The sequence below is a fragment of the Phaseolus vulgaris genome, chromosome 11, assembly GCF_000499845.2.
Source record: "Phaseolus vulgaris cultivar G19833 chromosome 11, P. vulgaris v2.0, whole genome shotgun sequence".
NCBI classification, from domain to species: Eukaryota; Viridiplantae; Streptophyta; class Magnoliopsida; order Fabales; family Fabaceae; genus Phaseolus; species Phaseolus vulgaris.
This window is the reverse complement of record NC_023749.2, coordinates 49,170,813-49,242,901: the sequence shown is the minus strand read 5'-3', so window position 1 is coordinate 49,242,901 and position 72,089 is coordinate 49,170,813. Positions and strand designations below refer to the sequence as shown.

At 32.7% G+C, this 72,089-nt stretch overlaps 4 protein-coding genes across 6 annotated transcripts in view; 2 read left to right on the top strand and 2 right to left on the bottom strand.

The window, feature by feature from the left end:
* Nucleotides 1–14,579, bottom strand: part of LOC137824765 (probable fatty acyl-CoA reductase 5) — a 17,072-nt gene extending 2,493 nt beyond the window's left edge. For both annotated transcript variants that reach the window (XM_068630444.1, XM_068630445.1), the window contains exons 1-6: nt 14,487–14,579; nt 13,672–13,763; nt 11,784–11,887; nt 11,081–11,283; nt 10,388–10,488; nt 6,752–6,944 (exon numbers count right to left, since the gene is read on the bottom strand). In XM_068630444.1, the coding sequence (XP_068486545.1) occupies nt 6,752–6,944; nt 10,388–10,488; nt 11,081–11,283; nt 11,784–11,887; nt 13,672–13,753 (683 nt within the window). In that variant the 5' untranslated portion in view covers nt 13,754–13,763; nt 14,487–14,579. The remainder of the gene's footprint in view (nt 1–6,751; nt 6,945–10,387; nt 10,489–11,080; nt 11,284–11,783; nt 11,888–13,671; nt 13,764–14,486) is intronic.
* A 20,885-nt stretch (nt 14,580–35,464) lies between these two features.
* On the top strand, nt 35,465–38,617 carry LOC137830103 (metacaspase-5-like). Its single transcript, XM_068637243.1, has 2 exons — nt 35,465–35,972; nt 37,420–38,617. Exons 1-2 carry the CDS (start codon nt 35,627–35,629, stop codon nt 38,319–38,321), a joined length of 1,248 nt encoding a protein of 415 aa, XP_068493344.1. The 5' UTR covers nt 35,465–35,626; the 3' UTR covers nt 38,322–38,617.
* Nucleotides 38,618–44,346: 5,729 nt separating this feature from the next.
* On the top strand, nt 44,347–46,798 carry LOC137824810 (metacaspase-5-like). The gene is made up of 2 exons (XM_068630509.1): nt 44,347–44,775; nt 45,782–46,798. Exons 1-2 carry the CDS (start codon nt 44,430–44,432, stop codon nt 46,687–46,689), a joined length of 1,254 nt encoding a protein of 417 aa, XP_068486610.1. The 5' UTR covers nt 44,347–44,429; the 3' UTR covers nt 46,690–46,798.
* LOC137824704 (protein FORGETTER 1) lies at nt 46,773–66,715 on the bottom strand. 2 transcript variants are annotated; one of them, XM_068630399.1, is made up of 32 exons: nt 66,049–66,715; nt 64,359–64,424; nt 64,056–64,229; nt 63,844–63,974; nt 63,652–63,728; nt 62,936–63,117; nt 62,722–62,799; nt 58,029–58,161; nt 57,479–57,539; nt 57,305–57,386; nt 56,666–56,791; nt 56,417–56,560; nt 56,253–56,352; nt 56,049–56,180; nt 55,320–55,390; nt 55,071–55,243; nt 54,774–54,867; nt 54,505–54,602; nt 54,290–54,425; nt 54,051–54,157; nt 53,149–53,244; nt 52,974–53,061; nt 52,757–52,877; nt 52,523–52,634; nt 52,319–52,442; nt 52,150–52,227; nt 51,950–52,068; nt 49,213–49,266; nt 49,028–49,130; nt 48,467–48,595; nt 47,976–48,087; nt 46,773–47,209 (listed from the first exon to the last, which is right to left on the bottom strand). In XM_068630399.1, the coding sequence occupies exons 1-32, from the start codon at nt 66,511–66,513 to the stop codon at nt 47,178–47,180; spliced, it is 3,798 nt and encodes a 1,265-aa protein (XP_068486500.1). In that variant the 5' UTR covers nt 66,514–66,715; the 3' UTR covers nt 46,773–47,177. The 2 variants fall into 2 exon arrangements, with proteins under 2 accessions (XP_068486500.1, XP_068486544.1); XM_068630443.1 differs by having other exon boundaries at nt 64,061–64,229; nt 66,049–66,654.
* Nucleotides 66,716–72,089: the final 5,374 nt, after the last annotated feature.

Sequence of the window (72,089 nt, the reverse complement as noted above, 5' to 3'; positions counted from 1 at the left end):
AAAAAAAACTATATAACTTCAAATATAGAATAAATGACAGTAACTTTTTTTTTATGTAGACTTTCGACATTCACTAAGTGGAAAAGGGGTTTTGTGACATGATCAAGGACAAGTGGGGGTCATATGCTGTTCAGGGGGATGTGTTTCAAAAGATCAAGATGAAGCTGAAGTGCCTGAAGGAAGACCTTAAAATATGGAATCGGGAGGTGTTTGGAAACCTGCATACCAAAAAGGAAGGACTATTACAGGAGATAGAGGACTTGGATTGTAGGGACTGTAATGCTGACCTTGGTGAATCTGATAGACTGAGAAAATATGATTTGGTTGGTAGGCTGATGGAAACTGAGAGAAAGATTGATTCCCTTATTTGTCAAAAAGCTAGAGTGAACTGGTTCAAGAATGGGGACTCGTGCACTAAGGTTTTTAACTCCTCCTTGAGGTGGAGAAGGCTTAGGAACGAAGTGAAGGGGGTGGAGGTGGGGGGCCTGTGGTGTGAGGAACCTGGTACGGTGCGCATCGAAGCGAAGAGACTTTTTGAAAATAGATTTAAAGCCGCGAGAGACTTTGGAGTTAGACTTGATGGGGTGGAGTTTAAGACCATCACCATTGAGGATAATGTGTCCCTGGTTGCTGGCTTCGACGAGGAAGAAATAAGGGAGGCTCTTTGGCTTTGTGAGGGATCGAAGAGCCCAGGACCAGACGGTTTTAATATGAATTTTATAAAGAAAAGTTGGGGGTTCATAAAAGATGAAGTTGTGGAAGCCTTCGCTCTTTTCCATAAGGATGGTGTAATCCCAAGGGGCTGTAATGCCTCATTTGTTGCTCTTGTACCCAAAATAAGGGACCCAACCAAATTGGAGCAATACAGACCTATATCCCTAGTAGGTTCTATGTATAAAATTATCTCAAAGGTGATGGCAGGTAGGCTTAAGAAGGTACTCCCCGCCATTATTGATGACTGTCAATCGGCCTTTCTCAAGGATAGAGGGATCCTGGATAGTGTTATGATGGCTAATGAGGTGATAGAGGAGTTAAAGAGGAGAAGGAAGCCAGGATTGTGTTTAAAGGTGGATTTTGAAAAGGCGTATGACTCTGTCAGATGGGAATTTCTTTATGACTTGCTACAGAGGATGGGTTTCCATAGGAAGTGGATAATGTGGGTCCAAGGTTGTTTGGAGAGTGCAACAGTATCCGTGCTTGTGAATGGGAGTCCAACGGAAGAGTTCAAACCGTCAAGAGGGCTACGCCAGGGGGATCCTCTTGCCCCATTTCTCTTTCTTGTGGTAGCTGAAGGGCTCGCAGGGCTAGTAAGGCAAGCGATGAAGGTTAAGCTATTCACGGGACTAAGAATAGGAAGGAAAGAGGTGGAATTGGGTATTCTCCAGTTTGCTGATGACACATTGTTCTTATGTCAGGACTCCTTCTCGAATGTGGTTACCTTAAAATCTATCCTGAGGGGGTTTGAGTTAGCCTCAGGATTGAAGATCAATTTTCACAAATCTAAACTAGGAGGTATGAATGTGCAAAGAAGCAAAATGGACAGCTATACAAAGACCTTAAGGTGTGACCAGATGAGTGTACCATTTAGCTATTTGGGTCTTGAAGTGGGGGGTAACCCAAGGAAGAGAAAGCTTTGGGAGCCTGTTCTGAACAAACTGAAATCCAGGCTTAGTGTGTGGAGAGGGAGATTCCTATCAATGGCAGGTAGGTTATGCTTGATAAAATCTGTCTTGTCTGCTATACCATTGTACTACCTGTCTCTCTTTAAAGCACCAGAGGAGGTCTGTAAGAGCATTATTAGAATTCAAAGGAGGTTCTTGTGGGGATGGGGCAAGGAGAAAAGGTCGATCTCGTGGGTCAGTTGGAAGGAAGTGTGTAAAGAGCGTGAGGAAGGTGGGCTGGGTATCAAAGAGATCCGGAAGTTTAATTGTGCGCTGCTGGCTAAGTGGAAATGGCGGTGTATATCTGAAGAGAAAGGGAGGTGGAAGGAGGTGTTGGAATCGAAGTACGGAATGGAGAATAGTAGGGAGCAGACACAGGTGAAATATCAGTCATGGTGGTGGAGAGATCTGAAGAAAATTTGTAAGGAGGGAGGAGGAGAAGGGTGGTTTCAAGGTCAGGTTGGGTGGAAACTAGGGGGGGAGATAAAGTCAGATATTGGGAGGATGTGTGGGTGGGTAGAACAAACCTAAAAACACTCTTTCCAAGGCTATATAATCTTTCTCTGGATCAAGGTCAAAGGGTGGGGGAGGTTGGAGTGTGGGAAGGGTCGGAGTGGAGATGGCGCTTAAGATGGAGAAGAGAAAGGTTTGAATGGGAAGCATCACTAGAATTTGATCTTAGTTGTCATATTGCCAATGCTTATGTTATTAGGAATGTGAACGATGTGCAGGTTTGAAGAAGTGGCGAGTCAGGGTGCTACACAGGAAGGGCGGCGTATGAGTGCTTAGTGGAGGCGGAAAATACTCCTCAAGTAGAGGTGTTTAAGCTTCTATGGAAGGTAAAGGCACTCCCTAATGTGTTGATCACAGCATGGCGGGTGCTTAGGGGCAGAACACCGACAAGAGTAGCTCTAAGCAGGAGAGGGGTTCAGATTAACAACCCTGAATGTGTCTTGTGTAAAACTGTGGATGAGTCAAATCAATATCTTTTTATAGAATGTAAACATGCGTGGCGTGTATGGACTTTGTGCTTTAAGTGGGTTGGACTTGAGTTCGTCCAACACAATGATGTTAAGATCCACTTTGAGAGTTTTAATCTGCTCCAGGTAAATCACAAGCAAAATTTAGTTTGGAAAGGGGTGTGGGCAGCCATAGTGTGGAGTTTGTGGGAGCATAGAAATTCTGTTATGTTCCACCAAGGAGTAGTGGACGAGGAAGAAGTGCTACACAAGGCTCAGCTTAAATCGTGGTCGTGGTTGAAACACAAAGGCAATAATTTTTCATACTCGTTAACAGATTGGGTGCTGAATCCAATCCCCTGTCTTACCAGCTATAAATAGGAGATGTGTAGTGGCCAGTTGCAGTTGAGTGGGGGGAGATGGAAGGTCTGGCAGGTAGTATTGAAGGAGTTGGTTCTGTGGTGCTTTCTGCAGGTGCAGTACGGTGTAGGGTGGGTAAGGAGGAACTGTTATGGCTGGTTTTGCTGCAGAAGGTTTACTGACGGATAGTTAGAGAAGGATTATTTGGCGTTCTTCCTATGTATGTAGGTTTGAGCCCAAATGGCTGTAGCAAAACCAGGTATTCACTGATGAGTGCAGATTTAAATCCAGCAAGGTTTGTATGAGGCAACTTCCGCCATGTGCTAGGCTGTGTGATTCGCCAAAGTTATACAAGGTTAACATGATCGCCGGTCGATGAAACGACGATCTCCATGCGGGTGTAGTCGGTGGTCATCGAAGTTATGCAAAGGTCAACATGACCGCCGGTCGATGAAATGGCGATCTCCATGCGTGCGTAGTCGGTGGTCGTCGAATCGATGAACCGGCGATCTCCATGTGTGTAGTCGGTGGTCGCCGTAGGTATGCAAAGGTCAACATGATCGCCGGTTGTGTGTAGTCGGAGGTTGCTGAAGTTATACAAGTCAACATGATCGTCGGTAGATGAACGGCGATCTCCATGTGGGTAGTCGGTGGTCGCCGTAGGTATGCAAAGGTCAACATGATCGCCGGTTGATGAAGTGACGTTCTGTCAACATGATCGCCGATCGATGAAACGACGCTCTCCATATGTGTAGTCGGTGGTCGCCGATGTTGGTTATTTTTAGGAAGTCCACTTCTGGTTACTGTTTATGGGTTGGGATACCCCTGAAGTATCCCCTTTAATTTTATTTATTCATTGCTGATAAAAAATAATAATATTATAACATCTAGTCAGTCAGCGGTGAATCATTGTTCACGTTAGCATGAAAGTTCTGAAACTAAACCAATTTTAACTTTTTTTTATATAAAACAAATTAAAAATGTTAATATTTTTTGTTTATATTAAAATATGATATTATAATTATGATAATTATTATAATTAATATAAATGTGACCACACATCTTCCAATCACATTGTTCCCACCCTTCATCTCCATCTCCCTAGCCATGTTCTTAGCATTCAAAATTTTACTTCTCACTTCAAGGAAGTTCCCAATCACATCCCGTCTAACCTTACTTCTTTTCAAAATTTCTTCTTCTTTGTTAACAAGCACCCTCTTGCTTTCTCTAAGGAAATCTTCATAAATAGTGAACACAAGACCAAATCAAATACTCATATCTCTATCTTGTAAATACTCATATCTCTATCTTGTAAATACTCATATCTCTATCTTGTACTGGTCAACCCAACTCTCCAACTTCCACAAAAACAGATTCACCCAAAAGCTTGGACTTTGGTTTTTCACCTTCAACCACACTATCAACAATAGAAATCCCCTAAACTCTACACCATTCTATTCAATACCATTGCCGAAAATAAAAAGACAGTTGTTGGGAATTTGATTAGGGATTACCTTGTGATTGTGGAGGATCTTCTTCCTCAGGAAGTTGTGGAACTTGGTGGGGTAGTTGAAATGTGCCTAAGTTTGAAATTTTGCAATGATGGAGCGTGATAGGTAAAGTGGGAATGAGGTTTTGCGAAATGGGGATGTGGGTTTGTTATAATTTGGTGGAATACGAGAATGTTACAATATTATAATATAGCCTACCTTACCTTGGAAGTCCATTTGCCACATCAAAAAAGAAAAAAAGTTAACACCATTGTAAAAACTCATTCTAATAATTTTTCTTATTTTAAGTACGTGGCCTAAAATTTAGAATAGGAACGAAAATCTAAAATTTAGAATAGGGACGAAAATCAATTCCACATTATAGTAAAAAGAAGAAAAACATATTAAACTCTAAATAGATATTTCTTTGTAGGTTACATATTAATCTTTTTCACTCAGTTTCACAATTGTAGGTCCAGACATGTAGCATACTATATATGTGCAGGGATTTCAGGTTTGCTACCTTATCAGCACTCACACATGGTCAAATGTAACACAAACTAGTGAGAGTAATTTGTTTGCACTCTGTGAAGATGTTTTGCAATAGAAAGGAACATGATAACATAAACGTTGCAGAAGCAAAAAGCAACTACAGATCTGGTTTTCAGACTTTATGCATTACCAAACACTAGATTTAAAAACTTACATCTCAGTTATATATATATATATATATATATATATATATGTAATATTGTATTGCATGGGCTGCATTGAGAATACAAGGCATTCTGGGAGGACAGCTAGTTGAATTGTGGTGCTCTGAAGGGAATGTTTCTGAGATTATATTCGCTTAGCACGACTAAAGCTGCTAAGGTGGCCGAGTTCGGGAACTGGTCTAATGGTGTTTGGATTTGGCATCTGTGCTGGCGTAGATCCCTCTTTGACTGGGAGAAGTTGTTGGAGGAGAAATAGAGTCAGTTGCTGCAAGGGGTGAAGATGGATGTGGGAGGGGTGGATAGTTGGGTCTGGAAGGTTGAGGGGTCTCAAAGTTTTACTGTTAACTCAGCTTATAGCAAGGTAAGGAGGGTTAGTGATGGGGAACCCTCTCCGATTTACTGTAGGTTGTGGAGGTGTAAAGCCTTGCCTTCTGCTGTATTCTTGGCCTGGAGGGTATTGGAAAATAGGATTGCGACTAGGGTTAATTTGGTAAGGCGCGGGGTGGTGGTTGAAAACCCTGTATGCTGCTTGTGTGGGAAGGTCGACGAGTCGTCGAGTCACTTGTTCGCCGTTTGTGACTTTGCTTAGAGGGTCTGGTGTCTTTGCTTTGAGTGACTTGGAGTGTCGTTCGTAATCCATTTGGATCCTATGCAAAATTTTATCCAATTCAGGTTGAGTCAGGCATCTGTTTCGGTCAATGATGTTTGGGGGGCAATTTGGGTTGGAATTGTGAGTGAAATTTGGAAGCATAGGAACTCGATCGTCTTTAATGGAAGAGTGACAGATGTGTTAGAAGTTTTTGCCTCGGCGCAAGTAAAGGTGTGGTCTTGGATTGCTGCAAAGTCCCGCGAAGTTTATTTTTCCTACCCCTGTTGGGTTCTGGATCCTTTGGCATGTATACGGCTGATTCGGTAAAGCTAGTTAGCGCTTGGTTTGGTTGATCTTTTGACCGGCGGTTTTGGGGGTCGAGTTAGGAGTTAAATTTTATGTGTGCTTGTAAAAGGGTTGGACCACCCCTGAAGTGGTTCCCATTTATTGATTTTTTATTGCTGATAAAAAAAAAACAAGGCATTTTGAATGATATATTTTGTAGTTGGTACATTCATACGTACATAATTTTGTAATCTCAATATTTTTACTAAGATAAAATTTAGTAAAATATTAATTTCAAGTATTACACTACAATAAAATCACTAAATAGAAATTAATTTTAGAGAAAAAAAAATAATTAGTTGCTATATATAGTGACTAAATTAGAGACCATTTTAGAAACTAAAAAAATTATTGGTTTCTAAATTAGTTTCTATTATTGATAAACCGTTTCTAAATTGTATCTAATTAGCTAAAAATTGGTAATTAAAACTTTGGTAGCTAATTAGATACCAATTTAGAATTTATCTATCAATATTAGAAACTAATTTAGAAACCAATAATTTTTGTAGTCTCTAAAATGGTCTCTAATTTAGTCATTATAACAACTAATTATTTTTTGTCTCTAAATTTGGTTTCTATTTAATGATTTTCTTGTAGTGTTATTTTTATCCTTATTTAAAACAAAAATTACCTTGCAAGTCCAAAACTTTTCATGACTGATTTGATTTCTTCTTCATTTGTCTCATGCATTCTGAGTTCTGTTAATTTATCTTCAATCAATTGCTTTTCTAACTTGATATCTAATTTTGCAGATCCTTTTTTCATCTGATCACCATGTAAGGGTTTCTCGAGTATAACTCCTTCTGCCTCCCCACACACGTAAGCTAATAAAAACAAAGTTTACTCTAATTAGCAAGATATAATGTCTTAAAATCACTTCATTATAATGGGTTAACCCTTTTAAAATGTGAAGTGCTACTTTCTTTTATCATTAATATTAGAAGTACCCTTTAGAAAGTAATGCATTAAGTTATATTAATTTAAACATAAGATAGATAATATAACAAATAAACTCACATATAAGACAATTTATAAAGTTTGACAAAAATCTAATTTATTTATTTTTCATAACTTCTTATTTGACCTTATTTTGTAGGAATTAAATTTCTAATTGATATTTAGACATATTTATGGGAACATATAAAGTGTGATTGTGGAAGGCAAATAATATATAGTTATTATTAACTTATCATATAAAGTGTGATTGTGGAGTATTCAAGTCATTAAAAAAAAACTTATAAATTTTTAATGCAACTAGATATAACTAGATATGAAACATATGCATATATTTCTAAAAATAGAAACATGAAACAATGGTATCTTAATGAACAAAAAAAAATTGTCTTCTTTATGTATGATGCTCAACAAATGAAAGCCACAAAGTTGATTTGTTGCATCAATTTATTTTCCCAAAGGACATAATTATTTTTAATCTATATACACAACACAACACCAACGTGAATCAAATTGGAAGGAAGCCTAATATGTGGCTTCCAAGAGAAAAATCCAGGAAATGAGATACCATCAAACTCCATAAGTATATATCATTCTTCTTCTCCAACTTTCCCAAAAGCTATGTTCAAAATCTTCTAGAAATGGGAAAGGGTGAACGAGGTGTTCAATCATTTGATTTTGTAAAATTCTATTAGCAACTGGATAAGGAACTAATTGTATTAAAATTGATAATATTAAACTCCATGTCAATATACTTCAGTACAAAAGGGAATGAAAGTTAACCCACTAAACATGTTACAACCAAGGTCAAACCCACGAAATATCAAAGAAGTGATGGCAAGAAGAAACTAGTTTAGAGGTAGAAAGAATCCAATTAAACAAATGCAGAAGCTGTCAAGGGAGTGTCTTCATCAAAATCTACTTGGGACAGATGGGTTGGAAATGTGATACAAACAAAGACAACATCAATACCATGGTTAAAAAATAGCTTTGTTATTATCTTAAAAGCATCAATGAAATATTAGGGACCAAAATCATTATGATCACTTTATTGTGGAACTCAATTGTAGGATTTATTGACTTAGTCAAAGGACTGTGGAATTCTTATAGTAAGGTAATGGGTTAGTGAGCTTAAAAATACTGAAAAAACTCAAATATGATCTTAAGTCATGGAATAGATAGGTCTTTGGATGTATCCACCTTGCTAAGATGGAAATTAGTAAAGAAATATAAGAGTTGAATACTAAAGGATGATGCTAGTGCCTTAAGTGAGGAAATGGGATTGAAGAGAATGGAATTAATTAATCAACTAAAATTAATAAATTATAAGCTAGATTCAATTCTAAAACAAAAAGTGAAAGCTAGATGGATCAGGTTGGGAGATACAAACTCTAAATTTTACCATTCTACATTTACATGGAGGAGAGCTAGGAATGAAATGAAAGCTAGAGTGAGAACTAAAAGTTATCACGAATAAAACTAAGACATTATTTGAAACTATGTTTAAACATCTCCTGATTATGAGGTTAGGCTAGGAAATGTAGAATTCCAATCACTTACATTAGAGGATGACTTAATGTTGACTAATAAGATTACAGAGGAAGACATTAAGGATGTTGTTTGGAAATATGAGGGATCTAAGATCCCAAAGCACGATTGATTTAATTTTAATTTCATCAAGAGCAGTTGAGAGATTATTAAGTATGACATTATACAAGTTGTTGAGAGTTTTGAGACCTCTGAAAATACCTAGGGGGTGTAATGTATCTTTCATAGTGCTAATACCAAAAGTAAATGACCCCATTAAGCTAGAACAATACAAACCTATTTCATTGGTGGAGGTACTCCATGAAATAATTTCTAAGGTGTTGTCTAATAGAATGAAGAGAATAATGTCTAGTATAATATATCTGAATCAACTTTTTTAAATGGAGACTCGGGGTCGAACCCATAGGAAAATGGAAAGATATTATCTTGTCTAAATATGGTAACACAAATTTCCAAAATCAACATTATGTAGTTAAGTCCCAATCTTGGTGGTGGAGGGACATGTGCAAGGTGTTCGGGAAAGGGGATATTGAAAGCTAGTTTGATAAACACATTGTAAGGAAGGTTGGGTCAGGGAGCATGATTAAATTACGGAAGGACAAATGGTTAGGTGAGGTGACCCTTAAACAAAGATTTCCTAGTGTATTCTCTATTTCTAGTAGTAAAGAAAAAACAGTAGGAGAATTAGGAAGTTGGACAAAAAATGGTTATGAGTGGAACTTGGAGTGGGGAAGGGAGAGGTTTGAAGGGGAGAGATAACAAATAATACACTTACTCACTAGGAGAAATAAACATTGTACAATTACAAAAGAGAAAATCAAGGCAAATGACAATTATTAGGAGAAGAGGATGGAACTAACTTTGCTAAGTCAGCATATGCTATATTAGAAAATAGTTGTTTGAGCTAATACAATAGTATCTTCAATTTGTTTTGGAATATTTGAGTACTCCTTAATTCTCAAACGTTTGCTTGGAGGGTTTGATGAGGAAAGTATCGACAAGGTCAATTTTAGTTAGGATAAGAGTCAACCTTAGTACCACAATATGTCATTTATGCAATGGAAGTGAGGAAATTGTCTAGCACATGTTCTTTGAGTGAAATATTGCATTTGTAGTTTGGAATAAATGTTGCAAGTGGGTGGGAGTTCAATTAGCCCAACATTCTAGTTCTAAGTCTCATTTCCAACAATTTTACCTATTACATATAAGTTCAAAGAAAAACATGGTATGGTAAAATCTTATTAATGTTGTTAAAATCATTACAACAGAATTTGATTGAACTCAAACCGTGGTAGTTCATAATAGTAACTAAATAATTACCAATTTGTTAGAAAATTTCAATCTTTTAAATTATGAGTAGACACATCTTCTTGGGAACTGATTTTGTACCTACTTGTTTTAGTATAGAGAGAAAAAATTATACATCTTTACTATCATGTATACCACACATGAGTATGTTTTCAAGGAACTAAAAATTTACAGTATTCCTTTTTGTATTGAAGCACTACTCATTACTTTTTTATTCAGGCAATAATTAGTAATTTATGGTTATAATAATAATCTTTATTTTATTTTAGTAAAGTACAAAAAAACATGCTTATGATTTCAATTTATAAAATTGTAATATCGTGTTCACTATATGTTCAATCAATTTTCATGAATATTTTTAACAAATATTATTTGTATCATATTCTCTCAAGAAATGTGAATTTAGCACCTGAGTTCTCACACCAAAAGTTAATTACTTGAGTTGTTCATTACGTACCAGTAGATAAGTGAAGAACAATCTCTATTTTATGGCAATTCTTAGCAAAACTCACAATATGAAAAGCTCCCATTGTGTTAGTGCTCATTGCAACATCATATCTGCAAAATATAATATATATATATATATATATATATATATATATATATGAGTGAGATAATCTTTCAATTACATGATCAATTTACACACTAAAAAGAGTGTGATATACTAACAAAAATAAATATTATTTGTTAAAATTATTTTATATGTTAATGAATAAATTTTTTTCATTAATTATTTACTTTATCTTTACCTATTATATATAGAGAAGCCAAATTTATAACTTTGTATATGACTACATGTGGTGTTATGATCAATTTTTAGCTTTAACATATATTTACAATTTTTAACTTCCTACATTATCATTGTCAAGTGATAAAAATAATATTTTTTTAAAAAACTTAGCTCCCCAAAAAAAAGGCAATATTTTTTTGTAATATACTGTACATGGAAATGTTTTATAGGATTTGACTCTTCTAAAATAAATACATTTCAGTAGGTAAAGTGAATAGTTTGTATTTAATAAAAAAAAAAGAAGAATTGATTTTAGCATGAGAAATAAAAGTATATTAAAACATCAATGGTTAATTTCTGAATAAAAAAAATACTTATTTGCAATTGCTGATTTTAGATAAATGAAATTTAATTATTTACCTCTCATTAAAGTTGGTAGTTGCAGCAGTGTGTACTATAATGTCTAACTCTTTCAACATTTGATTGAACATGTTTTTGTCTTTAATTCCCAAGTTTTGAAGAGAAACATCACCAGCAACTGCAACAACTTTGTCTGATATAAAACATCTAAAATCTGCACCCCACTTTTCTTTCAACACCTTGAATAACTCCTTCCCAAACACCTCAACATATTCAAATATATTCAATTACAATAATGGTTAGAAACATATTTAAACAACCCTCTTGATAAAGAATAAGAAAAAATAAAATTAATTTATTCATAAATTAAAGTTATTTTATTTATAAGTTAAAAGGAAAAGATTTACAAAAAATGATATAAGAGAGCCTTTTCAAATTAACTTATATATAAAAATTAATTTTAAATCATTAAAAGCAAATAAATCAATTTTAAAGATAAAAAATAATTAGTCACTATATTAACAAATTTAGATTTAATTTTAGAGATAAAAGAAATTATTGATATTTAAAATAATTTCTATTATTAATAAAATTTATAAATTAGTCTCTAAATTTGTATCTAATTAACAAAAACAATACATATGTAGACTATATCTATTTATAAAAAAATAATTTAATATATAAAGATAATAATTATTAATTAATTAATTAAAAACTAATATGTACATATATATATATATATATATAGAAGTTGCATAGGTACCTTATTGTGCAAGCGTTGGGTAGCTAAATCTGAATTTGGTGCCCTTATAAGAAGGTATAACCTTTTAATTTCTGGTTGAACCCTTAATATCTTCTCTACAAACACTGTACAAATAATAACAATAACAAGAGTCAAATTAAAATATGAGAAATTTTTATTAACATTTTTACTCAATAAATGATTATGGTTAAATGGAGAAACATCAAATTCCACTAATGTAATTTTCACCAATTATTAAATTATCAATAATATTAATGTTTTCAATCCACCAGTTGAATAAAAAATTATACTGTGTTGCTTTTTTATATAATTTTTTTTTTCAAAATTGTACAATAAAAAATAATATCAAACTATTTCTATTTTACTATATTTTGAAAATATAGACTACAATAATTTTGATTTATACAAAGAAAATATCAAATAAATATAAAATTATATATGTATGTATATGTAATCTACATATTAAGGAGAAAACATGATTCCATTGAAAGTTAATGAATGATGTACAGAATCCTTGATAAAAATTATATTACTTTGATCCATCCCTTATATAATAAATATATAAGGAGAGATTAAATTCCAAATATCTACAAACTATTTTATTATTAATAATTCTATTTAAAATATTTTTTGGATTCAACCAGAAAATTAAAAGTACGATTGACAATATGAGACGGGTTGTGCGGATCAACTCGCAGTCTGCTAAAGAAAACGCGAGACAGACTCACTATTTTGACTTGTTGACCCGCTTAGGTCCGCCCACATAACTTGCAATTCGCACGAACCAAGGACAGAATGAGACGAGCTAGCCTACATAATAATAAAAAGGTGTTTCTTCCTACACCCCTCAAATTTCTTCCTGCACACCATCACTTTTAAAAATTGAATTCTGAAAGTCAAAATAGTTGTTTTAGATTCTGGAAGGTAAAATAGTTGTTTTGGAAAGGTTATTGCAGAAGAAAAAAATATCTTCTTCATTTTCGGAATTGACTTTTATCTATGAAAATTAAATTTCGAAATTGATGAGGTGCGGGAAGAAATTTTGATGGGTGCAGAAAGAAACACCTTAATAAAAATAAAAAATTGTCTCCTCCAACTTTTATTTTCTATATATATTACAAGTGAATTGATATTTATTTTTTTTAATAAAATTTTAATTTTTATGCGAGCAGACACACTGATCTGGGAACCATCCCTTGTGCGGGGCGAGCTGACCTGGAGTCATCACTTATGCAGGACGAGCCAATACATTGAACTCACATTACTTAAGCAAGCTAATGCAAGACAGACCAATATTGGACGAGTCAACCCACATTGTCACTCCTAATTATAAGTTTACATTATCTTGATTATTAATGTCTTTTATTAAAGTTGAAGAAGGATAAAAAAAATAGACAAGTAATAATTTTAAATAATATATATTATATAATTTTGATATATATATATATAATTGAAAATTTTAATTGATTTTTTTTTTCTTAAATTTTATTGTTATATATATTTTTTTTAAATAGATAATGTGTACAAAATTTTAAATTAATCCAGAATTATTTATATTTTATCTATATACAACAAAATCAACATAATTCATACTTATCAAAATATACAAAACTAATCATTTGATCGAAATCTTAATATTATTTATTTTCTTATAAAATTTAACCTACACCATCAAATTAACATATCATTATAATTCAATGGTTGAATTATTAACATGTAAGTTATGTATCTAACTTTTACCAATTATTACACTATTAACAACTTTCGTATTCTCTAAAAGAAAATCTATCACTCTTAACTCCTCTTCTCAATTAAAATTTGTTTAAGTTTTGATATAAACCTAATATGGATAAAAACAATTGACATTGAGAAAGAGAAAATCACAAACCTTTTCCTACAAATCCTGTTGCACCTGTGACAAAAATGGTCTTTCCTCTGATGAAGTCATTGAAGCTTTCAACCTCAGCCATAGCTAGATATCTTTCTTCACAAAATTTTAATATAATTAGTGTCCAACAAAATGTAATATGAGGTTAATTTTTTTTCATTATTTTTTAAGTACAATTTATTTTGACCAATTTGGTAAATATAATGATAAATAACTCTTTTAAAGAAAAAATAATAATTAGTTGCTATAATGACTAAATTAAAGATAATTTTAGATACTAAAAAAAATTTGGTTTCTAAATTAGTTTCTATTATTGTTAAATGAATTTCAAATTAGTGTCTAAGTAGCACCATTTTGCTACCAATTATTTAGATTCTAAATTTGATAGCAAAAACCTTGATTGTTAATTAGACACCAGTTTATAAACCATTTAACAATAATATAAACTAATTTAGAAATCAAAAATTTTTTAGTCTCTAAAATGGTATCTAATTTTGTCACTATAGCAACTAATTATTTTTTGTCTCTAAAAATTAATTTCTATTTTATAATTTTCTTGTAATGTTTCTTGAATGTCACTATAATTTTTCTAATTTTTAAGTAGATTTTCGTATTTTTAATAAAGTGATATTTACATATTTTATTTTAACTCAGTTTAACAGAAAGATGAGAAAGATGGGGCACTATAAAGTATAATGAATTTTTTGAAGCACAGATATATTTTACAGGAATATGAAGCAGAACAATGGAGAAGTTAGAAATAGAAAAAGAAATAAAATAATATAGATCGAATAATCTGCAGAAAAATGACATACCAAGATAAAGACGAAGGAGAAGAAGTATGAGAAAGTTTAGGAAGATTAAAACAACTCTCTAAAGTATGATGAAGTTGCAATTTCAGAATCTTTCTCATATTTATAGACCAAGAGACTTCTCATAATGCATAGTTTGAATTTTTTTTACTAGGTTTTTAATTAAAAACTTGAATTTGTGTGCAGAAAGTTAATAAAGTTTTCACCAATAATTGTTGTACAATAATTGTCGTACAATAATGTTGTTGTTTTCTTGCTGATAAAAAGATAAAAAAAAACATAGTTTTGGCATTTTCAAGTACTATGGCATTTTTTATAATATAAATTATAACTGTTGGGAAAATAGTGTGTTGATATTTTGATAATGCCTACACCTCTTATTAATGGTTTCTCTTCCTTATCTATTAAATATAAATTATGGTCCAATCTCTTTAAAGTTTTTAAGAAAAACCTATTTTAAAATTGTTTTTCTATTTTTTTATGAACATATAACTGATTAGGTTAAGTTCATAAGCCAAAATTAATTTTAATTGAAACCAAATAATCGATTATTTGAAAATAATATTATGTTATTATCACATTTTATACATAATCCATTATACAATCAATTATGTCAAACAATTTTAAAAGCTACATTTTTATAAATAATCAATTATGTTTAACAATAATTTATTATATCGATTGAAAATTATTCCTAGATTAACTGAAGAATATAATAATTAATTATAATTAATAATAATCAATTATTTTAGTTAGAAATTCCAAAACTCTTTAAAAAGGTAACTCTTCCAATTTCTCTATGTAACATACACTAACTAGTGTTCTATAAAAATAAATTTGCAATTTTTGGAGGAGAGTTTCTTAAAATATTATTCACTACAAATAATTGAAAAAGACTTGCTCAAAATCAATAAGAGTTTGATCATGTTATATTATAGGTTCTATGTTTCTTTTTGGAAAATATTTGTCATCACATAGTATCTTTCCTTTTCTTTCTACTTACTGATACAAATAATTGAAAAAGACTTGCTTAAAATCAATAAGAGTTGGATCATGTTATAGGTTTTTTTTGTTTCCTTTTGGAAAATATTTGTCATCACATAGTATCTTTCCTTTTCTTTCTACTTTACTGAATTATGATACACTAGGTGTGTGGTTATTGTAGGTAATTGAGTGTTTTTTTTTTTAATTTGTAATTCTTCTTAAAGGATAATTAAAGAAAAAATATTGTGTAATTATTGTTTTAGTTATATGTGTTCTTCTAATTGAATAATTGAAAAATCTAATTAAGGTTTTTTTTAATTAAATTCAAATGTAGATATTGTAGAATAAAACCATATAAAAATTATTGTTTTTATATTTTCATCTTGATCATTTTATTTTAATTTTCTTTGATTCATTGAAACTATTGTTATTATTTACTCTGCTCTATATCAGAGTTTTCAAGAAAATTTTACATTCATCCATTCTGGTTGTGTCTTGAGTCATACTTTGTTTTACAGATAACACCCTTGAAAGTATAGTAGTAAAAACATATAAACATGTATTAATATTAAAAACATGTTTTAGATTCTATTTTTTTTTTTTTATTAAAGCTTTCATGTTATGATAAAATAAGATTAATTGAAACTTTGAAAAAAAGAGAAAACGAAAAATATTACAGAATAATTTTTCTACTGATTCTATTAAACACGTCAATGTGACACTCTACCGCTGAGTTATATCCCTTTCCCTGCCTCCATCGAAAAATAGAACTGACTAATCCTAAGGGAAAGGGTGACCCAGAATAAAAATTCCAGAAAGTAGGGTGAAATTTCACAAGTTTTCGTATAGCCTTGGTTTGCACAGAATTTCCGAAAAAATTCTCCTGAAATAGTTTTTTCCTGAAAATCCACGTAAGAATCTCCACTGAATTTGGGAAAGAACGCGACAAATTTCAGGTCCAACGGATGAGTATTCACCCACGAAAAAAATCAAACAGTTTCACACACAGACGAACCTTCCTTTCGGCCTTGGAAGTGATCAATAAAAAATTTATTGTCAATCTTGTGGGATGAATCTGTGCCTCAAATCTCAGCCAAAACTCAATAGACACAATGTCGAACGTCTGGTAAATATTTCAGATCAAAACATCCAAGGAGTAAGGCGTAGTAAATCCCAAACCGAGAGTGAACAAAACTGGTTTTCTAAAAACAAAACGTCCTGGATTTTCTTCCCCGTTTCTCCTTTTTGTGATTCTTTTATGGACGTGCCTCCTTACCTGGGTGCAAACAAAATATGGAAGTACTTGTGTGAACTTTTTCGGGGCAATACGGACCCAAGATAAGAATTACAGAAAGCAGGGCGAAATTTCACAAGTTTTGGTAAAGGATAGCCTTGGTTTGCACAAAATTTCCGAAAAATTCTCCTGAAAATGTTTTTTCCTGAAATTCCACATAAGAATCTGCACTGAATTTGGGACAGAACGCGACAAATTTCAAGTCAAATGAATGAGTATTCGCCCACGAAAAAAATCAAACAGTTTCACATACAAACAAACCTTCCTTTTGGCCCTGACAGTGATCAATAAAAAATTTATTGCCAATCTTGCAGGACGAATCTGGGCCTCAAATCTCAGCCAAAAATCAATAGACACAGTCACAAATATCTGGTAAAAATTTAACACCAAAACACCCAAGGAGTAAGGCGTAGTAAGTCCCAGACCGAGAGTGAACAAAATTGGTTTTTTGAAACCAAAACGTCCTGGATTTTCTTCACCGTTTCTCCTTTTTGTGATTGTTTTATGGACGTGCCTCCTTACCTGGGTGCAAACATCATATGGAAGTACTTGTGTGAACCTTTTCGAAGCAATATGGACCCAGAATAAAAATTGCAGAAAGTAGGGCAAAATTTCACAAGTTTTGGTAGAGGATACCCTTGGTTTGCACAAAATTTCCAAAAAATTATACCTAAATAGGTTTTTCCTGAAATTCCACGTAAGAATATCCACTAAATTTGGGACAAAACGCGACAAATATCAGGTCAAACGGATGAGTATTCACCCACGAAAAAAATCAAACAATTTTACACATAAACGAACCTTCCTTTCGGCCCAGGCAGTGATCAATAAAAAATTTATTGCCAATCTTTTGGGACGAATCTGACCCTCAAATCTCAGCCAAAACTCAATTGATACAGTGACGAAAGTCTGCTAAAAATTTCAAACCAAAACACCCAAGGAGTAAGGCGTATTAGGTCCCAGACCGAGAGTGAAGAAAACTGGTTTTCCGAAAACAAAATGCCCTTTCTTCCCCGTATATCCTTGTTGTGATTCTTTAATGGATGTGCCTCCTTACCTGGGTGCAAACAACATATGGAAGTACTTGTGTGAACTTTTTCGCGCAATAGGGACCCATAATCAAATTTGCAGAAATTAGGGCGAAATTTCACAAGTTTTTGTGGATCGCCTTGGTTTGCACAAAAATTTCCGAAAAATTCTTCCGAAGTAGTTTTTTCCTGAAATTCCGCCTAAGAATCTCCACTGAATTTGGGACAGAACGCGACAAATTTCAGGTCAAACAGAGGAGTACTCGCCCACGAAAAAAAATAAAATAGTTTCACACACAAAGAAACCTTCCTTTCGGCCCTGGCAGTGATCAATAAAAAATTTATAGTCAATCTTGTGGGACAAATCTAGGCCTCAAATCTCATTCAAAACTGAATACACACAGTGACGAACATCTGGTAAAAATTTCAGACAAATACACCCAAGGAGTAAGGCGTAGTAAGTCCCAGCCCGAGAGTGAACAAAACAGGTTTTCCGAAAACAAAACGTCTTGGATTTTCTTCCCTGTATCTCCTTTTTGTGATTCTTTTATGGACATGCCTCCTTACCTGGGTGAAAACAACAAATGGAAGTACTTGTGCAAAACTTTTCAGCGCAATACGTTCCCAGAATAAAAATTGTAGAAAGTAGGGCGATATTTCACAAGTTTTGATAGAGGATAGCCTTGATTTGCACAAAATTTCTGAAAAATTATCATGAAATAGTTTTTCATAATATTCCACGTAAGAATCTCCACTGAATTTGGGACAGAACGCGACAAATTTCAGGTCAAACAGATGAGTATTCGCCCACGACAAAAATCAAAGAAATTCACACACAAACAAACGTTCTTTTCGGCCTTGACAGTGATCAATAAAAAATTTATTGCCAATCTTGTGGGACGAATCTTGGCCTCAAATCTTACCAAACCTCAATAGACACAGTGACGAACGTCTGGTAAAAATTTCAGACCAAAACATCCAAAGAGTAAGGCGCAGTAAGTCCCATACCGAGAGTGAACAAAACTGGTTTTCCGAAAAAGATACGTCGTGGATTTTCTTCCCTGTATCTCCTTTTTGTGATTCTTTTGTGGATGTGCCTCCTTACCTGGGTGCAAACAACATATGGAAGTACTTGTGTGAACCTTTCCAGCGCAATACGAACCCAGAATAAAAATTGCAGAGAGTAAGGCGAAATTTCACAAGTTTTGGTAGAGGATAGCCTTGGTTTGCACAATTTCCGAAAAATTCTCCTGTAATAGTTTTTCCTAATATTCCACGTAAGAATCTTCACTGAATTTGGGACAGAACGCGACAAATTTCACGGTAAACGGATGAGTATTCCTCCACGAAAAAAATCAAACAGTTTCACACACAAACGAACTTTTCTTTCAGCCCTGGCAATGATCAATAAAAAATTTATTGCCAATCTTGTGGGACAAATCTGGACCTCAAGTCTCAGCAAAAACTCAATACACACAATGAAGAATGTCTGGTAAAAATTTCAGACCAAAACACCGAAGGAGTAAGCCATAGTAAGTCCCAGACCAAGAGTGAACAAAACTGGTTTTCCGAAAACAAAACGTCCTAGATTTTCTTCCACGTATCTCCTTTTTGTGATTCTTTTATGGATGTACCTCCTTACTTGGGTGTAAACAACATATAGAAGTACTTGTGTGAACCTTTTCAACGCGATACAGACCCAGATTAAAAATTGCAGAAAGTAGTGCAAAATTTCACAACTTTTGGTAAAGGATAGCCTTGGTTTGCACAAAATTTCCGAAAAATTCTACCGAAATAGTTTTTTCCTGAAATACCACGTAAGAATCTCCACTGAATTTGGGACAAAACGAGACAAATTTCAGGTCAAACGGATGAGTATTCGCCCATGAAAAAAATCAAACAGTTTCACACAAAAACGAACCTTTCTTTCGTCCCTGGCTGTGATCAGTAAAAAGTTTATTTCCAATCTTGTGGGACGAATCTGAGCGTCAAATCTCAGCGAAAACTCAATACACACATTGACCAACGTCTGGTAAAAATTTCAGACCAAAACACCCAAGGAGTAAGGCGTAGTAAGTCCCAAACCGAGAGTGAACAAAACTGGTTTTCCGAAAATAAAACGTCCTTGATTTTCTTCCCCGTATCTCCTTTTTGTGATTCTTTTATGGACGTGCCTCCTTTTTGTTCACTTTCAGTCTAGGACTTACTACACCTTACTCCTAGGATGTTTTTGTCTGAAATTTTTACCAGACGTTCGTCACTGTGTCTATTGAGTTTTGGCTAAGATTTGAGGCTCAGATTCGTTCCACAAGATTGGCAATAAATTTTTTATTGATGACTGCCAAGGCCGAAAGGAAGGTTCGTTTGTGTGTGAAACTGTTTGATATTTTTCGTGGCCGAATACTCACCCGTTTAACTTGAAATTTGTCGCGTTCTGTCCCAAATTCAGTGGATATTCTTACGTGGAATTTCAGGAAAAAACTATTTTGGGAGAATTTTTCGGAAATTTTGTGCAAACCAAGACCCTCTACCAGAACTTGTGAAATTTCGCCCTACTTTCTGCAAAAAAAAAATTCTGGGTCCGTATTTCCCAAAAAAAGTTCACACAAGTACTTTCATATGTTGTTTTCACCCAGGTAAGGAGGCACGTCCATAAAAGAATCACAAAAAGGAGATACGGGGAACAAAATCCAGGACGTTTGGTTTTTGGAAAACCAGTTTTCTTCACTTTCGGTCTGGGACTTACTACACCTTACTCCTTGGGTGTTTTTGTCTGACATTTTTACAAAACGTTCGTCACTGTGTCTGTTGAGTTTTGGCTGAGATTTGAGACTCAGATTCGTTCCACAAGATTGACAATAAATTTTTTTTTGATGACTGTCAGGGCCGAAAAGAAGGTTCGTTTGTGTGTAAAACTGTTTTATTTTTTTGCGGGCGAATACTCATCCGTTTGACCTGAAATTTGTTGCGTTCTGTCCCAAATTCAGTGGAGATTCTTACGTGGAATTTCAGGAAAAAACTATTTCGGGAGAAATTTTCTGAAATTTTTAGCAAACAAAGGCTATCCTCTACCAAAGCTTGTGAATTTCGCCCTACTTTCTACACACACAAAAATTGGGTCCGTATTGCCCCGAAAAACTTCACACAAGTACTTCCATATGTTGTTTTCAGCCAGGTAAGGAGGCACATCCATAAAAGAACCACAAAAAAGAGATACGGGAAAGAAAATCTAGGACGTTTTGTTTTCGGAAAACCAGTTTTCTTCCCTCTCCCGAAATAGTTTTTTCTTGAAATTCCACGTAAGAATCTCCACTGAATTTGGGACAGAACGCGACAAAATTCAGGTCAAACGGATGAGTATTCGCCCACGAAAAAAATCAAACAGTTTCACACAGAAACGAACCTTCCTTCCGGCCTGCGGAGTTATCAATAAAAAATTTATTGCCAATCTTGTGTGACGAATCTTGGCTTCATATCTCAGCCAAAACTCAATAGACACAGTTACGAACGTCTGGTAAAAATTTCAGACCAAAACACCCAAGGAGTAAGGCACAATAAGTCGAAGATCGAGAGTGAACAAAACTGGTTTTCCAAAAACAAAACGTCCTGGATTTTCTGTCCCATATCTCTTTTTTCTGATTCGTTTATGGAAGTGTCTCCTTACCTGGGTGAAAACAACATATGAAAGTACTTGTGTGAACTTTTTTTGAGAAATACGGACCCAGAATTTTTTTTTGCAGAAAGTATGGCGAAATTTTACAAGTTTTGGTAGAAGATACCCTTGGTTTGCACAAAATTTCCGAAAAATTCTCCCGAAATAGTTTTTTCTTCAAATTCCACGAAAGAATCTCCACTGAATTTGGGACAGAACGCGACAAATTTCAGGTCAAACAGATGAGTATTCACCCACGAAAAAAATCAAAGAGTTTCACACACAAACGAACCTTCCTTTCGGCTCTGGAAGTGCTCAATAAAAATTTTATTGCGAATCTTGTGGGACGAATCTGGGCCTCAAATCTCAGCCAAAACTCAATAGACACAGTGATAAACGTCTTGTAAAAATTTCAGACCAAAACACCCAAGCAGTACGGCGCAGTAAGTCCCAGACCGAGAGTGAATAAAATTGGTTTTCCGGAAACAAAACGTCCTGGATTTTCTTCCTCGTATCTCCTTTTTGTGATTCTTTTATGGACGTGCCTCCTTACCTGGGTGCAAACAACATATGGAAGTACTTGTGTGAACTTTTTCAGCGCAATACGGACCCAGAATAAAAATTTCAGAAAGTAGGGCGAAATTTCACAAGTTTTGGTAGGGGATAGCCTTGGTTTGCACAAAATTTCCGAAAAATTCTCCCGAAATAGTTTTTTCTTGAAATTCCACGTAAGAATCTCCACTGAATTTGGGACAGAACGCGACAAAGTTCATGTCCAACTGATGAGTATTCACCCACGAAAAAAATCAAACAGTATCACACACAAACGAACCTTCCTTTCGGCCCTGGCAGTGATCAATAAAAAATTTATTGCCAATCTTGAGGGACGAATTTGGGCCTCAAATCTCAGCCAAAACTCAATAGCCACAGTGATGAACGTCTGGTAAAAATTTCATATCAAAACATCCAAGGAGTAAGGCGTAGTAAGTCCCAGACCGAGAGTGAACAAAACTTGTTTTCCGAAAACAAAACGTCCTGGATTTTCTTCCCCGTATCTCTTTTTTGTGATTCTTTTATGGACGTGCCTCCTTACCTGGGTGCAAAAAACTTATGGAAGTACTTGTTTGAACTTTTTCAGTGCAATACAGACCCAGAATAAAAATTGCAGAAAGTAGGGCGAAATTTCACAAGTTTTGGTAGAGGATAGTCTTGGTTTGCACAAAATTTCCGAAAAATTCTCCCGAAATAGTTTTCTCCTGAATTTCCACGTAAGAATCTCCACTGAATTTGGGACAGAACGCGACAAATTTCAGGTCAAACGGATGAGTATTCTCCCACAAAAAGAATCAAACAGTTTCACACACAAACGAACCTTCCTTTCGGCCCTCGCAGTGATTAATAAAAAATTTATTGCCAATCTTGTGGGATGAATCTGGGCCTCAAATCTTAGCCAAAACTCAATAGACACAGTGACGAACGTCTGGTAAAAATTTCATACCAAAACACCCAACGAGTAAGGCGCAGTAAGTCCTAGACCGAGAGTGAACAAAACTGGTTTTCCGAAAACAAAACGTCCTGGATTTTCTTCCCCGTATCTCCCTTTCGTTATTCTTTCATGGACGTGCCTCCTTACCTGGGTGCAAACAACATATGGAAGTACTTGTGCGAACTTTTTCAACGCAATATGGACCCAGAATAAAAATTGCAGAAAGTAGGGCGAAATTTCACAAGTTTTGGTAGAGGATAGTCTTGGTTTGCACAAAATTTCCAAAACATTCTCCCAAAATAGTTTTTTCCTGAAATTCCACGTAAGAATCTCCACTGAATTTGGGACAGAACGCGACAAATTTCAGGTCAAACGGATGAGTATTCTCCCACGAAAAAAATCAAACAGTTTCACACACAAACGAACCTTCCTTTCGACCCTCGCATTGATTAATAAAAAAATTTATTGCCAATCTTGTGGGATGAATCTGGGCCTCAAATCTTAGCCAAAACTCAATAGACACAGTGACGAACGTCTGGTAAAAATTTCATACCAAAACACCCAACGAGTAAGGCGCAGTAAGTCCTAGACCGAGAGTGAACAAAACTGGTTTTCAGAAAACAAAATGTCCTGGATTTTCTTCCCCGTATCTCCCTTTCGTTATTCTTTCATGGACGTGCCTCCTTACCTGGGTGCAAACAACATATGGAAGTACTTGTGCGAACTTTTTCAGCGCAATACGGACCCAGAATAAAAATTGCAGAAAGTAAAGCAAAATTTCACAAGTTTTGGTAGAGGAAATCCTGGGTTTGCACAAAATTTCTGAAAAATTCTCCCAAAATAGTTTTTTTCCTGAAATTCCACATAAGAATCTCCACTGAATTTGGGACAGAACGCGACAAATTTCAGATCAAACGGATGAGTATTCGCCCACGAAAAAAATCAAACAGTGTCATACACAAACGAACCTTCCTTTTGGCCCTGGCAGTGATTAATAATAAATTTATTTCCAATTTTGTGGGACGAATCTGAGCCTCAAATCTCAGCCAAAACTCAATAGATACAGTGACGAACGTTTGGTAAGAATTTCAGACCAAAACACCCAAGGAGTAAGGCGCAGTAAGTCCCAGACCGAGACTGAACAAAACTGGTTTTTCGAAAACAAAACGTTCTGGATTTTCTTCCCCGTATCTCCATTTTGTGATTCTTTTATGGATGTACCTCCTTACCAGGGTGCAAACAACATATGGAAGTACTTGTGTGAACTTTTTCAGCGCAATACGGTCCCAAAATAAAAATTGCGGAAAGAAGGGCGAACTTTCACAAGTTTTGGTAAACGATAGCCTTGGTTTGCACCGAATTTCTAAAAAATTCTCCCGAAATATTTTTTACCTGAAATTCCACGTAAGAATTTCCACTGAATTTGGGACAGAGCTCAATAAATTTCAAGTCAAACGGATGAGTATTCGCCCACGAAAAAAATCAAACAGTTTCACACACAAACGAACCTTCCTCTCGGCCCTGGCAGTGACCAATAAAAAATTTACTGAAAATCTTGTGCAACGAATCTGGGCCTGAAATCTCAACCAAAACTCAATAGACACAGTGACGAACATCTGGTAACAATTTCATACCAAAACAACCAAGGAGTAAGGCGTAGTAAGTCCCAGACCGAGAGTGAAAAAAACTGGTTTTCCGAAAACAAAACGTCATGGATTTTCTTCTCCGTATCTCCTTTTTGTGATTCTTTTATGGACATGCCTCAATACCTGGGTGCAAACAACATATGTAAGTACTTGTGTGAAATTTTTCAGTGCAATACGGACCCAGAATAAAAATTGCAGAAAGTAGGGCGAAATTTCACAAGTTTGTTAGAATGGATGACTTTAAACTAGAGGGGGTGAATTGTTTAAAGAGGGTTTTCGAAAACTTTTAAAACAAGAAATAAATTATCTCAAGAAACAATTGATAATAAATTCAGTTTGCCAATACAGCAATCAAAAATAGCAGTACCAGAAAAACAATCGGTTGTTTATACCAGCAAACAACAAACAAAACTGAATTTAAAGAGTTAAGGATAGAGAGATTGCACACAGATGTTTATACTGGTTCACTCTAAACCCAGAGCTACATCCAGTCTTCTCAGAAACCCTGAGGAATTCTACTAAGAAATCACACCTTGATTACCTACACTACAACCAAGAAAGTGACCTTGAACACCTCAAGACACACACTCTTCTTGGCCAACACACCAACACTAAGATTGCTGATCTTGATCCCCTCAAGAACACACAGCCAATCTCAGCAAACACAGAAACGAAAACATGTTTCACAGAGTACAAGGATTACACTTATTACAGAAGATAATCTGAAATCAATACAAGCAGAATCCTATTCCACAAACTTTGATCAATCACAAACTTTCAGCAATCTCAACTCTTTGAAAAACTCAAAAACTCTTAGCAAAAACTTGTCAAAGATTAATTCTCAAATCCTGTTTTTCTGAATATATTCAAAGATGTATTTTGTTATCAAATCTTAAAAAACTCTTAAATTGCATTAAAAGATTGGTCAAAGCATTTAATGACTGGAGCGTAAGCAGTTAAATCATTTAAAGCTCAGTCAAAGATAAAACAGTTTTTCTGTTATGGTCCCAAAACAAACAATCGGTTGTTTCCTCGAATCAATCGGTTGTTTTGGTTCTAACAGTTCAACCATTTGAAAAACAGTTTTCAATCTTTTCTTTAAAAAATCTAAGTGTAAACAATCGGTTGTTTCGACAAAACAATCGGTTGTTTTAACTTAGTTTGAAAACATTTTACTTTCACAAAGATTGAGAATGCCTATGCTTTAGATTCGATCAAAGGGTGAATTACAACACTCAAACTACCCCAGAACTATACTAAACCAGCACAGCAACAACAAGCACAGCCAAGGCTTCAACATCCTTCAAAGGGTTTGGATTCTTCAAAGCTTGGACATCACTTGGTTCAACAAAGCTTTAGTAGAGGATAGCCTTGGTTTGCACAAAATTTCCGAAAAATTCTCCCGAAACAGTTTTTTCCTGAAATTCCACGTAAGATTCTCCACTGGATTTGAGACAGAACGCGACAAATTTCAGGTCAAGCAGATGAGTATTCACCACGAAAAAAATCAAACAGTTTCACACACAAACGAACCTTCCTTTCGGCCCTCGCAGTGATCAATAAAAATTTTATTGTCAATCTTGTGGGATGAACCTGGGCCTCAAATCTCAACCAAAACTCCATAGACACAGTGAAGAACGTGTAGTAAAAATTTCAAACCAAAACACCCAAGGAGTAAGGCATAGTAATTTCTAGACCGAGAGTGAACAAAACTGGTTTTCCGAAAACAAAACGTCGTGGATTTTCTTCCTCGTATCTCCTTTTTGTGATTCTTTTATGGACGTGCCTCCTTACCTGAGTGCAAACAACATATGGAAGTACTTGTGTGAACTTTTTCAGCGCAATACGGACGCAGAATAAAAATTGCAGAAAGTAGGGTGAAATTTCACAAGTTTTGGTAGAGGATAGCCTTGGTTTGCACAAAATTTCCGAAAAATTCTCCTGAAATTGTTTTTTCCTGAAATTCCACGTAAGAATCTCCACTGAATTTGGGACAGAACGCGACAAATTTCAGGTCAAACGAATGAGTATTCGCCCATGAAAAAAATCAAACAGTTTCACACACAAATGAACCTTCTATTCGGCCCTGGCAGTGATCAATAAAAAATTTATTTTCAATCTTGTGGGATGAATCTGGGCCTCAAATCTCAGCCAAAACTCAATAGACACAGTGACGAACGTCTGGTAAAAATTTCAGACCAAAACACCGAAGGAGTAAGGCGTAGTAAGTCCCAGACCGAGAGTGAACAAAACTGATTTTCCGAAAACAAAACGTCCTGCATTTTCTTCCCCGTATCTCCTTTTTGTGTTTCTTTTATGGACGTGCCTCCATACCTAGGTGCAAACAACATATGGAATTACTTGTGTGAACTTTTTCAGTGCAATACGGACCCAGAATAAAATTTGCAGAAAGTATGGCGAAATTTCACAAGTTTTGGTAGAGGATAGCCTTGGTTTGCACAGAATTTCCGAAAGATTCTCCCGAAATAGATTTTTCATGAAATTCCACGTAAGAATCTCCACTGAATTTGGGACAGAACGCGACAAATTTCAGGTCAAACAGATGAGTATTTGCCCACAAAAAAAATCAAACAGTTTCACACACAAATGAACCTTCCTTTCGGCCCTCGCAGTGATTAATAAAAAATTGATTGTCAATCTTGTGGGACGAATCTGGGCCTCAAATATCAACCAAAACTCAATAGACACAGTGACGAACGTCTGGTAAAAATTTCAGACCAAAACAACCAAGGAGCAAGGCGTAGTAAGTCCCAGACCGAGAGTGAACAAAACTGGTTTTCCGAAAACAAAACGTCGTGGATTTTCTTCCCCGTATCTCTTTTTTGTGATTCTTTTATGGACGTGCCTCCTTACCTGGGTGAAAACAACATATGGAAGTACTTGTGTGAACTTTTTCAGCACAATATGGACCCAAAATAAAAATTGCATAAAGTAGGGCGGAATTTCACAAGTTTTGATAGCCTTGGTTTGCACATAATTTCCGAAAAATTCTCCCGAAATAGATTTTTCCTGAAATTCCACGTAAGAATCTCCACTGAATTTGGGACAAAACGTGACAAATTTCAGGTCAAACAGATGAGTATTCGCCCACGAAAAAAATCAAACAGTTTCACACACAAACGAACCTTCCTTTCGGCCTTGGCAGTGATCAATAAAAAATTGATTGTCAATCTTGTGGGACGAATCTGGGCCTCAAATATCAACCAAAACTCAATAGATACAGTGACGTCTGGTAAAAATTTCAGACCAAACATCCAAGGAGCAAGGCGTAGTAAGTCCTAGACCGAGAGTGAACAAAACTGGTTTTCCGAAAACAAAACATCCTGGATTTTCTTCCTCGTATCTCCTTTTTGTGATTCTTTTATGGACGTGCCTCCTTATCTGGGTGCAAACAACATATGGAAGTACTTGTGTGAACTTTTTTAGGGCAATACGGACCCAGAATAAAAATTGCAGAAAGTATGGCGAAATTTCACAAGTTTTAGTAGAGGATAATCTTGGTTTGTACAGAATTTCCGAAAAATTCTCCCGAAATAGTTTTTTCCTGAAATTCCACGCAAGAATCTCCACTGAATTTGGGACAGAACGCGACAAATTTCAGGTCAAACGGATGAGTATTCACCCATGAAAAAAATCAAACAGTTTCACGCACAAACGAACAAGAGTTACATCCACTTATTCAGCTAAACAAGTCAAACTAAAACTAAATCAATTGCTTACAAATACAAAATTCACCAAGAACACCACTCTAAAATCCTACCAGAGTGTTCGTTTACTCTTGTAACACCCTACTACAAAACTATAATTCAAAACACTATCTAGGTTAAACACCACAAATTAAAATTATATCTATGAATAATATCATCTAAATACAACAAGATCAAATTGGATCAGTCAAACTCAGATGAATTCCTCTTTGCATAAAATATTAATCTTAAGAACACTTAAAAAAGTTTTAAGAAAATACTTTTTTTTATTCAGAAGAATAACTCTTTCAGATGTAAATGTTTCAAAATCTCAAACTTTAAAAGGATTGTTGAAAAATATTTGTGAATAAAAGTTATATAGAATTTATCTAATTTAGTGGATTATGTTTTAATATTTTGATTTCACTTACTAGTGGAATTAAATAATTAGTTTAATATGTTAAAATAGAATGAATTATTTCTCATAAAACACACATCTTTCTAGAATTACTTATGATTTTAAGTAATATCAATCGATTAAATCAAATTGATTAAAACATCCATTACATTCTGATTTCAGATAAAACATTTTATTGGATTAAATTATCTTTTAATTAATTAAAATTATTCTTTAACCAAAATAAGTTAATGAAGATTGAAATTAGCTTTTTCAAGCTAAGTTCTTATAAAATTCAAACTAATCACTAAGAAGAAAGTCATATAAATAAAGAAGACACAACACTCTCTATACAAAACTAAAAACTAAGTCTTCAGTCCTCAAAACTTCTTTAAAAGTGAATTCATCAATATTACCACCAAAAACTTCAACACATATATAATCTAATAATATTACATTAATATTAAAAAATGTACATACAATTTAAATTCATAAAAGATCCATTTTTATTTATTATATTATAATTTAAATCAAATTTTTAAGTTTCATATTTTAAATAAAGTATAATGTATTAAATATTTTATTAAATTTATATTAACATAATTTTTAAATAATTCATTGTTATTATTATTTATAATTATAGTTTATGTCATTTTACAACTATTTATTTAAATAGTTATACTTGTCAAAATATATATTAAATTAAAACAACAATGGTGTTATTATTATTATAAATATATATTTAATTATTTTATAAATATATAGTGGCATAAAAAAATATTATAGATATAAAATTTAAATAAAAAAATATAAGTATTATATCAAGTAAAAAAGTAATTTCGGAGGGATATTATTAAATATTTTCATTAATTAAAATAAATTTACATTTAAGTTTGTAAACGTTATATAATAACTTTGAAGTAATTTTATATTAGTGTCTAGTACCACAACAAGGACAACATTTGTTATATATTGAGTTTTTTTTTTATGGTTGTTCTATGGGCAGACCTTGTTTTGTAGGACACTGACATATAAATCTCAACAATGGAGGTGCAGGAAGTAAACATAGTATAATTATACTAATTTTGTTTTTTATTAGTTTAAACATGAATCTCTTCTTTTTTATAAAATTTTGGTAGCTAATTAGATATAATTTAGAAATCATTTAACAATAATAAAAACTAATTTAGAAATTAATTTTTTATTATTATTTAAAATGGTCTTTAATTTAATTATTATATTATTTTTTGTTTTTAAGATTGATTTCTGTTTCATGATTTTTTTTAGTGTTTTTTTTATTATTTATTTTGTTTTTAATTTTAGTTTTAATTTTTTCTTAAGATATATAAAAAAAATAAAAAGAAAGCAATTTTTTTGGGTCCAACCCATTTTATTTTTAACCTAGAAATGAAAGCAATGAAATAGAAATAAAATGAAAAGGGTGCAAAAGAGAGTAAAATAAAATCTTTTCTCAAATGTGAAATAACAATAAAAAATTTGTAAGTGTATAAATATCAAATTATCAAATAACAACCAAGTAAAAGTGAAATAATTATATAAAAGAGTAAAACATAACAAATATATATGATAAATAAGTTACAAAATTAAAGATAAATAAAAACTTAATATAATTTTTTAGATTATCTAATTAATTAAATTTATTTTAGTAATTTAAAATAGAAACGTATATAAAAACATAAATGATATTGGAATGGGATGAATATGTAAATGATGATAATACAAATATATGTACATACTCATTTCTATTCATATACTAAATTTAAAAAATTAAATATTATTCATACTTATTTTTTTAACAAATCAATACGGAGATTTTGTCAATTTTTTTTTTAATAATACTCATATAAAAAAGATTCATTTGTCATCCCTCGTTACGATCAAATCTACGTTTCAATTATATTATCATATTTATTTTGTTGAGTTATGAATTTTATGTTTATATTAATTTTAACTTCATGTTATTAATATACTATTAGTAATTGTGTGTGTAGAAGAATGATTTGTTTGTGGATAATCATTAAAATATTAAAAATATTAAATAAAAGTTTGATAAAGACAAATTTATTAACAATAGAAAGTTAACAAATATAATTTAATGATGACAAGTTGGTAGGTAGTGGAGTCCTTTTATAAAAAGAAAATAAAATTATCTTAAGCAATTTATTTTTGAAAAAAAAATATACACACGAAATAGGACAATGGGGGTGTTATAGTAATTGAACTCAATATTTAAAATTACGGCGTGTTTGGTTTTTGAATTTAAAATGTAAAAATTAGCGACACCGCATAGCAGCCAATAACGCACGAAGAGAATATCAACATTCACCAACCAAACACTCCCACACAAGAGAATTCAAAAGGCACGCGCTCCAATTATTATATAAATTGAATTTATTAAATTTTCTTAATTTAAAACCAAAATCTCATTAATCAAGATATAGAATTTATGACTTTATGTTCTAAATTTCAATAAACTTAAATTATTGTAACTTTATGATGAAATCCATTTGGATATCATTCATATATTAATCACTGAAAAATATTAATAAAGAAATACTGTAAGAAAAAATAAAACTATTTAACTTATTCCATAGAAATATCTAGAATTAATTGAATTTAAAATAAATAAATAAATATTTATTTCGTCCAAAAGTTTTATATCACTTAAGAATTAGATTATTGATATAAAATACTTGTTAAGACCGAAATATTCTGTTTCAAAAGAAATAATATTTTAGATGGGTAATTTAATACTCAGTAAGAAAATCATCAAATTTTAAAATATCTCTCATATCTAAGATTAACCTAGAAAAGATAGAAAATTTTAAAAAATTACAAATATAAATTAATAAGCAGTTTTTTATTTCTTTATAATTAAAAATAATTAAAATAATTATATTAATATATATATATATATATATATATATATATATATATTCAGTGCCTAAAATTAATAGTTAAATATAAAATATTAAGGGAGTTAATTTTGATATTAACTTTAAATATTAAGGGATGCAATAATAAGAGAGTTAAGTTTAATATACTTCAAGAACTATTTTGAATCATTTTAAAAATGATAAAATATTTTTTATATAGTTATTATCGATTTTCATATTTTTAGTACAATAACAAAATAATGTTCACTTTTGTACAATAATTAAAATTATGTTAGATTTTAGTCGCTAAGTTCAGATAACATTTTATAATTTAAACACATACACATATATGCATACATTTATTAGTTACATGTAGAAAATGTCAATTATCTTCCTCGGTTAAAGTGATCTCTTAAAGATGTAAGTAAAAGTCAACATCAAATGATTTCTTGGAAGAAAAGTTAAATTTGTTTTCTTTACCAATTTTCTAACATAAAGAGCAATTATTTTTTACCCAGTTGTCTGCCATCCATGTACTTTGTGCACTTTTACTATGAATTGGTGCAAAAGGTTATGCTACTTAGAGAGGTGAGCATTGTTAGTTATCAAACACATTACATAGATAAGGAGCACATATCAAAGTTGAATGACATGAAATGAAGCTTAGCCAAAAAGGACATATATATAAGCTAAAATTGCTCAACAACTATAAAAGCCTCTCAACAACTTTCAGTGCCTATATAAAACTTATCATTAAGAAAAAGAATGTCAGAGCTAAGGTTACACTATGTCAAAATGCTGCAAGAAAAACAGAGAACTTCGTTCAAGAAAAAGAAGAGAGACTTGTGCTTAGAGTAGAGATTTTGCCACACTTCCATATTTAGAAAAACTTGATACAAGAGACTAAGAGTTTCATCCAACTACCTAGGAGAGAAGTTTATTCATTGTATACGTATAAAGACACAACCCCTCCCCAGAGAGAAAAGACGATTTGTACTAAGAAATAAAACTTAAATCATTGTATTCATTAAGAGATGCAAACACTTTTTAGCAGACAGACTATAGGATCAGAGGATCACTAAAACCTTCAACCTTTCTAAATTATCCAGGAGTGGCTATTTGGCAAATAATACTCATGTAAGCTAGGAGTGACATGTGTCAAGAATACTCAAGGTGTTAACCAGGAGTGACTACGAGTCCAAAATATATTTAGTTAAGCCAAAAGTGACTTGTGTCAAGAATACTGAAGGCGTTAGTCAGAAGTGTCTACGAACCCAAAGAATACTCAATTAATAAAGGAGTGACTTGTGTCAAGAATACTCAAGGGATTAGTCAAGAGTGACTACAAGCCCAAAGAATACTCAGGTAAGTCAGAAGTGACTTGTGTCAAGAATACTCAAAGAGTTAGCTAAAAGTGGCTACGAGCCAAAATAGGACTCAGTTAAGTTAGAAGTGGTTGGAGTCAAGAATACTCAAGGGAACTACCAAGAGTGACCATAAGCTCAAAGAATACTTGAAATGAAGTATTAGTATGCATAGTGGAACTCAATATGTAGATTGAGAATTAAATGTAGTTTGTTGCGACAGACGTATAAATTATCGTGCACATTTGTCCCTTTCCTAATATCTATATTACATGTTATTATTGTTTGTACTAACTTAAAAAAAAGAGTTATTATGAAAAAAAAACATATTTGAAAATTACCATTTATTTAATCATTACACTTAAGGTTTGAACTTGCATTTGCCAATATCCATCATATGTAAGAAATAAGATCTCATCATTTGTTATAATTAGTTAGAAAACTATCTTAGATGAGTGTTCAGTAGAGTTGTAATTGCGTCTGATATCATTGATGACTTTTTACGGCAAGTGCACCGCGTTTGTCAGAAGTAATAATTGTCCCTAAGGACGGATATCGATCCCACAAAGAACAGTGAATCATCGAGTATAATATTCGCTAAATATAACAACAGAACAATAAAAAAGAGTGTGAAGTGATTATGTTGGCACTGATCAATAAGAAAACAAACAAAGAATTAGTTGCTTCACTTGGAAAAATTGGGATTAAGTTTCATCTCTCTCACTCTCATGTATTTTGATTAGCATGTTAATATTAAGTTCTTTAATTGAAATTGATGCTCGTATAAAAATCATTTATATTGATTCCTCGCATATAAAATCCTTAAGAATGTTCCCTAACTATCGATCCCTCGCATACTTATAAGAACAACTTAGAACGAAGCTCAGACGTTTAATAGCAATTAACATTTCAAGTCTATTCCTAGCACTCAAATATGTTAAGTATTGTTGTTTAGGTCCGAACCCTAAAAATACCTCCCGGTCAGATTTAAGATTTTCAATTTGTCACGGAGAATTAAAAGTAAAACAACAATACCAATAATCAATCAAGAACTGAATATTAATATATAAAATATCACCTCAATACATAAGAGTTTGAGCAGATTACCCCCAATCCCAAAGGGTAGAATTAGCCACGCATACTTCTATCACCTTCCATTCTCCCAATTGGGTTACAATTCACTCTATGGTGTTTTCCTCTCAATCTGGCACACTAAGGTTGAGCCTCTAGCCCTCTATTTATCCTAGTTTTCTAGGGTTAGGTTGTTTATTGTGTCGCGCTAATGGGCTAAATGATAAAACATAAAAAAAAAAGCCCAATCTTTCTTTGCATCTTTTCCATTGTGGGACCTTCTATCTTTATCTTTTAAGCTTAAATCATTCATCTTTAATCCAAATCTCCAATCTTCCTTAGAAATCTGCAATTAACACCAAATTTGGGAATAAAATACTCTTATTCAAATAAAAATCATAAAAAATTAAGAAGGTATAAATTCATAAATTAGGGATTATTTTATATGTAAATTAGCAATAAATCCTCATAAGTGTCTATATTTTAATATGAAATATTACTGAAATTAGACACTTATCAATCATACATCAAAAGAAATAGTTACGATCTAACCGTTCTGATAAACTAAATCATCATTTGAGCACCGTTAGACCACATTTGCAAGAGAGAAAAAACTTATGAAAACATAATTCAACACTTTCTTCTGGTATTTAGTCCTATTTTCACAACAATCTCAAATTATTTAGATAAAAATTAAAAGTAAAATCCATAAAAAAGACAATTGTTCTATTAAAACCATTCATCTTTTGTAATTGTACTAAAACACTAAAAACACATATATATTAGTTGTGCTTTTAAACACTAAGATGAACATATTATATAAAAAATATATAATAAATTGACAAGTAATTAATAATTTTCAATAAATAACAATGTTCATAGTGAGCACAACTAATACATATTACTAAAACTCAAACAAAAAATTATAACTATTCCATAAAGACTAGGTAACTTTTTCAGTGTTTAAAACAAATTGAAAAACATGTTTTATCCTTCCAAAAATATAAAAGATAAAGAATCAAGATCTAACCTAAAAAAACAAAGTCCCATTTATATACTATAAATTTAACGTTTGATATATAAAAAAAATCATACTTAAATATCATAATTTCTGGATGTTAGAGGACGTTCATAAATCATATTATAAATTTTCTAATAATCAAATAATAATTTGATAATAAATTTTAATTTTTATCGTATTAAATTATTGAATAAAATTCTCAGATATTTTCATAGAATCATAACCTTGTTAACTCAAATATTATGTAAGAAAATTAATTTTTCACTTTTCATGTGAAAGAAATTTTATGAGGAACTAAGTATGAAAAAAAAAATAGCATTCTCAACTATTATCGTATTAAAACGTACATTAATTTAATTTTTAAAAATAAACTAAATATGAAAGATAACACTCTCAATTTTAATCGTAATTATAATTTTTTTTACGTTGTTAAACTCTTACTAAACATTGTAATTAAGGCGAAAATAGTAGATTACGTTATGGTATACCAGAAACACCCTTTGTCTTCGTTATCGTTCAGGCAGAAAAAACGCGCAAGATAAAGGGTAACTCACGCTGGTGGATCAGAGAGAGAGAGAGAGAGAGAGAGAGTTGCAATGGCGAAAAAGGCAGTGTTGATCGGAATCAACTACCCGGGCACCAAGGCGGAGCTCAAAGGTTGCATCAACGACGTGTGGCGGATGCACCGGTGCCTCGTCGACCGTTACGGCTTCTCCGAAGACAACATCACCGTTTTGATCGACACGGACAAATCGTACAGGGAGCCGACGGGGAAGAACATCCGGTCGGCGTTGACCTCACTGGTCCGATCGGCGGAGGACGGAGACGTGCTGTTCGTGCACTACAGCGGACACGGCACGCGCCTTCCTGCGGAAACGGGAGAGGATGATGACACTGGATATGATGAGTGCATTGTTCCTTCTGATATGAATCTCATCACTGGTTCGTTACTACTGGATCCGTTTTTTGTTTTGTTCTATTTTGGTTTTTGCTGCGTGGTTATGATCACTGCTTTTCTTCTTTTGGACATGTTTGGGGAAGATTACTTTTCTCAGTTTCAACTGCTTTTGATGTAAAAATAAATAAATAAACTGTTCTGGAAAAGAAAATCTGAAAAATAATTTATAATTTATAATTTATAATTGCTCTTTGTCTATGTAGAAGCAGAATTTATGTTACTTTTAAACAAAATTAATTATTTTAGAACTGAATCTTACCGAATTGATCGAAAAAAATAATTATTCTGATTACAATTGATTATAGTCGTGTATAATTGATCTTTGAAAGAATTTGGTTTTTGTAGTTGACTCAAAAAAGATGTTGGAATTGATGAGTTGTTTGTTTTCTTTTGGTTTTCTGGGTTTTGAGATGAAGGAAAAGTTGAACTAGATCTGATTGTATGCGCGTGAAAACAGTGTAGATTTGTGACAGCGTCTTGGGGAATGTTTATGTTTGACTTTATAAATACACCAGATTAGTGCCTTCAATTTATAGAGTTGTTCTATCCCTTTGCGCTATAAACGAAGAAGGAATCATCCCCTTATAATTTTAAAAAAGATTAAAACACTCTTTCAGATATAGATTACAATTGTTTGAGATTTTATTCATGTTAGCAATCACTATCTATCATGTACCATATTTTATTAGTTATGAAAATTAAATTCTTTCAGTGATGTTACCCATACATAGACAATGTGAAGTTTTTTCTATAATATCATTCAGTTATAGAATATTTTATAATTCAAATTACTAACATTTTGTGATAATTACTCTGCAAGCATATCGAACATTATTTATAAATTCTAACCTATTCACGATATAATTTTATAGATTATATTGATAGTATACGAATATTACACTCACTTACTGATGCTTGTTATTTCACAGATTAAATTAATTTATTAATCCTTTTACTTTAATGGGTGCTGATTACGTTTGTCGAGTTTCCCGAGTTGAGAGCAAATTTGGTCTACCTTGGTCAAAAATGGAAAACTAATGGATCTGTTTAATTAGTAAAATGAGCTGATTCCTGATTTTTCTTTAGCCCTATGTTCATGCTGTGTTTGCTTGAGTAATTCCAACTTAATTGGAAAATAATGGCAGTATTCTGTGTTTTTTGGTAGAACACTTTTGCATTGCCTTTATTTATTTGGGAATAATAAACTATCTGCGTAGGTCTGTGCGAACAGATGATGGATGATTCAGGGAATTTGTTGAAAACTGATTCAGGGAATTATCCCAGGCCAAAATCATTCTTAATTCTTATGTTAATAGCTACTTTATTCAAACATAGTAGAAGTAAATTGTTATGTTTGAGATGGAACATTGTTGCATCGGCATGAAATTTTGTGGGAAGTAACTGACTATTTGTGTATGTCTGTGAAAACAGATGATGATTTCAAGGAGTTTGTGGATGGGATCCCTAGAGGTTGCAGGATCACAATTGTGTCTGATTCTTGCCACAGTGGTGGCCTACTTGAAGAAGCTAAGGAGCAGATCGGAGAGAGTACAAAGGGAGAGGAAGAACAGTCTGGCTCTGGCTTTGGATTTTCAAACTTTCTGCATCGGAAGGTGGAAGATGCCATTGAGTCTCGCGGATTCCATATCCCTTCAGGTTTGCGCCACCACAGAGGCAGGGATGATGATGATGAGGCTGAAGATAGAGATATTGATCTTCCACATGGGAACTATGGCTATGTGAAGAATAGATCTTTGCCCCTTTCAACCCTCATTGACATACTCAAGCAGAAAACTGGGAAAGATGATATTGATGTTGGGAAACTCAGACCTACCCTTTTCGATGTCTTTGGGGAAGATTCTAGTCCTAAAGTGAAGTTCATGAATGTTATTTTGAATAAACTCCAACAAGGAAGTGGTGAAGGTGGGGGTGGAATATTGGGGTTGGTGGGTGGTCTTGCCCAAGAGTTTCTCAAGCATAAGATTGATGAGAATGATGAGGGATATGCAAAGCCTGCACTGGAGACACGTGTGGAAAGTAAGCAGGAGGCATATGCTGGATCATCCAAACACAGCCTTCCGGCTGGTGGGATTCTGATGAGTGGATGTCAGAGTGACCAAACTTCTGCAGATGCAAGTCCTCCAGGAAACGCTGCCAATGCTTATGGAGCTTTTAGCAATGCAATACAGGCAATAATTGAGGAGAGTAATGGTTCAATCACAAACCACGAACTTGTTCAGAAAGCACGAGAGAAGCTCAAGAAGGAGGGTTTCACTCAGAAACCTGGACTCTACTGCAGTGATCACCATGTTGATGCTCCTTTTGTGTGTTGATCTGTGCCTATCTGATGCAGAGAAAGAGAGAGAATAATGTGTGTTGTTTAGTTGTTTATACTATATGCTTATGTATTGCTGTGTATGTTTGGACCATGAAAATGAAGTTATTGCTTTCATACATGCTCTGCTATCAGGTATGTACAAATAAAATTATAGTGTCTTTCTTGTTATATTCATTGTGCTGGGAGACTGAACTATCAGAACAAGGTCCATGCTCCAGACCTCAGATTTCGAATCTGAACACATTGGTGTAAGTGAAATTATTATAAAATATAGTGTTAAATTTTGTGTCATTTGAATTATTCTTGAGCTTTGTGAGGATTTGAATTTTGTTGAACAAGGTTGTATACTATATTATGTTTAGTTGTATCTCTTTTTTCAGGCGTTCAGAAAATAGGAGAAATGGAGGAAATCTCTTCATTGTTGTCCATTGTTATTCAAACTCACTCTACATAAAAACAAGATTAATTTGAGACTTATTAAATCTCCTTTAGAACTTTTGAGTATGATATGCAAAGTGTTTTCACGAATAGGTTCTCTATATTAGTGTATTATTGTTCTCTGTCTTCTCCCTTTTATACTAAGAGAGGCTTCAACTAGTCATTGTCTCATTGACTTCAACTTCTTCATTGGTCATCATCTATTGAGATTAATATTGGAGTACTTGATAACTTTGCATTAAAATCATTGCAAGTTGTTTTCATAAGAGCATATTAAATATGTTTAACTAACCAGTCTCCTTTTATGATAACTCAATTTGCTTATTTTTACTGAGCATTACCTTTAGCTTCTTTTTCAGGAGTTGTCACTTTACTTTGACACAAAAAGTAGATGACTCAGATTTTACAAGTGATTCAAAGAGGCTTCAACTATAAAGTATGTTTTCTGATGCAACTTGACTTTTGAGTATTTGAAACTTTAATATTAGCTATGAAATAATGTAAAGTTGATTTCCTTTACCAAGAAAATTCTTTGCAAAACAAATAAACAAACATAATGCATTAGTTGTGCCTTTAGAGAGAATAAGCATATGTCTTTAATGCTCTTGTTTCAACTACACAGAAGATCACATTGATAAGTTAGCATACTTATCATATGCAATGTGCTTTCAAATAGGCACACATACTTGTATGTGCAAAAATAACTAAATAAACAATATAATTGTATTATATATATATATGCAAGAAAAGAAGATTTTCTCAAAATAGATGATGTTGTTTAGACTTAAATGAAACTAATATTTGCACAAAATATTTAGAACGCAACTAAAGTATTTAAGAACTTTTATTAATGAAAATAAATAAAAGATTATATAAGCGAGGAATGAATATTTTAATTATTTTGTTATACAATTATATATATATATATATAATATTTTATTCTTCTTTTATTTTAAATGGTAATATCTCAAAAACGTTGTTTTCTCTTATTTTTCTCTAAGATTAATGAATTGTTTTCCTTTCATCTTTCAAATCATAAAATTTAGAAGGAATTGAAAAGAGATGATATTTGATTACAAGTTACACACTAATGGATATGAAATAATATGTTTTCCTTGCTCTAGAGATACTATTTCACAATAATTAAAATTTTACAAATATCACTTTCTATCTAAGTCATCTAGAAGATGAACTACATTTTCAACACTTGAAGCTTTTTCAAAATAATCTCATGCATGTAAGGCTTATGGAAAATATTTTTGATAACCTTAAGCATTTTCTAGATGGATTTATTTTCTTATATTAGATGTCAAGAGATAACCATTGAAGGTTGTGTGCTTCAAAGTATCTTCAGTCAATGCCTTCAAAGATTCATGGCTTTTCGTTGGCATTCTCTGTTTTCTAGTATGATGAGATGACTAAAGCACTCACTTTATCTCTCTGAAATTTGTGTATCACTAACATTACCAAAAATGAGCTTTCGCACATTGATGAATGATACTATGTATGAAAATCTTCTTTGAAAGATGTTTTTGGTTAACTTGTAGGCTTTTGATGATGTAACATCTCAATGATGTGTCTAGTGTTGGACACATATGTTTTGACGTCTATTTTACTATAAATAAGTTGTTTGTTCTTCATGATTTTGAAGACTCATTTGTTCTTTGCTTTAGCACCTAATATTGTATGTGTTTATTGTTGTTCTATGTGTCCAGTCTTTACTTACATTTTTCCTCATCTAAGGTTACTTTAACTTGGTTTCTTCAAGCCTTTTTGTAGTTTAATCTTTTAAGACATACATCTAATATTAAAGTCTTCTATGATAACAAGGTATATGCTAACGAATTTGTGTGCCTATTCTTGACATGGTCGTCTAGTCATTTCACGCGTTCATTGTTGATCTATTTATACTTCTATGATAAGTGCCTATTTCAAGTTAATATGCCAATGCATTTGTACTTGAATCTTCATCTTACATCTTGCTCATTGTTTGTGATAAGACGTCGTCTTTTGATTTCATCTAGTACTTGTTTCACACTAGGTAGCTAATATTAGATGAACCAAAATTGTTTTATTTGTTATGATCAAAACTTAGTGTTAATAGCAAGACTAGAAGATTGAGACTTAGCATCTTATAGGAGCTTAACTTATCTTTGTATCATTAGCAGAGTGAAAAAATTTAATGTCAATTCTATCTCTTCAAAAAGTGCATCGCTTTAGTGATAGAATATCGCTCAAAGGATGAATCTTATCATTCAATAAATCTTTCATCACTTGAGTAACCACTTGTCGCTTGAGCGTTGAAAGTCCCAAATAAGAGAGATGTTTTTCGACAACTCTTTTACTATGCGTCAAGTCATTGCTTAAGAAAAAGATATTGTTGTTTGGGTATCCAGAGACTGCTTAAGTGAAAATATTTAGTATAAATAATTAGCATTCATTGTTGAGCGTTGTTCAAGAAATAAATACAAAATCAAAGGAAACAACACAGTCAAGTTAGTTACACCATTTAATTTAACAAAAAAATTAAACATTCTTATCATGTTTTTGCTAACAAAGACAACTAGTTTTACACTCTAAACTTCATAAAGTCATCATCCAACCCAAAAAGGCTATTAAACACTCCATATGAGCCAAAATTAACATGATCTCTATTTATTCATATCATTAAATAATCTCATTTCTACAATATTTTAATTCATACTAATGTATCTAAATCAAAACATAAATAAACAAATGTAAGAGATTAGATAACCTTGTGGAGGTAGTGTGTTTTAGTAGCTCCAGAATTCCAGAAATGACCTTAAACTCATGGAACTTCCAAAGTTTAATCTCTACTTAACCCACATTTCTCCCTGATTAGATAATCATTATCGTCTTCAATTTCAATCTTCCATCTTAATGTATATTAAAAGTTCAAATAATGAATTATAAATGAAAATGGTGTCTCTTTCTTGTTATGAATATATATTAGTGAAATATTAACAATAAAAAAATTTATTTTAACTAATCTACACACTTTTTTTTGGAAATTTTCTTTAATTTTGAATTTCTTTTTACATAAAAAAAATTATTTCTTATGTAACTATGTAGAACACAAATCTTTATCTAGTAATGTAATTCACAAAATTTGTAAAATATGATTTTAAGATTCGCATAGTGATACCTAACATAAAAGTTTTTATAAAAAAAAACATGATTTTAATGACATATTAATTAAGTTAATTAGCAAATGAGCAAATATTAGTGTAATGACTCATTCTCATGAAGAAAAGGTATGTACTGATAAGTTGATTAATTTATGATTTATTTATAGAGAATCATTTTATTAGTATAATAGGTTTTCATTTAGTTTATGATAGATATAGTCTACATATGTATCGTTTTTGTTAACATATACGTTTTTGTTTAATTTTTCATATTTTTTTTTTTTAATAATATTTTTTTTATATGATAATATTGTTATTACTTCAAAGTGTTAAATTATATTAAATGTGAAAGCTTAGATGTCAAATTATATATATAATGATGCCTAAAGCTTTTAATAAAATAAATATTATTGCAATGAGTTAATGGTTTGTTGAAGATGGGGAGGTACATTGAACTGCTGTGAATTATTACAAAACCATATTATTTTTAATTTAAAATATCAAAATAATAGCGATGCCAGCACACTATGACAACACCAGGCAGAGAACAATAATAACGTGTTTCTCATGTTAGGTTTTAAAATTAGAAAAAAATAAATCAAATAAATCTTTGACATCAAAATTATTAACATTTTAACTTTTAATATAAGAAATAATAGTCTCACCATTTTATAATTTATTATTCATTTTAAACCTCAATTATCATCAGTAAAGTCGTTTTAGGAACATGACAATATTCCATTCCCATTTAAGATATCAGTGAAGTATATAAAATTATATATATATATATATATATATGTAATGAGAAAATAGGTCAATTAAGTAGTAAAATATGTGAATTAATAAAAGTTGAATGATACGATTGACAATTTACCGTGTGAATACATTCCTCAGCAAACTTAACATTATTCACGGATTTTATTTAACATTTTTTAGAAATTCAGATACTACTATAAAAAAATTCACAAATTTAAAACAAAAATTGAGTTTTTTAGAGAATAAAATAACAGAAGAAAAAAATATTAAATCTTAATTAACATAATTAATAGTATTAAAATTATTAATAATTTTAATTACAGTTTTACATTATTCTGAAGTAGTTTTTCTATCTGTTTTTTTTTTTTTTACATTTTTAAGGTATGAAAAAGAATATGATAATAATATTAGAGTTTGGTATTTAAGCAAAAATTCATAAACCCGTCTAATCCTAATTAAGGGTGGTTAACTTATTTTTTTTCGGATAATTGTTGTTTTTTACATTCATCATGCATTATTTAATGTTTAAGTAAATTATTGTTATGCAAATTAATATTATAAACTTAATTAAGTTTAAGTTTCTCGTTTGGATATTTTCAACTCATTCTTTGTTTAATTTTTTCATTAAGTGAGTAACGTGGTTGCTATCTTGCACTTATTTATGTCCACAAATGTGAAATGTTATAATTAATATAACACAATATTGGAATTAATGTGAAAAAATAAGTAACTTTTATGATTTTGTATGAAAATTGGCTTGAATAGAATTTAAACTAAAAAATTGTAAAAAAGAAATGTTTGTTTTTATTAATAATAAAAAATTAATAAATATAAACCACTTACGGGTGGTTCAACATTGCACTTTATCCTCCTCCTACAACTTACCGTACTGACAAAGCCACACAACCAAATAAAATAAAAATTCTCAAACAAGACATCAAGAAACTATCTTCATAGAAGTCAAAAAGTCCAAACACCAACTAGAATAGGAGAACAAACCAAAACAAGATTTTGAAGAAATCTAAGACTAAACCTTTAGTTGAACCATTGTAAACACTTCAGACGTGTCAACAACATATTTTTTAAAGATGATATTGTTTATGTGCTTCGAGATTTTACTCACTACTCCAACACCCAAATTGAAAAAAAAAATGTGATTTTAGATACAAATTTATGTACTTTGTGTCAATAACAAGTTGAATTAATGGACTTAGTATAAAGTAACACTTACATCACTCAATTAATTGACGATAAAGATTTAATTAGATACACATATTATAAATACTGAACAAATTAATAAAAACTGAGGTAAAAATGATGAAGTTTATGAAGTAATATACATTAATTAAGTTATACTATAAAAACTCATAATATATTACGTGTGAATCATTTAACTTTGATATTTTAGAAATTAGACATTGATTATAGTCATTAAAGTTCATTTAAAACGTGCACTATACAGACCAGATACTTTTACAGTATATATTAACGCGTGCAGACTTAAACTAAACCCACGTAATGAGCTCTGATAATAATCTTATTAATTTGGCTAATCAATTTTTCCAATTTCCATTAACGAAAGCAAAATAAATATTAATTGAGAATATTTATTATTTATTGACTAAAGGCTTAGAAGAAAAAAGAAATTAATGAAAAGTTGTTTTTGTTATAAAAGAACAAACACTCTTTCTTTCGTCAGTTCTGAGGTAAAACAAAGTAAGAGAAAGAGAGAGAGATTCACACACCTGCTCTCTATTGCAATGGCCAAAAAGGCAGTGTTGATCGGAATCAACTACCCGGGTACCAAGGCGGAGCTCAAAGGTTGCATCAACGACGTGTGGCGAATGCACCGGTGCCTCGTCGACCGTTACGGCTTCTCCAAAGACGACATCACCGTTATGATCGACACGGACAAATCGTACAAGGAGCCCACGGGGAAGAACATCCGGTCGGCGTTGACCTCACTGATTCGATCGGCGGAGGCCGGAGACGTGCTGTTCGTGCACTACAGCGGACACGGCACGCGCCTTCCTGCGGAAACGGGAGAGGATGATGACACTGGATATGATGAATGCATTGTTCCTTCTGATATGAACCTCATCACTGGTTCGTTACCATCTCCACTTTTGCATGTTTATAATCTAGTCAATTTTGGAAGTTATTTATAGTTAACTCTGCTGAAGATAATTTCTCATTTTCTTAGTTTCTTATGTTGATCGATCTCTCTAACTTGACGTTTGGGAGACAAGAAGAAATGATAAAATAAACGGTTTGGTTAAATAGAAAATGAGTGAAAACAAGATTGTTTTTTGCTATTATTTTTTAATTTATTATTTTTATTCACCTTGTTATTTTTCATTTGTTTCTAATTAAGTTTTTTTAATTTTTATGTTATTTTTCACAGATTTTCATATTTTTGTTTCGTTTTCATTTTCACCATTTTTATTTACCAAAATTATCCTTAATTTTCTTTTCCTCTTGGGTCAACAGGAGCTACAGGTAAAATAAAAGTTTTTGTTAAAATGTTGGGGCTAAATTTTAACGAAGTATCGGTATTTAAATTTTAGTTCTTGAAAATGCAGAAAATTCCACCTATAGATCCCTAAAAGAGATTAGTTTCCGTATTCATAAAGAGATACTTAGTAATGAAAAAAGAACTGTTAATTGATCTTAAGCATGCTTTGCAACTTAGACATTTTTTGTTTAATTAAATGATCCATTAAAATTTTATTTTTGATGTCTCAGTTTTTATATGACATGAAGAGATCCGGAAGGAATACGCGTGAAAAACACTTAACATTTAGGGAACAATATTGTAGGAAATAGTGCAGAATGATGATGATATTATTACTTTGTAACGGGCTTGGAGTTTTCCAGAAAGAGTCCAAAATTTGAACTGTGTTGGTTGGCTTCCTTTAAAAATGAATAACTTGATGCATTTTATTGGCAGACTTCTGACTTTTGCTCCCGTACCAAATTCATTATCAAAAGTCTGTTTTTTGGGTAACAATATTGTGTGAATTGGAACAGGTTTTGGGGAAGTAATAAACTATTTGTGTGAATTGGAACAGGTTTTGGGGGAAGTAATAAACTATTTGTGTGCATTTAACAGATGATGATTTCAGGGAATTTGTTGACGGGGTCCCTAGTGGTTGTAAGCTCACAATAGTATCAGATTCTTGCCATAGTGGTGGCCTAATTGACGGAGCTAAGGAGCAGATAGGAAATAGTACAAAGGGAGAAGGGCAGCATTCTGGTTCTGGCTTTGGTTTGTCCAGTTTTCTACGTCGTACTGTGGAGGATGCCATTGAGTCTCGCGGAATTCATATTCCTTCATCATTGCGCCATCATAGACACAAGCATGACGACGAAGCTGATGATAGGGACATTGAACTTCCACATGAGCAGTATGGCCATGTAAAGAATAGGTCATTGCCACTTTCTACTGTCATAGAGATACTCAAGCAGAAAACTGGAAAAAATGATATCGATGTTGGCAAATTCAGACTTTCACTTTATGATATTTTTGGGGAAGATGCTAGCCCTAAAGTAAAGAAGTTCATGAAGGTTATCTTGAACAAACTCCAACACGGGGATGGTGGAAGTGACAAGCACGGTGGAATCTTGGGGTTGGTGGGCAGTCTCGCCCAAGAGTTTCTCAAGCAAAAGCTGGATGCAAACGATAATGGATATGCAAAACCTGCCATGGAAACAAAGGTAGACAGTAAATACGAAGCATATGCTGGATCAACAAAGCCTCGTTTTCCAGACGGAGCAATTCTGTTGAGCGGTTGTCAGACTGATCAGACCTCTGCAGATGCAAGCCCTTCTGGTAATGCTGCCAATGCTTATGGAGCTTTCAGCAATGCAATACAGGCTATAATTAAGGAGAGTCGTGGTGCAGTCACAAATCAAGAACTTGTATTGAAGGCAAGGGATAAGCTGAAGAGAGGAGGTTTCAGCCAACGACCAGGACTCTATTGCAGTGATCACCATGTTGAAGGTTCTTTTGTGTGCTGATAAGTTGTCCTCTAGTGCAGAAAAAGAGAATAATTTGTTTGGTATGGCATGCTTTTGTATTACTATGTTTGGGACAATCAATGTTGCTGAAAAGGAATATTTACTTCAACTGTGATTTCAGTAATCATTCGTGATATCTGATACAAACTAGTTCAGATTGACTGGACTATATGTGATACAACCTAGCTATCTACTCTTTCACTTTTTCAGTGAATCATCTTTACACAAATATACAAAATCGAATTACATCCCAAAATGGGTGACAAAATAATACTAAAAATGAGACTGCACAATTGTGTTGCGGGGCGAAGAGATGGAGTCCTTCCCCTCAAAAAATTCTGCGTCAATGTAGAGCCGTTTCGGAAAAAAAAATTGCTTGTCGACATTCGAAGACACCGAATGTCAGTGGTAGCACAAGCAACTGCCAAAAGAGGTACCTAAATTCAAACTTCGTTAAAAAAGAGTTGAGCAAATCCTATTGTCACATGTCAATCATCAATTTCTTGAACCCATGCTAAACCTGTAAATTATGTTCAAAAAACAATTAGGTTAGTTGCTACATCAAAATCGACAAAAAAAAATTAAATAGATCAAAACAGAGAGAAAATTCATCTATTATTCAATCTTCGCTACACTTTATTTATACTTTTCAACAATCAGTACCGTAGAGCTTGCTAACCAAATACTATATGTTGAAATTTTCCTTTTAAGCAGCAGCTTTCCATCACAAATAACATCTATATCAGTCCATTAAATCTAAACTTAGATCCTATGGTTTAGGTCCCTATGTATGACTTTTCACGTTAAATCGTAAATACCTAAATAGTATGCCTTGCCATAGAGAATTATCTCTCATTTCACCAATCCATTGTCAACACATCTTTGGTTAACTTATTCATTGTGCTTGATCATACATAATTGAAAAATAGTTAATTCCAAAGATTCTCTCCACAAAACTATACCATCTACATGAAGCACACGTTGGGATACTAATACTTGCATACTATTAGCAAGTAAATCCAAAACCAAGGTAAATGCCCTAGGTTGCACAATATTCCGTTTGCACAATACCATGCTATGTGCATATAAAGGAGGTTAACTTTTTCAAACTATATAAATGAGTCCGGGCAAAAAATAAAATCATGAAAAACTTTAATCTTAAACTTGTTCAATATTGTACCTAAGTCAAGAAAATCACTTCCAGACAATTATATCCATTTCTATGTTCTATGTAGGGAAATAATGAGTGCATATTCAGAAATATGAATGTGTTTTAGAGAGAGAACCTTGAAGCACAGTTTCCACTGCTGCATTAGGAACAAGAAGCCCAACAATACGTTGGGTGTCCACAGTAGTTTCAATGCGTACAACGCGTAACCTCCTATGGCTTAGCCGGGCCTGTACAGATTTTGTTTTGCACGTTTAGTTTTCTTCAGAGACAAATATATTTTAAGGAATTTCTGAAAGTACTATCAATCAAAATATATCTTATAATCAGTCACAAGTTTTGAATAAATGATCCAACCCCAAGAAAACATTAATGGAAGAAATAAATTCTTATGAACCTCAAAAGGTTAATGTACACTCAAGACAGGATTTGTGCGAATAATACTATAATAAATCATATCAACTGACATCATAATCCAACACAGTCTGCTAGATATTTCACACTGCAAACCTCATCATTTCAAAATTCAGCTCCAATGACCAGTTTAATTAATAAGCCTTTTTCAATAAAATGTTTTAGTTCCTGGCAACTTTTATGCTGCAGAAGTACCTGTTTTGAAAGGGCCTTTTCTACGGCTCCCCACACAGGAAGGATGAGACCACCCAAGACATTTACTTCCTGTAGTCTTCTACCAACTGTACAAAAGTTGCCAATCTTACAATTGGGACCATGCATGCACTGCCAGTAAAGGTAAGAAGTTGCGTGAGTCAACAAGAGTATATATATTTTTTTTTTTTTCGCTTCCATCCATCTATATGTTTTATAAATTTAACCAATCGAGTGCAACACCAGTTCAGAATACATGACAAGTTGATCTAAAGAGGGCAGTACAAAGAGAAAAGTTCTTGGAGCATTTGTTCATGAATGTTTACTTTGTCCCCTTGCTAATAAAGAAATAGACAGTTAAAAGGGAATGATATCTTATAAATTTTTACCATCATTGTCTGTAACAAATAAATAAACTATTGTTTAATTTTGTCTCAAATAAAACTGGCATATGCTTAAACAGTCACAAGCTGTCCTCGACTAATTTTTGTCAAGCCTCAAGATTTCAATCACATCGACTTTCTTGCAAATTTACAAATAGGGAAAAGTAACTTAGAATTATACCTGTTTGGATGAAACTTCATATTCCTCTTCCCAACCAGACTGAGCCTTCTCTAAAGTCGAAATTTTTCTATATTTACTTTTTAATTCAGACAGAGGCATCTCCCTATATATTTAAGAGAAATGGGGGTTAAAAATACAATTAAACTGAACAGATCAACAAGGCTTGATTACTGGGAAATACATACCTGTTTGATTCTCCAACAGGGGGTCGAACTATTTTATACGTACCCGAAGCAGAACTGTAACAAAATGAAAGGAAATACTGACAAAATCAGATAATTAAGAACAATGACCACAAAAACATTAATACTTGATGCCTTGCTTTATGAATGTATATCTTCTATTACTAATTTCCTACTCTCTTGTTTTCTTTTTAAATGAAAAAAGATTTTAAGCCACAACCAAGCTACACAAATAAATAGTAAAAGACAACTTTATCAGAGATCAACTATTTTCGTATTACCATGAATGATTTGACTTTTCTCCAGAGTTTATCTTTCAGCTATAGATTCCATAATAAACTCAATAGGTGATTTGAACAGTTCTCTGCATTGACTATCTACGAGACATTCGGTGTAAAAGTGTTTTTCACTTAAATTTGAGAAAGCAAGGCTTCACTTAAACAAGCAGGTTGAAACCAGTTTTCCCTGACATGATATTTATATCCATTAAACGCTAACATTCATTGTAAAAACAGTATTGAAGGCGATACCAATATTTGGGAAATACCAAAATGTGAGGCATCTAATCTTGTAATCCTTTGGTATAAATCACTGAGGGTTGAGAATGTTTCTCTCAAACATTGAAAACATCAAGGTTTTGTTGTGGTCATGAATAACTCCAATCCAACCTTTTCCATTTAGTCACACTGATAATGTCTCACCACTGTCAAAACCAGAAATTAATTCATGGGATCATCTGATTCTACAACTTGCCAGATTTCATCGTAAAAGTTTGTCCAATAGTTGCTTTCCAAGAATTAAGGTAGGTGATGTGGGACTTCCTAACATACCCTCGTATATCTACCATACAAGGCAAGCCTACTAGAATAGACAATTACCAAGATGAGTTACAGGTTTTGATTCCACGTCAAATTTCATCTTAAACCCAATGTGAATTCAGTGAAGTTACCCAATAGATATATGAGTTGCACTCCAAGAATTAAAGCAAGTAGTGATGCAGGAATAGGCAATTACTAAAACAAGCTATAGGCTCTGATGCCTTGTCAGATTTCATCTTTAAAATCAATTGACACGAATTGATGTTGCCCAACAATTCTATAAGCCACATTCCAAAAATTGGGGTAAGCAATGTGGGACTTTCCAACACAGTTTTCATGTGGATTTTGATCTCATTTCTTCAGAAGACTGTTAGCACATAGAACCATGCTGTGATTTTCGAGGGAGACTACAAAATGGTGGTGGAATCAAAGATCTTCATTAGACAAGAGGATCCAACAACCCAAGTGTTTTTTTAGCAAACCTAACCTCATTTTTCATTCCAATGTTGTCCTGTTTGGTCAATCTCTCATGCAAGACACAAGCCTCTATTTTTCATTGCTCTCAATTAGAGATAAGGAGTTGTTCTCTATTTCTACACCTACATTCGTCATCAATCTTTGTTGCAGGATGGATGGATGGATTTGAGTGTGATTGGGTACAATGTTGTTAATGTGCAACTGCCAATCTTTTGCCACATACGCACATAACATTTAGATTTTGGACCCAACTCAACCCTACAAAATAGCTTGTAAGGCGAGGATCATCCCCCACTTATACACTCTTTCCAAACTGTGTTTCTAACCAACATGAGACTTGGGTATTTTCCAATACATCCCCTCACACCTAGTACAACTGGTCTTGATGTGCGGATAAATATGGTAGGTGATCTTTGAAATGGATATTGGATATATTCTTATACCATCTTGACATTTAGATTTTCTCACGCCTCTTCCTTTTATGCTGGGTGACAGCTTTATGTGATCCAAAAAAAATATTATATTTTATATTTAGGATAAAGTTAGCTTTGAGGCTTGAGCATAGGTTTGATGCCTAAGTTACATAATTTTTATTCATTTAAATTAAGACCATTAAAAATTGTTATTTGAAGGTTATTCTTCTTATCTCGTCCTCTCTCCCCCCATGTATGTGTGTGTATGTTAGGAACCAAGAAAATCACACCCAACAATAAGTCAAGAACACCAAAATCTACTGAATAATCTTCTGTATTAATAATTCTGTACTTTACATTCCGAATGCCCACAAAGGAAAACATTATTCCTTTTACACAGGATTTCCCTGTCTATCAAACTGAATAGACAACAAAACATACCCTTCACTAAACCAGTTGGTCTTTATTTAAAGACCACTAACCGCAACCATTAACTACTACTAACCACCACTAACCGCTACTAACCGCCCTTTATTTTTTATTTATCCTATAATATACCTTCCAAATCCTATCCTTATTTTGTGTCCTAACAGTGTAAAGGTAAAAGTATCTAAATTTTGACAATATTGCTATCAAACACTAAAGCAAAGTCTCCAATCATCAAAGTAAGGTGACCAGTCAACTCATAACACAACAAACAACTCATTGTTGGAGAACCTACTGCCACTATACACGTCAACTCATGTCAAAGGGCAAGAAAAAATCATCTTGGATATCATGTTGATTAAGGAAGCTCCTAATTCAAAAATGGGAAAAAAATGAAAGAAACAAACAAAAGGGAAAAAGATGAGGCCTGCAGTTTCTTCCTCTTTGGGTTTCCATCCATGTGAACATAAAACAAGCCCAGAAATTATATTGTGCAACCTTAACAAATATTGGAACATCAAGATTTGCATCTACTTCAGTATTGGAACATTAAATAAAAAATAAAATTAGAATCTTAGATTAAGGAAACAGGAATATGAAATATACCTTTCAAATGCTAAAATGAAATGACGTTTCCCCAACCACTCCCTCTTGGACTCATAGAAGCCATCATTGGCTGAACCAAGTCCATCCTTCTGCTTTTCATTCAGCATCATACTTGCCAACTGACATGTCAATATTAAATTACAAGTCAGCATCAGCGTAAAACACACCATCATTCAGGTCAAGTAGAAAAAAACAAGTACCTCCCATGTGATCCCACGATCCAAGACGAATGTAAACAGAACTGTTGAGGCCCCAGTCAATTGATCAACATGAACAGTCTGCATGGAAGTGAAAAAATTTCCCATCAATATTAGCTTTATAATAAAACTAGTATAAATAATTGTCAAAAGAGGTCCAGCAGAAACTAACCTTTGGAGTTCCTTGTAATTCAATTACATTAGCTTTCAAGTCAACAATGCCTGCGTCAAGGTTACCTTCAATGCGAGCATTCCGAACAAGAAGATCCAGGATACTCACAAATAATTCAAATAGCCTGTTACAGTAGTATTTATTATATTGAATCTAATACCAAAACTTACAACCATCAAGCAATTTAATTCGCAAAAAACAGACCCATTCTGAATATCAGGAGGTAGTCCCAAAATCCTGTTGAGGAACCGCCCAACTTCATGCATATCTGAATCAATAATGCGACCAGATAATCTTCCAAGATCTTTACCATTACCTACAAATATAGGAAGCACGTATTTAATTATGGTAATATTACCAAACACTTATAGACAAACAAATTTAATTATTACCAAACCAAGCAAACTAACTTTTAGAATAGAGTAATGAATGAATTACCAAGGACCGTGTCCCTTACTATTCCAACAGATACCAGAGCAGCTTTGGCTTGCACAATAAAATCATGAATTGTATCTGGTTTGTCAGATGAACATCCCGGAGGTACCACAGGCAGAGAATCCTGAAAAAAAAATTGTCAGTAGATGTATTTGACCAATCTTTTTCTTTTACACATTTCAATATCCATATTTCTTAATTTCAATAAATATTATGAAACCTGCTCCATTATTCCTTTGTACATAATCATTAGAGCCCTTTTTCCATAGGCACTGTCATAATTATAAGCACTCAATGAAGGTCCAGCCCTGCAAACAAAAAATGTCAGGAATAACAGCCAAAATGTTCATCAATGTCAGCTCATTTTAAAAAGAAAACTGATAAATTCAACATGCCTGCGGTCACCCTGAGTCAAAGCACCAAGAGATTCTAATCTCTTGGCAACAATTGATGCAAATCTTCGTTCTCCACCAAGATTTGTAAAGAGTATCCTGTACAATATTTATGGTAATAGAGATTAGGTTCAACTGGTGTGGTGTGACATCTAGATAAAGCATCAACAAAGCTCACGACTGAAACTATTTTAAGATCTGATCAGGTTAAAGTGTCTCAATCCTAACTTTTTAAATGTTATCAGGTGACATGATAATAGTGAACCAATTCACACCAACAATACAATTTTTTGCTTAGAAGAAAGGCAGCAAGTTTGCATCTATGAAAAACTTCCATTTGAGTAAAGACATTGACACAATAATGGAGTTTGGCTAGGCAATTACACTGATGTTAAGAGAAGTAAATTGCACATGATAGTTTACACAATCCTGCAATACAAAAATATGGAAGCCAGCTCCTTCCAAAATATAGGTTATAGCATCAGTTTTAATAATATTTATCCTCTTCCTAACTGATTTTTCCTCATCTTTCTTTCTCATCTCCAAAAAGAGCCTCAAACATAATCATTTTCCTTAAGCCTCAGTTCTATGTTAAATATCTAGCCTGTTTGAAGCCATAGAGTGGAAACAATTAATGAGTTTAGCTAGTGGAGATCATAAATTGTTGAAGAAAGAACAAAAGAAACATCTTTTCTATACAGTTGGAAAATAAAGAAATAGTGAGTTTACTCAAGATAACTATGTATTTACAAAATACCACCTCAATTCATCCTATTTCATCATATCTGGGATGCGATATGGTTCCAAGGGATGAATTGAAGAGTTCCAATAAGATTTCCTTCTTGAACCAATACGCAACCAAACAAATAGAATGCAAAAGATGTTAATCAATGGTGCTCAATGACCTGTATTCTGGTGCGGAAGCTTGATTTGATCGATGCGTTCTTCCAAACTGTTGAATTGCCCGGTCAGCACTCCATGGAAGTTCCAGGGTTAAATGAACCCTTCTTTTCTGTTGGGCAAAGATTAGAGAGTACAGAAAGAGAAACAAATGACAACAAATTATGCTTAGAATACATATTCAAAGTTCAGTATACTAGAAATTTCCAAGCATAATGGTTTCTATCAAATAAGTTTTTCCCACCTGGTTAGCAGCTCGTCTATCTGCCTGCAATGAAACACCAGCAGATCCTGCCTCAGAGATAATAGCAACTGACTTTTTACCATCCATAAAGAGCTGCTTTTCATGCATGTTAACCATTTCCATGGTGACATCTTTTCTAAAGAGGTATACACAGAAATTAGTAATAGGATATAATGCAGTGTTGGTAATAATTAGGGAGGCAAACAACAACTTACGTGTTACGAGCCTGATAAGTTACACCCTTGCCCGTAGCAGCTCTCACAAGCATGCCTCTCCTTCCTGTCATTTCTGCAACTTTGTCAGGGCCTCCTAGCTGCATATTAAATTGTAATAATTGTAGCCAGGAAAGAGTTAGCTGCTCCCTTCCATCTATATGTTATCACTTTAAAATTAACTTTAAACAATGTATTTAAACAGTTATGTTCTGTTCACATTGAAAAGTGTCCTTCAAAGCAAAAATGTAAATCAAGCATATGATCACTACCTGGTCAACAATATCATCCAAAGGATTATTTGGAAGATCCAAAGACCGAATTATCTCTGATATTTTTGTCTTGCGTTCCAAGGCTGCATCATACCTGAAATAATGTAAGAACATGTTCATCAATTAACAATTTCCTATTTTTATATTAATTTTTTCTACCTCCTAATTTTGGTTAACAGAAGATAATGCATCTCATACAATCAGTTTCTTTACTCATCGGTTATTCGACATGAAATGAGAATTTTCACCATGCAAACATGACCCCAAGAATTCAATAGTAATGTTTAAATTCTATACCTCTTTTGAAGTTCAGCTATGTAGGCCTGTCTTGCTAGAAGATATTCATCTGTTTTTTCCTTACACAAATGGCATGACCACTCTTCAGGAACTACATCCCCAATTGGTGGCATCAAGCATGTGGAATGGACTAATTTACCGCAGCAAGAACACTGTAGCATTTTTTTCTTTTCCTGAAGGGAAATCAAGTGATTACTGAATCTCCATTATTGAAACAATTTAAACGGCTTAAAAAGCAAAGAAAATCACCTCCTCAGTAGTACAAATTTCACATATTTGAAACTCATCATCAGAATCAGTAGATTCAACACCAGAGTCAGCTGCACCAAACCAGAGGACTCTTTGTAAAATGCAAACAAGCAACCCAGCAAATTTCAAATTTCTAACATTTTATTTTTAAAATCGGATATCATGACTCATGAGAATAAGAAGGTTATATTAATCGCAATGTTGCTTTTAATATTCCATTGCCAATGAAGTGGGTCAAATGGATAAAAACATAACAAACAAATAAAATAATCACATGTCAATGGCACTAATTCAATATGGAATAAGAGAAAAACAAAAATTAAATATGGTTATGCATGATACAGTGGTCAGTGCACTTCTCAGCAGAAACAACTCCTATCATCATCTATCATGCAAACATTCAAGTACTATCTGCTAACAATTTGTCACAGAACTAATGTTTAATGCAATCAAAGTTTTAAGGAGTAATTGGAAAATAGGGACTGGTGTACGATTAAAACTATTCTTGCAATTATTCAGTTTCTCAAATATATCCTACAAGTTTATTTTGCATTGGTTGAGCAAATTTCAAATTCCAAGAACCGTATGGTTTAAGAATGTATTTTCTGCTTTCAATAATAATGATGATAATAATATCAAAAGTGACACCTTATTTTCACTTACAGAGGCACAAGAGAAACAAGGACAAGTGCATAGGATTCATCCAAAATTTATTTCTAAGAGACTTACTTTCAGATTCTTCATCACTTTCAGCATCACTAGGAGGTTGCCACTTGGCCACTTTTCTGACCCTGCCTTTTACTGAAACACCAGGAGTTGCAGAGTGCCTCTTCCTTTGGAGTTCTTTCACCCCATCTTCTCCTATTAAAGAAGAACGATTAAATGCACAATGAATAAATAAATGAGAATCATTTAGAAAAACAAATCTCAAACCTGGGAGAAGTTCAGGTTTTTCTGGTAAAGGGTAATTTTCTTCCACAAATTTAAGCAGCAATTCTCGAGGTCCAGAAACAAAGTCATCAAGTTCAGAACCCTATTCAAAATAATAAAGCATATAAGAAAATGAACTGCAATGAACAGAGAATTCAAATACGCACATATTTTGTCACAGCTTCCTCTGTCCTTGCTTCTCCAGTACTCTGAAGACCAATGACTACACATTTGTCTTGAACTAATGCTTGCTTCGCTAGTCTCAGAGCAGCAGGGACTTTAGCAGACATACATAGGTGTCTAAAGAAACGCTACAGCATTACAAGGAATATGAACAGACAAAAACATCAATGAATATTAGTGCACAGACACAAGAATCCAAATACAGATTGAATCTACCACATAAACTTCAATACCTGATGGCTTGCCCAGTATAAGCGCCACAGTTGACTAGAATTAGGTTTATCATTTAGGAAGGCACTGGCTGACAGCAATTCTACTCGTAATTCAGCCCAAAATTCTGCTGCCTTTTTATATATTTCCTATGTTTATTATGAGAAATAAGATCATAAGACAAATATTGAATTCAGTTGACCATGCATGTTATAATTATATCAAAAGAAAGTTGAACAATCTGCAGCCAGGAGACATCTCCAGTTTCTTAATACTTCAATCCCTTTCTCATATCATACTTAAGAAAAGAAAAAGAAATTGCAGTTCACCAAAGAGAAAGAGAAAGCACATTCCTGATTAGACATGCTCAAACAAAAATCATATCTGAAAACATACATGCATGTGACTGCATAATGTCGGTATTTATTGATACAAACAAATATGTTTGACTTTGACAAGCAGAAACCAATGAAACACAGACCAATTATCAGAAAAAGAAATGGCTAATTATTTTATACAATGTAAAATAACTATCAACCAGCCTTCTGAAACTCATTGATGGAATTTCCTTTCTTTTCCCTTTTTTTACCAGATAATTTCCACTGTTTCTTCACTAAAGAAATTATAGGTTCCATAAATAATAACAAATAAATTCCGTTTACCATCATTTTCTCTTCTAATGGTGCTTCAATAACTTCAAACTCTGCACCTTCATAGCTAAGCGTCCGGCATAAATACATACCCCTAAAACAAGATAAATGAAGCAAAACAATTTATCTTTCATAAGAATACATGTTCGGTAAGGTAGGTTGGTGTGTACATGAAAATATTATAACCTTGCTTTCATGTCCATGGCAACTAATTCAAGAGCTCCAACACCCCCTCTGTCCAGAGCACCTGGATGTTTAACTTCGAATTGTTAACTTCACAGACTTAGGAGATGAGGCCATCAAGGACAAGAAACACAAGTAGAAAGCAAAGACATAACAAATTCTTTAAACATCCTATAATATCTAGTTACAGAAAGATGAAATCAAACAATCATAAAATATTAGTTATCTATCATAAATGCATGCTTACCAATCATAAAATATTATTCATAAACTATTGTAAAATAAAAATATAGGTACAAAAAATGGTCATCAAACAAAGAGAAGAATGTATATCAGAATAAAGATATCATCAACTAGACAGATACAATATACCTCCAAAATGTGCAGCAGCAAGCAAGTATTTTGAAAGGGGGAAAAGGTCCATGAGTGGATTTATCAAAAAAATTATTTTGAGAGAAAGAAATAGAAAAGCATGTTCAAAAGAAAAGAAAAATGAAAATTAATAGTTAAATTGTATTTTTTTTAAATAGGGAAAGAATAGATAAGAAACTACCTAGAAATTCACGGAAATCTAAGAATGACGTCCCATCTCCCCAAAGACCAAGTCGAACCATATAACCCAGATTGCGAGGCTCAGATGCCCCAGTTGCTGAGCAATAAACAACACGACCTTCAGGCAGTCGGTCCTGTGAAATTACACAGCAATAACTCAGAAACCACATCCTGTTCCCACTATTTCAATGCTAAATAAATATTGCAGAGTACTAATTTCACTTTAACATACATTAATGCAGATAATGTAGGATAGACAATTTTGGAAAAATAAGTAAAATAAAAGATAATTGTAGAGAAATCATTCTTATTTCAAAACATTAAAAACCAATACTTAATAAAATAAGAACTAATTGTTTCCAATTAGTACTTGTGTTGCACTATCGGAAATGAATTGTCTGAGCTGGTAAGATAGTTAAACCTTTGTTATGAGAACAAATAGCACCCAAATTTTCAATTTTAACAACTATAAAAGTGTCACACCTTACAGATCACTACTAAAATGATTTTGATGGAGTAAGAATATAATTCGCTGATTGTCTATTTTCAATTGCCTTAAATAGTCAACACTTAACAGTGAAAGACCATGTATCAAGTTATCTGATAATGTATGATGTTTCAAGACTAGTGCTTTTGAATCCCGTAATGAATCCACCAAAGGAACCTCACTCAAAATACCATGGGCAGAACACTAGAAATACAATTTTATCATTCAAAGACCCAAGAAGAACGTTTATACAGTCATGCTACATACGCTACACAAAAATAAGCAGGCTTCCACAATCATTTGCACTACTTTGCACTTGAACAAGATACCCGCTTCAAGAGATCACCAGACTTTCTCTCAGAAACAAAAAGTACCCAAAGATAGATTTTTTGTCAGTAACAAATCCTGCATCATGGTAGTAGAATCGAGATACAAGTAGTGTATCGGAGAGCTGATATTATGAATCGTAAATCGTTTCGTATCGTGAATCGTAAGATTCATAAACATTAAAAAATTTAATATATACTTAAATATATAAGATATGTATACATGCAAGATACAATAAATTATATAAATTATATATATGTATATATATACCACCCAATTTCACCAAAACAACCTCTATGGTGCATATATGTTATTAAACAAATTATATCTATCTTTTTTTATTTACTCATTTTTTAAAATTCACACTGATTCACACAATACATAATCGTTTCGTTTCGGGATTCAGCGATTCTTTGTACGAATCACATGATACAACTAAGATTCAGGGACGAAAAAGATTCTTCACACGATTCGTATCGTGGGAGGGTGAAACCGTATCGTTTCGTACGATACGTATCATGAATCGTAAGATACTAACTACTATCAATATATATCTTCACGGTAAAAGTGTTTTCTTCCCTAAAGAGTAGCCTTTTTCCTTGGTTTACCGTCAACTTCTTGCATGTGTGACTTTCTCGGATCATGCATAAATTGACTTACCACATTAATTGAATTAGCAATGATTGGTCTAGTCTCAAGTGTTATAAATAAACAAATAAATAAGATTTGCTACCAATCTCTAATATTGGTTTTTTTCCAAAAGATTGCCCTCTTCGCTTCAATAAGACTTCCTAAAATTCTGCATCCCAACTTACCTATTTCTTTAAGGAAATCAAGTACATATTTTCTTTGGAAGATGAAAATCCTCTTTTTAATAAGCAACCTCTAATTAAGGAAATACTTAAGCTTTTCTAGGTCTTTCATTCCAAATTTGGCCATCAATATTTCCTTTGAAGTCAATTTCTCAATGTAATCATCTCCTGTAATAATCATGTCATCCACATAGACCGACAATAGTATAAGTTTACTTGTAACAGAGTGTCTAATAGATAAAGTATAATCTCATTAGCTTTGCTCATAGGAAACCACTGCTTTTGTAAATCTCCCCACCAACGCTCTTGGAGATTGGTTAAAACTGTATATGGCCTTATTTAGGAGGCAAACCTTATTCCTTCCACTATGAATTTCAAATCCTGGAGGAATCTCCGTGTACTCTTCTTCTTCTAAAGCTTCATGAAGAAAGGCATTCTTCTCATCCAGCTAATGTAACTCCCATCCAAAATGAGTTATTAGAGCAAGAACAACATATTCATATTTGTCACACGAGAAAAGGTCTCCTCATAATCTTTTTCATGAGTTTGAGTGTATTGCTTTACAAGCAAACTAGCTCTATGTTTGTCTATTGACTCATTTGCATTATTTTTCAAGATAAAAATATATTAGCTCACTATGACCTTAATGTCTCTTGGTTTGTCAACAATCTTTCATTTTGGGTTTCTTACTAATGCATCAACCCTCTCTAATGGTTTAGTCCAACGTTTAACTTTTAAGGCTTCTTGGATTGGGGTAGAAATTATGTGGTATCAATAGTACATACAATAAAGTTTTGATGTCTATTAGAGAGATTGTCAGTGCAGATGTATTGAAAAATAAGATATTTAACACAATCTTTTTCCCTTTCTCAACACAATGAGTAAATTCTCAATAACACTTCCTCTCTATTACATTCAAGGATCTCCACCACTATGTTAGAGAACTCTTCTTGATCCAGAGTCATAGTGGATTGTCTTCATTGATATTTTTTGCCAAAGAATGACTTCTTCCTTACTATCAATTGGTTCTATCTTATTTTTGGTGGCTCCATCAGTTAGATTTTGGGCATCTTGCAACAACAAATATGGTAAGGACAGGAAGGAGAGTCTATCAGTTGTCTATCCGCCTCAAGTGTTTTCTCCACCGAAGCAAAATGCTAACAAGAATATGATTCTTTAATGAAAAGTGGCATTTAGGATTATAACATTTGTACCACTTTTTGTTAGAAGGATAACCAATAAAGACATATTTAAGAGTTGTAGTGTCTAATTTACTGTGATCAAGATTTTACCCACTTACACACTAATTTGGCAATTACTTTAGTCAATGTGAGATCTCCGACACAATCTCACACCGATGGCTAGACATTTGAGTGTGGAACTAAATATTTGTAGGTAGCCTAATAGTAAAACGTGGAATTAGATACTTGTAGGTGGTCTAATAGCAGTCTGATGGCGAGTGACACGATAGACCAACAAACTTCACTATGATAGGCGTTTGATGCCCTCTTAGGAAATGCACTTTAACCCTAACTCAACCTCATGAAATCAACTTATAAAATGAGGTTTGCATATAATTTGATCATATTTCTAGTCAATGTGGGATCTCCAACAAATCAAGATCAGCATCATTACAAGGACATTTCTCAAGCTTCATATATGGTACATATCAGGTACAACATGGGACTCAATGCAACACAAGGTACCAAGGAGTAGACTAAGTTCTTAAATTAGGATTAGAATTCACTAGAATTGTGCAATTATTCATAAACTTCATTATATACTATTGTGTCAACAGTCCGACAAGGAAAAAAACCATTCACTTAAACCTTCATATTTATCCAAAATCCAAAACCAAAGCATCTATATGACGGATTTCAAATTATTGTCTCACCCCATTTAAAATAAAATAAAATAGCCACATTTGCCACTTGGAAAGGGAAAAAACAAGACTCAATGAAACTGTGTTTTGGATAGTAGGTCTTAGGGTAATATTTTGTATCAATTCATAGCCTCCTTCCATCTTTGCCCTTCTTGCAACAATGGCACTACACCACGTCTTTCCAACAAAAGCTTCAAATATAGTAGAACACAAGCTTCAAAAACTTTGAGACTTCAAAACGAATGGTTGTATATGGACCTATCAACATCTGATCCAATCGTCATATCCATATTGCCTTCAGGCACAAACACGACAATTTCGATTTAGAACATTAATGTAATGATTTTGAGTTGTTACCAACACATTTGAGAAACGGGACAAGGATTTGAGCATATCATGTAAAATGGTTATTTACTTCTATCAATTCACACCACTAAGCCTTTATTAAAAATTGAATTATCGGTTAAATCATGAGTGACTTCCATAAGTTAGGTGAGAACAAGAATGACACCATATTATTTATTAGGAAACTTCTTTTATGTTGAGGAATGAAACTCAAGTAGGTTTTCTGAATCATGTATCCAAAACATTGTTTTTGGTCTTTATAGCCTAAATGACTATCGGAATTGCAATTTATAGTAAGAATGATAGATACTACAAGTTGTAGCATACTGACATGCATGGCTATGGGGTTTTCCATTTATAGCAAGTGTGATCCATATTATAATTTGTTGCATAATGGTATGCAAATCCAATTAAGAATGTCCCTCACCCAAGTCCATGTAAGTTTATTTCACACGAATATGTTTCTTTTCCACCACTAGCTTTCAACTCTTTTTATTCAAAATAAAACATATAAATTTTAGAATCTTCATTTTATCTATGTACTTATGCTACAAGTTACATCTACTAAGCATATTAAATCAGACCATTGCTATCTTTCATTCTGCTTAGATAGCACTTATCTTATACACTTTGCATTTAGATTCACTGTATTAAAATTATTCCCAAAAATACTACATATGAAAATAACAAGGAACAAGGAATAAAAAAACCAAAAATATATTTAAAAAAAGTATATCATCCCAATGAATGAAGACTCACTCAAAGTAAATTCGCAACTAAAAACAACACAAACAATATAGAAACTTTTGGCCACTACTTGAAAAGATTGAAATGAACAAACCTGGATATCAAGCACTGCCTCTCCAGTTCGCGTTGGCTGACTACCAGCTTCAGGGACCAAATTTTTTGCTTTATGACACTACAATGGACCATTTAAGCCTTAGCAACAAAATGGAGGAATAAAATTCAATGCAAGAAACACTTGAAATAACAGTTAACAACTATCAAATTAAACAACCCTTGGATACCAGTTGACATCAGAGATATTTCCATACCTCATCAAAAATTACAAGACCATCAAACCCTGGTCCACACCACTGTACAAGCTGCTGGAGACGAGTACGACCTTTCTCAGAAGATGCTATGAGACTATTGTACGTCAAGAAAACAACTCCCTCCCTGATCCCAACAGACTTTGAATCAAGCTTAGAATAAGGCAGTTTGTTCAAAGCATGCACTGGATAGAGAGAAGAGAAAAGGAAGATATTTAAATTTGTAACAAGCCTGTGATATAGATACAACAATAACCCATAAGTTTTTAAACTAAAGACTTCAACGCAGTTAGACAAACACCCAAAATGGACTACAAAAGAAAACTTTCATTCTTTGGATAAAAAAGCAAATTTAGAGGTAAGAGTGTACACAAGAGGAGGTTAATAACAAATGTGATTCCGAAAACAGAGGAGGATAAGCAAAATTCTATTTATGTAACAAGACCAAAAAAAAAGGAATCACTATATGTTAACAGTGTTAATCTTATTGAAAATCACTGGCCATGAACCACCTACTACACATCCAAAATCCCAATTCTGTGTGGGCAAAACTAGTACCTCGAGAAATACCCACACCTCAATCGCAAAATTGAAAACAAAAGTTTAGAGGTATGTATAAAAATATCCATAATGAGAATTACTTTGCAATAGTTATGTATTTAACTTAATAGGGGAAGTAATAAATACAACCTTATCTGTAAAATTTTCCATGAAAATACCTTCAATGCATGTTGCACCCACATCATCCAAGTCTCTTCTAGCGTCAAACTTCAAGTCTGAACCAACAGAAATCCACCTGTGTAAGATCATTGGAAATGTGACAAAAGCATCAAAACAACAAAACTTCCAGAGCATCTCAGTTTTCAAAAACACAACCAGAATTTCATGTGGATGCCATGACCCAGACTTACAAAGCTTTCCTCCTTCCATGATGCCAATTCTCCCAAATTAATCCTGCAATTGTTCGACCTTTACCAACACCAGCTCCGTCTCCAATAAAGAATCCTGCCCTAGCTCCATTTGGGAGATGTTGAAGGTGTCTCTGTCATAAAAACGAACATCATACACAGGAAAGGGAAAGCAAAACATAACCATATATTATCAATTATATCATAGAAGAAACCTGACAAGCATAGACCAATGTCTCAATTTGCAAGCAAGACAAAGTCTTTGAACTCTCCAAATCATCTTTAATTTTTGGATCATAAATTGGCTCAGGTGGCTGCACTGCAGACAAGGAAGATGTCTCCACAACAGGATCTGGGTGTGGAGGTCCAATAGATACTTTTGGTGGCCGCTGCACAAGGAGGCATCTTAATACCACTAAAATGTGCTAGCATAACATGAAATAACAACTGAAATAATAATCTGCAAAAACAAAGTTCTGGCAAACTATGCTTTCAAAAGGAGACAATTAGTGACTCACATAATCTGTAAATGTTTCTCCAACCATGCCACCTTCATCCTCGTCCCGTTCCACTTCAACAGCAACCTGATTTAATTGAATGCATGATCAAAAAAATAAAAAATATTGATATAAGGATAATGAAATGTACAAATAACATATTTTGTACAAATGTAAACCCATTTCCAGCAGCAGTAATTCCGAGTTCTCTCCCCAGAAATAGAATAACTCATCCTAGTCTTATTATTATCATCTTTACTTCCTCAACCATCAAGCATATTCTACTTTCAGTTTTTTAATACATTCTAACATCTTCACCTTATCAACTATCAATGGCATTCTACTTCCTTTTTGAAATGCAAATTCATTCTTGCTACAACTTTACCTCATCAACCAACAATAAAGCATATTCCTCTTCCTTTTCATAATGCCTGCTCATCTTCTTGTAGCTAAATTATCATATCAACTACCATCACTCCTCACTGTATGTCCTCCACATCAATCAAGAAATGCTACACCACTTTACTAACTATCAAACACATTCTACTACCATTAGATAATACTTGTTAAGTCCAATAAGCAACACTAGCCATGTCAAGCTTTCAACCACAAACAAAACTTATTGTACATCCTCCATATCAATCAAGACAAACTAAAGTACATATAATCACACTCCCTTTCGTAATCCTCGTTCATCCTTATTAGCAGCATAATAAAATCAACCACCATCACATTCACACCCTATCAAATATCCTCCATATCAATCAAGATGAACTAAAGTATACATAGAATCCCATTATCAAGCAAAACAAAGCAAGGCTTCCTCTTAATCATCCACAGGGTTTCTTACTAACATCTTCACATTAACAACCATTAATCATATTCATATTCTACTCCCTTATTTCTTCGTCCTCATTAGCAACATTGTTATATCAACTGCAATCACAATCCTACTTCATATTGTATGTCCCCAATAGCAACCAAGACAAACTGAAATGTACATAGAAATCACACTACAAAGTAACATTATAAATAATAGAATATCAATCGCCTTCACAATCATACTTTCTATATTGTATGCGGCCAATAATCAAGGCAAACTGAAGTACACGGAAATCCAAATGTAACCTAAAATTACACATACACACAAGCATTATAACATCAACCACCTTCACAATCACATTTAATATTGTATGTCCCCAATATCAATCAACGCAAAATGAAGCACACATAAAAATCCAAATGTAACCACACTACACACTAACATTATAACAACAACCACCATCACAATCACACTTTATATTGCATGTCTTTTGGTGTTTATCTCAACGGAAACCAACTTTTACCAGAAGAAACAAAATCTTGTTTTTATGTTTAGCCTGACGAAATGTGTGTTGACCGACTAAAGTTTTCCAAATATGCTCCTCGGCATCAATCAAGACGAACAAAAGTATTTATCAACCATCAAGCATACTCATATCTACTTCCTTGTATTCATCCTCATTGGAAACAGTACAGTATCAACCGTAATCACACCAATCACACTCTGTACAGTATATCCCAATATCAACCAAGACGAACTAAACTACACAGAAACCCTACCGTAACCTATCACACTACACAGTAAACAAATGGCACAATTCCCGTTCGCCACTTCTCAATCACCGAAATCGTCGATAAGCAGAAGAGAAGCACCAGAAAGGAGACAAACCTCGTTAACTTCTTCCAGCGGAGGAGCGGCGGGGAAGAACTGCTTGACCTTGGAGACATCGACGGCTAGGTCAACGTTGCACTGAGGGCAAGCGAAGCGCGCGAGGCCGTGAGGCACGTTGAGGATGGCCTTACAGGAAGCGCAGGGAAGCTGGATCTTAGTGGGATCAATGCCGTGCGCAGGCGCGTGCGGAGGCTGCGAGGGCGGAGCGGAGGTCGGAGGCGCCGGTGTAGGCGCATTTGCGGCGGCGGCACGGTCCCTAGGCATGAGCTCCGGCGGAAGCATCTGCGGCATTCGGCAGGTAGGGCAGGCGAACTCCGTGAGGCCGGGCGCCACTGTGAGGATCATGCGGCAGCCGGCACAGCGCACGCGGACGCTCTCGGTCTGCTGAGGAGGCGGCGGAGTTGTCGGTGTCGGTGGCGCGAGCGGCGGAGGAGGAGGCGGAGGCGCCGATGGTTGTGTCATTTGAGAGGAGAGAGCGCGAAAAGGGTTTTTCCTTTGGAGAGAAATTGCGTTTGGCGGGGAGAGCGAAGGTTTTTCTTTTCTCTCTTTCTCTCTTCCTTTGTTTGATTTTGAGATGGTGTTGTTTGTGTTGGTGTTGTTGTTGGCGTGTGAGAGAAGCCCACAAACAATTTCTTATTGTTGGGAAATGGATATGGGGAACTGTGCCTTTTAGGGAAGTTGGGCTCACTTCTTTTCAGCTTCGAATCGCCACGTGACACTCACGTGATCAAGCTTTCTAGTTTTTTTTATTTCCATGATTTAATTTTAATCTACTTGTACATTTAGATTAAGTAGTTTTTCTTGCAAAATTTGAATCTAATTATTTTTAAGTAGAGGTTTAAATATTTTAGTGCATAAAATTAATAGTTCTGTGAGAAAACGTTTAATCAAAAATTAAAATTTTGTTTTCAAATTATTATTATTAATTTTAGTATAATTAATTTAATTTTAATTTTAATCATTTGGTATCATAATAAATTATGTTTCTATTTTTAGATTCTGTAAATAACTTTATTATTAATTTTGGCACTAACTTTTTTTCTTCTTTTTTAAACAAATAAATAAAAGCACAAGGCAATTAGGCTAAGTTCATTTCCCTACTAGTATCACCACCAAACCAAAAAAAAAAATATTGAGTCAAAAAAATTTCCAAATTATTATTTATGATGTGACTTTATTATTATTATTATTATTATATTCTTTTCTTTTTACATAATAATGGAAAATTGTGAAGATAATATTTGCTAAATCTTCTCATTAACTCACAACACATGCATGGTAAAAAGATGTGAGAATGAATTGATTTTTATGAGTTTTGATAAGGTTTGGTCTAGTCCCATTCTTACAAAATTAAGTGAAATTAAAAAAAAAAATACTATTCCCCTTGAGAAATAGAAGAGAATCTCTTCTTCTTAACCTTTTCTTACTTGATTTTCACCTCTTTCGTTCTAATATCTTATATTGAAGAAAACTTCCATCAAATATTTAAGATAATTTATCTTGGTTTTGAGTTTTCTACTCCATAAATACTTCATTTTCCTCTTTAAATCTTAATTGTATGAAATTTTAAAAAAATAATTGTTGTAACTTATTTTTTATCTACATTGATATGATGTTTTTTCTTGTAATTTTTATTTCAAATTGGATTCATTGCTAATAAAAACTTAGGGATTGATTCAATAATCATTCTAAACTAATTTCTTTTGCAAAACTTATTTAATCTTTTTTTTCTATAAATTTTCTACAAAATCCAAAAAGTAATATTGTAATTCATCTTCATCCTTTACCTTTCTTGTATTTTAGAGTTTGATATTGAGCGTTGAAGCTTAATTTAGACTATAAATAAGTAAGGTGTAGAGATTATGGGTTTCAACAACTAACTGTAGTGAATAATTTATTTTTGTTCATATTAAATTGTTTATTTGATTGGGTTTAAGAGTGTCTCACCTTCAACAAATTATTTGAAGTTAATTTTATGATATTATTTGTATTCTTTGTTGAATGTTTTAGTTGGTTGAAATTCTTAAAAAAAATGTTGAATTTACAATTATGTTGTCTATGTGTTGTTGTGAAATTTGTTTAATTTTCATAAGATGTGCATTATTTTGATTATGAGTGTTAAGAGCTAGAAAATATTCTATGAAATTTCATTATGTTTGTGATTTCTCATGCACAAGAAATTGAAGATAAGTTTACAAGGTGTATATTGTCAAATTGGTACTGCATTTATGAAATGTTAAAGTTTTAGTGTTATTTGTAGTTGTTGAAGTGTGAGAGCAATTATAGAAATACATTGGAATATAAAGTTAAAAGGCAACCAAATAGGCATAGGAGAGTTAGAGAGTCAAAAGTTATTGTAGATCTCACGCTTCATTCTCGTTATACTCTTTACTATATTATTTAGCAAGGGTCTAAAACACTCATACTGCATTCATTGGAAACGCCAACTAATTGACGTTATCCATATAAGTATAAAACCATCATGACCAAAGATACATGTAGGAAGCAGTTGGACCTTTGATTTCGAAGACTAAATGCTACCAAAAATATGGAGCACCTTTTATGTGATGGATTTCTTCAAAATTACACAACTTTGACATCAAGTTGAAAGCTTTTTCTAAATTCGAAAACAATTTCGAAGCTTTAGAAGTAGCTACTTACTAATTGATGGAAAAGCAATGTTCATTATGAAAATGAAATGGTGGGTGTGGCTGATTTAAAACTTATGAATGTTATTAAAGAGAAATTGAAAATCGTTGAATTATGTGTACTAACTAATTGTTGCCATAAATATTTTAAATTTTAAAAGTAGACATGCGTATGAGTTTACCTTAGATCACAAATTCAAAGCAAAGAATGAAAATGCAAACATTTGCGAGAAATATTGGCTCATGCAAAAAGTGGAATGATTCAGGAGCAACGAGTAAAAAATCAAAACTTTTGTGGTTTTCCACGGGATGAAAACCCATTGTCCAATGAAACAAAATAAATTGGAAAAAATAGTTTGTGGCTTGCCATCAATACATAGTGTCCACATAAGACTTTTGAAGGTTATATGATAGGAAAGCAATCCAGAAAAAAATGTTTAAGTCTGATGCACCTCAAAGGGCCAAACATATTCTTGGTGTTGTACATTCATATATGTGTGGGTCGTTTGATGTTCCATCCCTTGGAGGTAATCAATATTTCTTAACTTTTGTTGATGAATTGACTAGGAAAGTAGGGTTATTCTTACTCAAAGAGAAGAAGAAAGTTTTCTCTTTATTTGTGAAATGGTGCATCCGAGTATAAAGACAATCTAAAATTGAGAATACTCATAACTGATGGTGGATAAGAGTTTAATTCAAAAGAATTTAATGAATTTTGTGGTGCAAGAGGAATTGAACATGAAGTACCAACTCCTTACACAACTCAGCATAATAACTTGGCTGAAAGAAGGAACATAACATTAATGAATATGACTAGATGTATGCTTTAAAAGGATAATATTTTATTCATTTAGGTTTACTCTAAAAACTAGAAAGGATATTTAGTATCTAACAAGTTGTGCTGCTCATTTATCTAAATCACTCACTATTATAATCATTCCAAACAAGTTAGAGGAATTTCCCTCCACATTTATTATTCACAATACTACTTTATTAATAACCTTGTTTAAGTTATTATGCTTTTTATTGAGATTTTGTAATGTGAGAGTGAAGTAAAAAAAAGTTTATTTTATAAAATTTATATAGGTTAACTAAGAATTCAAATAACGATTACATGAAAAAAATGTCACTAATCATGTTTAATCCCATGAACATAAAAACAACATTTGACAAAATCGACTAAAAATAATTTTTTAATTAGAAAACAAAAAAAAATATAATACTAAGTTTGAAGGAATATAAATATATTTAAGTCTTTAAATTTTAAAAAAAATCATCTCACTCAATTAGATTTCAGTAAATACTGAGCACATGATTAAAGTCAGTAACCCCATTTTACATCACAAACTTACAAAATCAAATAACTATTTTTTTTTCACTAAATAAAATGTTGCCAAATGGCACCAAAATTAAAAATACATGCAAAGAGACACAATAAAAATAAATAAATAAATTATTATGCTTAAATGATTTTTTTTTCTAGAATATACCAAACTTTTGTGAAAGTATCTCATGACCCCTTTCATATTTATTTACATAAATAAAACATGTTTTACTAATCCTTCATAGAAATCTTGCTTATAGGGACACACTTTTCAAATGCAAGCTTATCTATTTTTCAGTTTCAACAGTCCATTATATTTTCATAGAATTATTGCTGAGACTGGCTTTATAGGCAGAACATCCCAATAAGATATATAAATATATTATAAAATATACCTAATTATTTTTTATAATTTAAAAAAAAATGAATAACACTTGTAAAAAATAATTTTTTAGTATAATACAAATATTTTAAATTTATGAGTGATTAAAATATAACTAATAATAATAATTTATAATTATTTTAAAATCATGTTAATGTAAAATTAATAATTATATTTAAAACATTGATAATTTTACTTAATGATCATTAGTATTTAATTTAATTTTTTTATTAGTATTAAATTTTTCATAGGATATATTTATGAGTAATAATAATGAGTAGTATTTTTTAAAGTATTATGTTAGTATAAAATAGTAAAAAATTAACACGGATAATTAATATGAAGATAAAATTAACTTTAATAATAATTATTGATATTAAATTTGGATTTAAATAACTTAAATTATTAAATTTTTTCTTTGAGAAGATTATATACGAATTTAAATTTATTATTGTAAATAAATTTATAAATTTTTATTTTTTATTAAAAATAATAATAATTATAAAACATTTACTCAAAATCCTAATCGCAAACATTTAGCGACCAAATTATAAATTGGTCACAAATTTGTGACTAAATCGGTTGCAAAAAAATTGGTCACCAGACTTAGAAACTAAATTAACGACCAAATTTTTATAAAAAAATCGGTGGCTAATTCGACGGATAAATGGAAACCACTATAGCGATCAAATTGATTTATGTGGATAAATATTTCAACCTACAAGAGTCAGATCTATTATATAATTCAACCTACAACTACAACTGATCTTCTTCTAAACTGTCATGTGAATAAAATAACTTTAAAATTGACATGTGAATAAAATGTGTTAAGTTTCATATTATAAAAAATATCAGACATTTGTTATGGTTTTATTCAAGTTCTTTGGAAGCGAATTTGTCCAGTACGACGGTCGAAGGACATATTAGTTGGAGATTGAATTTATTGTTTCAAAATTCGCATGATTTGAAAATTTTGTAATAGAAAGATAAGTAGTTATCGTCTTCCATATAATGGAAGATAGTGCAACTAATTTCTAAGTTGACTTTAGTCAAATTTTAAAACGAAGTTTGATAAATTACTGAACTTTTAAAGATACAAAATTTGTTCTTATATTTACCAATATTTCAACAAGTTTATAAATTTTGGGAAAATATCTTGTTTAATTTTTTTTCCAATGATCAAAATATCTTTGATAAAATATTAATGTCATTTGGATGAAAGAATACTTAAAATATAAAGAATAATAAAAAAAAAAACCCAAAAGTAAGAAAATTCATAATAAATAATAAGAGTCACATTTTAAGCGCACAATCACCATCAATCGAGGAGCAATAAAGACATAGTATTGAAGTCAAACTATGAAAGAAAATTATGAAATTAATAGAAAAAAATAACAAATTAGATCAAGTTATCATAATGTGAACTGGAAAGTTGAAAAGGAGAATAAATTATGGAACAAATTGAAAAAGATATCCTAAAAGCAAGGATGTTAAGAAGGGAAAGAATTGCTACAAAGAGAAGAAAACCTAGAAGGTGTAAAATTGGAGGTGATGAGACAGAACAAGAAGTAGTATGTTCTTGTAGTGTATGTTATTGAATAAAATAAATATTTATTGCAAACATACTTTTGAATTGAACTTTCTTAACATCATTTCTATAATTTTATTTAAAATGTTTTTTTTT

Bases quoted from the DNA above. Each gene is read 5' to 3' on its own strand.
- LOC137830103 (XM_068637243.1), top strand. From the start codon at position 35,627: ATGGCGAAAAAGGCAGTGTTGATCGGAATCAACTACCCGGGCACCAAG. The intron at 35,973-37,419 runs GTTCGTTACTAC...CTGTGAAAACAG, and splicing joins TGATATGAATCTCATCACTG to ATGATGATTTCAAGGAGTTT.
- LOC137824810 (XM_068630509.1), top strand. From the start codon at position 44,430: ATGGCCAAAAAGGCAGTGTTGATCGGAATCAACTACCCGGGTACCAAG. The intron at 44,776-45,781 runs GTTCGTTACCAT...TGCATTTAACAG, and splicing joins TGATATGAACCTCATCACTG to ATGATGATTTCAGGGAATTT.
- LOC137824704 (XM_068630399.1), bottom strand. From the start codon at position 66,513: ATGACACAACCATCGGCGCCTCCGCCTCCTCCTCCGCCGCTCGCGCCA. The intron at 54,426-54,504 runs GTAAGTTGTTGT...ATACCTCTTTAG, and splicing joins ACTTATCAGGCTCGTAACAC to AAAAGATGTCACCATGGAAA. The intron at 49,267-51,949 runs GTATATTTCATA...ATTTTGTTACAG, and splicing joins TTCATTTTAGCATTTGAAAG to TTCTGCTTCGGGTACGTATA.